This window comes from Ixodes scapularis, unplaced genomic scaffold (assembly GCF_016920785.2).
Source record: "Ixodes scapularis isolate PalLabHiFi unplaced genomic scaffold, ASM1692078v2 ptg000044l_1__unscaffolded, whole genome shotgun sequence".
Classification (NCBI taxonomy): Eukaryota; Metazoa; Arthropoda; class Arachnida; order Ixodida; family Ixodidae; genus Ixodes; species Ixodes scapularis.
The window spans coordinates 163,406-235,494 of NW_024609897.1; the positions used below are offsets into that span (position 1 = coordinate 163,406).

The 72,089-nt window shown below is 46.9% G+C and overlaps 1 protein-coding gene, 1 long non-coding RNA gene and 1 pseudogene across 2 annotated transcripts; 1 reads left to right on the top strand and 2 right to left on the bottom strand.

The window, feature by feature from the left end:
• Positions 1-2,948: 2,948 nt before the first annotated feature.
• On the bottom strand, positions 2,949-28,550 carry LOC120846699 (annotated as a pseudogene).
• A 2,100-nt stretch (positions 28,551-30,650) lies between these two features.
• Positions 30,651-58,012, top strand: LOC120846708 (juvenile hormone acid O-methyltransferase-like). Its single transcript, XM_040218562.3, has 4 exons — positions 30,651-30,938; positions 32,921-32,923; positions 47,422-47,575; positions 57,819-58,012. The coding sequence occupies exons 1-4, from the start codon at positions 30,651-30,653 to the stop codon at positions 57,989-57,991; spliced, it is 618 nt and encodes a 205-aa protein (XP_040074496.1). The 3' UTR covers positions 57,992-58,012.
• LOC115320891 lies at positions 49,128-50,175 on the bottom strand. The gene is made up of 3 exons (XR_005717099.3): positions 50,024-50,175; positions 49,749-49,957; positions 49,128-49,272 (listed from the first exon to the last, which is right to left on the bottom strand). It is a non-coding gene; the product is annotated as an uncharacterized LOC115320891 (long non-coding RNA).
• Positions 58,013-72,089: the final 14,077 nt, after the last annotated feature.

The window sequence follows — 72,089 nt, forward strand, 5'->3', positions numbered from 1 at the left end:
CAAATTGTAGCTTTGGCTGCAGTCCGAGCATAGGCTCGTGCTCCATCGTACAATCAACGACCGCATGGCAATTCCTGTGTGCCTTTCGCCAATTAGTGCCTGCCGGGGTGGAAGCAAGCTTTAGCCTTTTGTAGCATGTCTGGGAGCAACAAAGATGCCTATTTGGAGCAGCTTTGGAGCAGTAAAATGTCCGCTTCGGAGCAGCTCAGGAGCAACAAAAGTTGAGTTCGTAGCAGTAAAAGTAAATCCTGGAGCTGGTCACCCAGGTAAAACTCGGGCTATACATAATTTACACATGACGCCACCCAAAGAGCGCTTCGATGGCCACCAGGAAAAACGGGAAAAAGGTGCTTCCCTTTAACCACGATACTCTTTTGTGTCTTGCCGATTTGCCCAGATGTCGTTATTCTCCTCCCAGAGGATTACAGAAGATTAACCCGCCATTGAAAATTCCTACAAAAGCCACTTCTCTCTCTAAAGCAAGTCCCTAACTACGAATTTGATTGGGTTTTACCTAGAAAACAAGGATGCACTTCTATGTAAAGGGACTGAACAGGTCTCGTGACTTCACTTGAAGGAAGACGAAGCATCACTTAAAAATTAGTCGTGTATAAAGTAAAAAAGTGAAAGCCGTTTACAACTCCCTGTAACGCCGAATTGGAGCGCAGCTCTTGAGGACGGGGAGGGAAGGGTACTGAGGGGAGGGTAGACTCCTTTTCCTCCTTCTCCTCCCCTCATTCTTTAATATGCTCTGGGGGGTCACCTGACCTCGGGGGGAGGGGGTCACGTGACCTCGGGGGGGGGGGGGGTCACGTTACCTTGGGGTGACCTTGATTACGCCGACGCCGACGGCGACGCCGACGCCGCTCAAGCCGGAAACGGGCGCCTAAGAGCTGCGCTCTAAAAACGACCTGCCAAATGTTTAAAATTGTGGCTCAAAAAGTGGGATCAATTTGTTTTAATAAAATGCGTAATTTTTTGCACTTTTCTTTCATGAGAACAGCCAGGAGTGAATAAGAAATGCATACCAGTTACGAATGTGATAGCCAATGCCGCTCATGTTTTTGCTATTAACGGCAGCTAGCACACTCATGACACTGCTGTTGTGGAGCTTTCGGGTGCCAAGCAGCCCAGGAGTATGTCCTCAAGGTCACTGACAAACTTAAAAAGAGTCAATGACGGGTACACCAGGCCACCGACATCGCAAGATTTGGCGAAAACGGCGGTCGTCAAGGTCTTTCCTTCTGAAGCAGAAAGTCGGAGCTGATCCATACACACACTATGCTTTGTCTTCAAGACGCACTTTCCTGCAACATACCCAGCGACATCGTATGTTAGTCTTGCGTTGCTCCTTGGGATGTTGTATGGATGTTCGGGTGGGGATATGATGTCGCTCTCGAGTGCAGGTTCCGATTCTCCAAGGTTCCCATTGTTGATAAGCAAGTCAATGGGGTGCCTTAAAGGTCAGGAGTGAGCTGGTGATATCCTCGCCGACATTTGACCTAATGACGCTCTTTGCAAGGTTGTAATAGCTAAGGCAGTTGACAGTCGTGAGGAACTGTTGATGAGTGCGGTGCGCGTTGCAGACTGACGACTGTCGGACGATGCCAAATAGGTCCTCAATTTTATCCTGGCTTAATCGTGATGTCATTATGAACGAGTACCCCAACTTTGAATGAACAGACTTGAGAAGCTCCAACGTACTGGAATTGCAACCCTGAGCCCTTCTGCCGTCATATAGCTGAATAAACTTTTTTTTTTCTGCGTGATCCTCCCAATCTGTACGTTAGTCCAAGTACTTTATAATCTCTTGTACTAAAGGAGAGGTATCTCTTAAAGCTTCAGCTGAGAAGCGTGCCGTAGTCATTGAGATGAGGGAGTTAATCATCCCGAAAACCAACAATTGAACCGCGTTTAGAAAACGTACATTCAGAAACAGTAACATAGTTTCTAAGAAATAAAAGCTCCGTTAGAGGAACAATTGTCAAAGATAGAAGTAAGTATATCCGGGCACTGAAAGAGGTCAACTCACAACATACAATCTCGCTCATGGAGGAAACAACGAAAGAGTAAATTGCTTTAGACACTTTTGTCGTCTCAAAAAGTGAAACACTTCTTGAAGATGCAAATCTAAAAATACCAATTTAACATTATAAATGCAAACCTGGAAACTGCAGTGTGGCATTGATGTTTCTGCGGAGCTGCTGAATTTGCGGGTTGTAAAAGCGAAGGTTTCTAAACGTCTCTGAGTCAAACAGCTGAAAAGCGTAAGTCACTCGAATCTTTTCACAATTATTTGGTTATAAATTTGTTTTAGTCAGCCGAGGCATTGCCTTCATCGTTATATTGTTTGCGCCTAGCTTTAAAGCATTTCGGAGGGGCTGGAGGGAGGTCTGAAATAAGAGAATAAAAAAGAAAGCAAAGACTAGATTCTAGATCCTTTGTATTTTCTGTCCTTAGGGCAGAAACACGACGCAGTGTTAATAAACACAAATATTTTGACCGCTGCTGCATGATGGCAGAGACAACAGGTTCGCAAATACTGCCCCTGTGCAGCAGAGACATCAGATGTCGTAGCAAGTCAGAATTACTTATTACTGTCAAAACACTCATACCGCACATTTTCTATTGTTAGATTCTTTTTAAATCATCTTGTCAAGCTGTTTCAACTATCAATAAAAATACTTGACAATTAGTGCAATAGCAATGCTTGTGATGCCCATTATTAAGATAAGACGATTTGTTTCACCAGTTGCTTCAAGATTATTCCACACGGATTTACTAGAGTCAGTCTTGAAGAACTCATTTCACTTCTGCCAGATTTAAACCTCGATTCAATTGTCGACGTACTAATTGCTTTTCCTCGAATTCTAACTAGTTGACGCACTACCACGAGTAAAAAATAGGTGCAACTAAAATATGCGCTCATTTATTGTACAACTATTGATTTACCGTCCACCTGGCGTGTCGAAGCTTGTTTGGAGAAGCCTCTTGCGAAAGTGTTTCACTAGGTGAGGGAAGTCTGAAACGAAGTAGAGCAACCTCTTGTTGTCCAATAGACGCAGTCTCTTCGCAACTATTTCCTTTGAAGTCGCCTTCACGCCCACCAGTCGCCACATTTGTCGATCCCACGACGCAACATTACACGTGATATAGTCGGCGAACAGTCCTGATTTGTCGGCTGAGACGGTAGCTTCAAGAATAATCTTAGCTAGCAGCTCTCCTTTAGTGTTCGCGTGAGTGGGAAACATGCCTAAAACTTGAGCCCAGGTCCCCACTAGAGGCACAAACATGACTACAAGGCCGTATTCGGACACAAGGCGCTCGTCTTTTTTTACCGTGTAGGGGCCCAAGTCTACAAAGCCAGCAAATTTCCCAGCTGCGTCGACGGGAAAGTGCTCGGAAAGTTTCATTCCGTCAATTACCAATCCGCCGTGGCCCCTGAAAGGCTTCATTACAGATGTTTTTTTCTTCGAGGTTTGCAGCGTTTTCGCATTGAATCCAAAGCTGCCCCTCAGAAAAAAAAAAAAAAAAAGAATACGGCACTCGTTTACAACTTTGAAAAAGCTGAGGACACAACTGTCTTAGATTATTTGGATTATTCTCTCGATTCTTTTCGCCAGGACGTTAACGTTGAAAGCCTCTGGAATCACTTTAAGGAAGCAGTAAACTACTGTCTAACAGCGTATGTTCCTCAGAGAATAAAAGATTGATAAGACAAATCCTTGGGTCACGCGTTATATCATCCACTTAAACCGCAGATTAAAACGTAAGAGACTGTGTAAGCACCGGAACTTATTAGCAATTAGTTCTTTAAGCCGTGATGTGAAAAAGAAACTCAAAGACTCCAAAACTAACTTCTTTGCAAATACGATGAATAGGATTTTAAAAACGTCGCCTCATAAGTTTTGGCAACATCTGTCCCCTGAGCAGAAAGTTATAAAAGAAGTTTATGTGGACCGTGCTATAATAAAATCTCAAATGAGTTCCTGAGGCGGTACTGCGAGCCGGTTTCACGTTTTTTGACCATTATCTTTCAACAGTCGCTAAATACATGTTGCTTACCAAAGAAGTGGTTAATTGCCAAAGTTGTACCCATTCACAAATCGGGCAAACATCTTGAAGTTAAAAACTACCGGCCAATATCTTTGACATCACAACCTGCAAAATGCTCGAACATGGCATTTCTAAACATCTCGTTGATTTTCTAGAAGACAGAAACCTTTTTTATGATAAACAACACGGTTTTCGCAGGAGCTATCGACTATCACCCAGTTGTTTGAATTAACTCATCAGTTTGGAAAAGTGCTAAATGTTCCTTGTCAAGATGTTGTATCTATCGACTTATCTAAAGCATTTGACAGAGTCACGCATACAAAGTTACTTGAAAAGTTATTGCTTCTTGGTGTTGATAAGAACTTGGTTCTCTGGATTAAATCATACTTATCTGATAGGACACAGTACGTTGAAATTGACGGTCATGCGTCATCTGTTTTACCGGTCACGTCTGGCGTACCCCAAGGATCTGTTTTGGGGCCAGTTTTGTTTTCAGTTTATGTTAACGATATCGCTCAAGATATCGACCCAGCTGTAGAAGTGCGTTTGTTTGCTGATGATTATTTGGTTTACATTCCCGTAGTAACTGTAGGTGATCAAGAATTATTGAATGACTCCTTGACAACTATATTTCACTGGTGTGAAAAATGAAATATGCGAATTAATTTTGATAAAACTACTCTCTTAAGCATAACCAAAACGAAGTCTCCGTCGATATTTTTGTATGAAATAGATCGTGTAGTCTTGCAACGTTCTAACACTAATAAGTGTCTTGGTATTACTATCTCGGGTGATCTCAGCTGGAATACGCACGTTACAAATGTATGTAATTCAGCATATAGGAAACTTTGTTTTATGAGGCGATCTCTAAGAGGGACGAACTCCGATATCCGGACCAACGTTTATAAAACTCCAGTGCGCCCGACATTGGAATATGCATCGATAATATGGGACCCCTACGCACAAACTCAAATAGATAAAGTGGAGCGCATTGAAAGGCTAGCAGCAAGGTTTATCTTTTCTAAATACGATAGACACGAGTCTGTTTCGGCAATTTTGAGGGAAGCCCAATTATCCTCCTTAGCGCCAAGACGCTAAGAAGGATAATTTTATTATTGACACGCAAACTTATATCAGATCTCCTGGAAGACGGTCTCGACGACTAAACAATGAATTGTCAGTCGACCCATTTATGCCCAATATTTACATTTTTAAATATTCTTTTCTTGTCAAAACAATAGAAGAATGGAACAGATTACCCCCAAGTGTTATTTCGGACGTCACATCTGTTGAAGAATTTGAAGAAAAGTTGGTGAACTGGTTCGCTGACGAGTAGTTGCACCTGTGAGAATGATTGTTCTATGCATACTTTCTTGTGTCACCTGTATTTTGTTTGATGTATTACTGTATCCACTCCTGCTATAACCCGCAAAGGTTGGCAGTATTTGAAATAAATAAATAAATAAATAATTAGACACCTACTTTCGGATTGTGCTTTGTCCTGGAAGTACTAAGATGTTCTGTCTTCGGATATAGTCATAAAGTTCGGGGGTTCGCATTTCCAGCAGAATGCACCCAAGCCTTCACTCATTGTCATAAGCCATGCGTTGTGTGCTTTTCGATTTGCGGCTTCAAAATATTGCCTTACAGTCAGTTGCTGCTTTGGCGAAAAGGATTCCAGCCTCTGCTGTAGAACATTATCTGCAGTTGCAGCTCTTGCACTCCTCATATTGGCAATTTTGTTGCTCAGTCTCTTCACCATACACTCTTTAAAAAAAAAGAGTCGCTATGACTCTCTTTGGGGGTATTGGCGCGCCGCAGAATCGACTCCAGTTTGTAGAGTCCCTCGACTCTTTTTTTAAAGAGAGTCGCCAGGACTCCCTGTGGGGGGTCTTTGCGCGCTACAGATTTGACTCCTCCACGACTCCAGTTTGTAGTCACTTGACTCTTATTTAAAAAAAGAGTCCTGCGACTCTCATCACACTGGAGTCATCGTAGTGTATGGGCGACTCCAGGTGACATTGTCAGCTGCGACTCTTTAACGACTCTTATCTAACGGAGAAAAAGAGTCACACGACTCCTTCCTGCTAATCCCCGTGACTCTCTAACAAGAGATGTGAGGACCCTCCTTTTATGAAGAGTCCCCTGACTCCTATCGCAAAAAAGTCATTGGAGTGTTTGAGCGACTCTCCGAAAGATAGCCAGTGCTGACTCTCACTTTGTCTGGAGTATAGCAGCTCGGGTCAAGTATCAGTTTGTCGAACAAAGGGAGGCATTGTGATCGTTAGGAGACTTCCTGCCGCCTGCGAGGTTCAACTTGAATTTCTCTAAAACAAAGGTAGTAACATCAACTGTGTGAAAGTATAAAAGTTGAAATGGAAACTTCGGTTCCACCTAAAAGAAGCGGTAACATCAATTGTCTGCAAGTGTAAACGTCGAAATGCAGAAGTGATATCTAACATTTTCCTGTATTGAAACATGGAAAAATGAATGATGATGGTCTTAACTATGGTGAACTGAATACTGCTCTAAAATGTATCATGAAACACAACAGAAGCTTCCAGGACAGCATTGTTTTGTTACATTGGAATTTGCACACAACAAAAAAAAGTAAAAGTTTGATTTTAATCGGCAGCTTAACTATTTATTAGTTTGATTTACTTATCATTTACAATAGGTTGTATATCTTTTTTATCACATGTCTAGACTATTGGCAAGAGCTGGTGTGAACGAGCATGTTCTGTTGCTTCATGCCTGCTTTGAGTGGACCGGTGGGTGGCAATAAATTGGAGGAATCTTCAAATTTAACAATAAAGATAGCTGTTTTCTCTCAGCTCATATCACTGCCATTTGTGCAAATGCAACTTCATGAGTCCTACCATGCAGGTACTGCAAAACAAGCCACAAGTATTTGAAACAATTACTTTATTAGAAACTAATGTGATACATATTGGCGCAAAAGCCTGCTTCGGCTTATCACAGTGGATTTATCACAATAACTAAACAAATAACATCGTAAGAAATAATACTAATACACAAAACTGGTATAACTATTAAACAAGAACGAATATAAATTACAATGACAAGTTTCGTGAAGGCTTGCTTTGCCTGCTTGGTGTTGAGGATTAAATTAGAATAAAAAAAATGACAACAAGTTTCCTAAAAGCTTTGTTTGCCTACTTGCTGCTTTTTCAAAGCTTTGTTTTTCTTTTTTCAGTTTCTTCTTCTATGGTTTGAATCCTCATATCAACAGATGCACAAAAAAAACATAACAGAAGTTTAGATACACAATGGAACACACAAACCTTTGGAATATTCACGAAATACATATGGAAAACATTAAAACAGTAACCGTTATTGGTAATTCTTTTTCCCTGTTCTAGGAATCTGCTCCGAGTGCTGTCACAACTTTCACAGCTCTTCCCGAAATCTTTGTATTTTTTTACCCATGAGGTACTCAAGCACAAAAAGTGTGCTTCGTCGATTCCCCCCCACATACTGACATTTCTATGCTCGGTACATGACTAATACCCGAGGGATTTTTGCTGAAAAGTCCAGGATGTCGATTCATAGGTCCTCGCAGACAACGCACATCCTGCCAGATGTCCATGGGTGCTTTCCAGTGAAAAGTAATGCCAGTTTCCCGAAAGTTTTTACTGGGTCCGGAGAAAAAAAAGCCAATGATAAGAAATAGGTTCTGCAAGTCAGACGAAGTTGTAGGTGAGCAAAGTAAAATTGTCGAGGACATGTTAAGTGCCCAGTGTCATAGATGGGAAGTCCATGCAGCAGAGTGAAGGCAAGTGAGGCAGACGCCCATTGCTGCCTTTCTATATTTCGCTTTCCCGAATTCTCACTTGATTGTGAAGGTCGTACGGTGGAACCGGTGCATCAGGGTGTCTACCAAATTACTGATTTCAAATTTCTTGACTTTTCTAGAATTTCCCTTGACTATTTTGATAAAAACTTCCTGACCACTTCTGGGTCAAAGGATCATAATTCGGAAACATTCAGCATAGTCGTGCCCATGCGCAACCGTCAAGCTTTGCTCCGTATCCCCGTTCCACTTTCAGTGGTCATTTTCCCTGAAGAAGCCAATTTTTTTACGATTTCCCTGAGAATTTCAGGTTGGTAGACACCCTGATGATGTATCAGGTTACAGATGGACACCATAAAAACGCAGACTATTGCATTCAAAATTATTTTAGCCATCAGGAGGAACCTAAAATATTCCCATGGAGAGAGATAGAGAGTGGAGGGGTGGGGGAGGCTGCTGCTGCTATTGTCTGCTTTTGCTTTTAAAAGAATATCAATTTAAGGCTCAAAGGGAACGTAAATAATAAATAAGTAAGTGCACTGAGAGCACTTGAAGCACAAGGCGCGTGGTCTCTACTGAGGAAAGAGGGGAGGGTACCAAGTCTAGCTGAACCTGTTCTGCAGCACCTTGCATAAGCTAGGTGCTAGGCAAGACTGGGGCTTATCTACTGAGACTGTCTAGTACAGTTAAAGAAAGCATTGCAAAATTCTTTGCTGGGCAAGCTCCTTCGTGGCTGCAATGAAAAAAAAGAGTACGCTAAGACATTGACAAGGAAGGAAGGGAAGACTTTTTCTGAATAAACTAGTTGGTAGTGAGCACTTGTTTCTTCCTTTCTTGTCCCTGTCTTAATGTGCTCCCTTTTTAGTTGCAACGAAAGGAAGCCACGATGAAATTTAGAGAGGGCTTAAAGGTTGCTTTAACATCTGTGCGCATGTGAGGGAATGCTTCATATACAAGGCCTACTACATTGTAGTAATCATCACAATTTTCCATCTGAGTAACAAAATAATGCATCTCTGCACTACAAAGTATCCTATAACATTTCGTCTGCTGTACCAATATAGGCATCTTTTGCATGTAGAAATGGTGGGACACTAAAACTAATAGTAATTTGTTTATCATTTTTGCTTAGATATATGTTTCTGAAGTTTGGCAGGAAAGAACCGCCTTCCAACATGAGCCCGAATCTGGTCTTTGGTTTGTTTTGAAGTCCTGGCCAAGTACTCCTAATAAAATATTGAAATAACCAGTTGAGAAGACAGCGGATGATATTCATCTCACTTGGTATCCAGCTTTAAAAAAAAAATATGTTTACAGATTGACATAGCGAAGACACCCTTTCAAACAGATTTATCTTAAGCAACCATACTTGCATGTGATTTATCTTTAGCATGAGTAGTTACATCGACCACGCAAACGGCACGGCTTTCCTCCGCTCTTGTCCCTTCCCCTATCTTGTTTTCTTTTGCGAAGATCGGCATCGATAAGAAGAGCGTAGGCCCTGGCGACATCAAACAGAGCTTGTTAGTGGTTGTCCGCACCAATTTAATCATAACAGTCTAACCCTCCTTTTTAAGAATGCAAACAAAAAATGCCCTCTCCCTGAAAAAAAAAAGGACAGCAATGTGGCCCTGTTTGCTCGAGCGCTTTCTGAAGACGTCGGAGATTACCGGAGTATGGAAATAATACTGAACAGAGATGGAACGCTCGAGCAGATTCATGAGCTGATTGAAACGTACGAAGAGCGAGCAAGACAAGTTCCTCGTATGTACATCCTCCATGTGGGTATGAACGAGATATTACAAGGTGGTCAATCAGATGCTATAATAGAAGGCTTGAGACTGAAGTGGACGAAGCGTAAAAACGCACTTGCCATCTGCTCAGTTCCGGAGATTCGCAGCAGAGGCAAGCAACTGCAAGCTGAGATAATGCTGCTTAACGTTAAATTAAAACAGCTGTGCAAAAACATCAAAGCACGGTTTATAGACTTTACCCTAGAATTTGAAAATACAAATGCAATCCAGACAGATGGGATTCACTATCGGCAATTAGGAGTACAAATAGTCACAAACCGGCTGGGGGCCGTGGCAAGCCGTTTTTTAGGGCTCCGGTCACGTTGGAGCAAGCAGAAAAGCCGGTCAATGAACAACAGGCACAGGAAGAACCAGACACCAGTCCATCGCGTGTCAGCTGCGAGAAGCGACTACACAGAACTGGTTCCGGGCGCACCCCGTTCTCGTTCCAACATGAGACCACACGTGATGACCAGCGACTCTGGATACAATCAAACGCCGACTACGATCGGCCTGGGGTATTCCCCGGAGTACCTGAAGGAATACCCATCCGTGGCGGGACTCGAGATGCGGCCTCCAACTACCGGTGCGACGTGGCTTGTACACCCACAAAGACAATGCTCCACACTACCCCTTCACAGGGAAATGGATCACAGGGACAGCCTTCGTTCTGGGTGCGACAAGATGCTGAACAACTTATTCCCAGAAGGCTACAACTGTCACCCAGCAAACCATCTTTTGCCACCCACGAGGGAAGCCAAACTGACCGACAATTTTCCTCCAGTGCCGGACCTCCGGCCTCACCATTGGATCACCGGGGACTTCCCTCGGCACCCTGCTGCCCTTCCATCGATGGAGGTGATGCACTTCGTGCACCAAGTGGTGCGACAACAGTTGGAGGACCTGTACCGAAAGAGGAGATAGGAAGTCGGGGTTTCGGAACGGAAGACGAAGTCGATCACGTCTACGTTCCGAATCGGACGAGGCTAACAACACGCCGTAGAAAAAAGCAAAGTGTGGCGGTAGGCTTCTTGAATGTCAATGGTGCAAGGCGGCAGCGAAAGTGGCATGAATTGTACGCGGTTCTTTGCAATAAGGGTGTTTCTCTATTTGGCGTGGCGGAAACCCACTTGCGAGACATGGAAAAACCCCCTATAGACCCAGCCAGGTGCTGGACTGGCCGTAATAGAGTTGAAGGAGAGCGGCGAGGTGGAGGCATTGGACTCCTTTGGTCCAGTAATGGACAACCATGGCTTCGAACATCGGAAGATTGCCGGAAACACCTATGGGTGCATGGAAAAATTGGCAACGTATTGGCAGCTGTGTGCATCATTTACATTTCTGTGGGAAGCAGCTATTACGAAGACAATAGAAACGTCCTTGACTGTGTTCGTCGAGATATCCACAGATTGGATCGAGGCATCTCCGTGCTTATATTGGGAGATTTTAACGGACATCTAGTTGAATTAGACATGCGGGAAGATTACAGCGGCAGTATGATGAGACAATTGGCAGAGGATCTCGAACTGGAAATATTGAACCTAAGGGAAGAGTGTGAGGGACAATATACATGGACAGTGCGAGACCATCGGACCTGCATAGATTATGCACTCGCGTCAAACAGACTTGGCAGGCGTCTTCAAAAAATGGTTGTGGATGAAGAGGGCGAGTACAGTGTCAGCAGCGACCACAACAGCATCTTCCTGCACTTTGGTACTGTTGGAAAAACTTGGAACTGCACGCCGCGCAAGGTTACAACCCTACTGGGCGAAGAAGACATAGATATTGTTGTCCAAAATTTTGAAGAGAGTACTCGACGTGCGCAAGCCCGCAGCTATGATGATTTTGCAACCGAGCTTAGGATAGTCATTGCTAAGCACTCCATCGTAAAGAAGACGGGAGGAAAACGAAACTTTGTTCCATGGTGGGATGTTGAAATTAAACAAGCAATTCAAATGCGACAGGAATCTAACCGGCGACACAGACAAGCGGTAAAGACCTTTGGGAAGAGTCCTTTTACTTTACGACTATGGGAAGAGTAGCGAAAGAACAAGGCAATCACGCAAGACATTGTGGAAGCAAAAAAACAAACACACGAATGCAAGGTCATGGCAGAGATTAGAGATGGCGGAAAAGGAGCTGTAGAAAAATTCTGGAGATATATGAGATCTCTAGATGGCAAACACAGTGCTCCTCAGCTCCTTGATTATGACAGTGGAGGCCCAGTTCAAAGTGTCGGAGAACTGCTTGAGCAACAACTCTACCTTCTGTTTGGCTCTGATGTGGAAATTCCTGCAGAAAACAGACATGACCAAGTCTGGCCCAACGAAGCGTTCCCATCGATGGCCTCTACAGATGAATATGTAACCCTTGTGGGGCGGGTGCATATAAATCGCGCACTCACGAGATTACACGCGAATACATCGCAGGGCTTGGACGGAATCTCGGCTAAGGTGTTGAAGCGCTTAAAATCAGATTCACGAGATCAAATGGCGCACCTATTTAGTCGCATAGTTCGCGGAGAGGATCCAGTTCCCAGTGATTGGAGACGTGGTCGAGTCACGTTCATTCCCAAGAAGGGAGGCAACAAACAACGATTGAGTGACTATCGCCCTCTCACTGTCACAGCTGTGGCATACAGGCTGTTTGCAAACATTCTCAATTTGCGCATATCCTATTGGGCCGAAAGTACTGGTGTTCTCACGGAACTACAAAACGGTTTTCGAAAAGATCGTCGGCTTGATGACAACGTATTCATCCTGACGCAGTGCATAGAGATCTCGCGGGTGGAAAAGCGGAATCTCATCTGTTGCTTTCTTGACGTTGCTAAGGCATATGACAGTGTCCCCCATTCTTTGATGCTAAAACAACTTCAACAGCTCAACATGCCTGAACCCTGGGTAGGCTTAATACAACGCCTATATGATGGCAATCACGTGATGGCAACGTTCAACGGGGTCGCCTCTAATGACGTTCTGGTGTGCAGAGGACTACGTCAGGGCTGCCCGCTGTCACATGTTCTTTACATGCTCTACACATCCGATATAGAGAGAGCACTAGAACGCACGGGCGTTGGCTTTTCCCTGCAACACACTCTGCATGAAGACGTCGTCGATTGGCGGCTTCCTGGACTCGCGTTTGCAGATGACATTGTCCTTCCCTACTGAAAAAAAACATTTGAAATTCAAACTGGTCGACCCGTTTGAATCAAACCTGTCGATCCGTTTGAATCAAACGTGATTATGGGATACGGGTACCCGTTTGAAACGGTACCCGTTCGAAACGGTACCCATTTGATACAGGTGCCGTTGGATACGGCTGCCCGTTCGACCTGGCACGGGACCACACGTTTGAACGTGCCATTCGGATTTGCTAGCCCTAAATGGGTATCGTCTGGGAGGTTGGTTATTTTAAACTTACTTAAGACGTCCCGAAACTCATAAACGTATTTATAACATGGAGAAAACACGTAGAACAAATGCGATCGCGGAGGTGCTTGCAAATGGACAGGAAAACAGACACAAAGGATTGTTTTCAAATTTTTTCGAAGTTTATTACCTCTTCTGACAACAAGTACAAACGTGCAAGCGATCTGTGATATGTGCGAGGTTAAGCTTTTATACAACTGAGAAGATTGCAAAGCAACCAAGAACCGAGGTAATTCTAGATTATACAGCTAGACTTTAAGGGGAAATTATTCTCCCGGCTGCCGCGTGAATAGGCGCTGCATAATTCTACGGATAACCTGAAAGAGTACGCGTAGAAGAGCGGTCAATCGTTGCCAACACGTATCTTGCAGTGTACTTACCATAATATTAGCGGCCTTGACAGATGTAATCCGTGATATTTGTCGTCACGGGCAAAGCAGGACAACCACACAAACACAAAAACGAGAAGGAAGGCTCGTTGACGTTTCAACACGATGCGGCGCACAAGCTGTCATTTGCCGAACCCAGTCAAACCGCAAGAATTCCTGACTTCTTTGAAGAATCGCTTGTCGCCGATATACGTGTAGGACTTTTCGAACATTTGGTGCACATCCCCTACGTTGTCAAGAGACATTCTTATAAGACCGCAGGGAAAGGCGGCAGATCGGAGCAGGCAGGACAAACGAAGTTGCAACGGAAAACAAGCGACTGTCAACGCGCGCGCAGCCGGATCTGGCTATGCTTATCAGCGTGGAGCGTGCCATACCCCATCTCTGGTCACGTGACAGAGCCGACCAGAGAGGAGGAAGGGGACGACGGCGAGGTCAAGGAGCAAGACACCGGGACACCCCACCTCCCTCCCTCGCACCCTCTCCTCATGCATTCTATAAAAGAGGAAAAAAAAAACAGAAAAAAAAACTTGCGGTTGGCTTTTTGTGGCAATGCAGTCAATGCTAGGGGAGAGGGTGCACGGACCGCTGTACACGCGCTTTTCTTCTCTCTTGGAGTTGACACTGCACGTCCCGTTTGCAGCCTTGGAAAGCAGGCGAAACGCGTGCATTTCAGCACGCACGCTGGAAGTGGCGTCCGCCATGAGCTCGGCTTGCGCCCGAGCCAAAGAAGCACCCAGCACGAGCTCGTAATTTGACTGCTGCAACGGCGGGCGTGCTCTCGCAATGCTCGACGTTCTTGCAGGCACGTGTTCGCGCTACCTTCGCCGCGCCTTGAAATGAAGTGAAACGGACTCTAGAAGTAGATTCTTTCATGCGGTCGCGTCTTCTGCGAGAGAGATTCGAGCTGAATAAGAAAATTGAGGCAAAAAAGATGGACAAAGTTTTAAAGTTCTGTCAAAAATATCGGCTCACCAGCGTCGCGCGTTTACGTAAAAAAAGAAAAAAAAATGTGTTCGTTTTAGTTGCAGTATAAGCGCACATCAGCGCACTTAAAATATAAATACAATTACTTGCATTACGCGGACGATCTGAAATCAGCCAGCCTTCCGGAAACATTGCCTGCCACGGCTCAAACCGCTAGGCGTGCAGGCCGCCGATCTGTACGTTCAATGTCAAACGGGCTCCCGAGAGCCGTTTGATTAAACCGGTACAGTTTGGCGGTCCGGTCACCCGCTGGTGCAACATGTTCACCGGTTTGAGCAAACGTGCGACAACTTTGCCCAAACGAGTCGCCCATTTGCCCCGACGAGTGACCCTTTTGCCAAAGAAATGACCAGTTTGTCCAAATAGGTGAACGTTATGGCTCATACGGGGGACCCCTTTGAGCCATACGGGCGACCCCTTTGGCAAACTGGTGACCGGTATGGCTAAACTGTTACCGGTATGGACCCGTTTATTTTCATACAGGCGCCAAATGGTTTTTTTCAGTAGGGTTATGGCTGATAGCGTGCCAGACATGAATGTGCTGCTCATCGCCTGTGAAACAGAAGCGGCTCGACTTCGACTACGGTTCAATGCCAAAAAGTCGGCAATTGTGCTTTTCTCCGGAGACATGGAGGGCCTTGAATCCCTTACCATTCAGAACGCTGTGCTCCCTGTTAGTGCCAAGTACAAATATATCGGGGTTACACTAACTACTTCAGCAGATTATCTGGCAGAACACCACCAAAACCTCAAGACATCGGCACTGAGAAAGCGCAATGTGCTTCGTCGAAAGAGCCTGTGGAGCTGCGACCGTTATTTAATAACCCGGGAACTGTGGAAAGCTGTCGCTGTACCAGGCCTCACTTTCGCCAATGCTGTTACATCTGTCCCCAGCGAAATTAGGGAATACCTTGAACGACGACAAAGAGAGATCGGGCGCCAGGCGCTGGGATGTCACGGGTGAGTGCCTAATCAACTTGTACAAGGTGACCTTGGCTGGTCCTCGTTTGAGGCACGGGAGGCCAGCAGCAAGCTGGAGTATTACGCCCGACTGCGACATATGGACGGAGATCGCTGGGCACGAAGGGTTTTTTTATACATTCATTTAAAGAACCTACACACGACATGGAGGAGGCGTACCAATCGACTTGGGACAAAGTACGGCGCCTTCTCGATGAGCGACGAGCCCTCTACACAGAAAGATTGGGTTGCGAAGGTGAGAGGACAAATTAACACCGCCGAGACGAATCGGTGGAGAGCCGACATGGAAGAACATTCCAGCATGCACCTATACGCGACTTTCAAGACCAACATCGCTGCCGTCCGCTGGTGTGGAAACACACTGGGCAGCCGACTCCTTGCCAAGGCCCGCGGTGGTGCCTTACGCACCCGCATCTACAGGCATCGGTACGATGTGAACGTGACCGAAACCGTGTGCAGTGCATGTGGTGAGGTAGAAGAAACTATCCAACATTTGCTCCTTGAGTGTCCGGCAATCGTACCTGCGACAGACGTCGGCACCCGCATTGAGCAGGCCCTCGGTTTTACGGAGGAGAACGAACATGTGATGTGCTCAAAGAGAAGGCTCGAGGCATGGTGGAAAGTCCACTTGTGATACTTCAGAGTGCCTACGAACCATTTCTCAGACTTTCTAGTTCCTTTTCATTATCTTTCTCTTTATCCTCTTTTCTTTAATGGCATGTCTATTTTATAGACGCTCGTTAAAAAGGGCAATTGCCGCCAGAAATACATACATACATACATACATACATACATTAGAGTATGATCATAGCACCTCGCAACTCACAAAGCCTGCCAGTTCGAAGACGGAGACATAGAGTGCCTGGCCACAGATTTGGTAGTACGGAGCATTAAAGACCCATTCCTCGGAGAATCTGGACGTCAGCACACAGCTTATGCAGTGGCGAGGACCCAAAACATACTTTTTTCGTGTTTCGCGTCCGCTGCGGCGAGACTCTTGTCAGTTGTATGCCACTCCACCTTTTCCATTTCGGCGACCGCTTCTCGTGGCAATCTGCCAGGTTTTGTCAGTATAAAGGAGGCTATGGTACGACATATACTGGTGCTCTGTAGCGGGGCGCGATCTTGCTGTGTAATCTTTGGGCAGCCCCTTTGTCCACAGAACTCTGAGAATGTTGAGGTTATCTATCCTACCTGTGACCATTATCTACAACTCACAAATTTCAGTGCTGCATTGGATTGTTTACAGCAAGGCATGCAAGTGAGTCATGTTTTTTTTTTTATCCGCGAAAACGCAAAACTTTCAAATGGCAAAATTGTTTACCTCGGCAAAAACTGCACGGTTCGGGGCACATCCACGCAGGTGGCAAGGCGTTGACACCAAGAAGTCCCGTTCTCTTTCCCTCGCTGGCTCTTCTGGTACCCTTTTCTCCGTCGACTGAAAGGAAAGTCCCTTCAGTGTCGTGCATACTTGAGCCTCCACTGAAGCAAAAATGATTCCATATGAACCTACTTGCCATTAAAGACCAAAGTTCACTTCTTCACTCTTATTTTCTACCTACCTAATACAATGGTTTGTTAACAGGAACACCACCGTTAACTAGAAAACTCATTCGTAAGGCAAGTCCTACGTAGTAAGGAATCACGTTCAAGGTCTAATTTAACAACAAGCATGGGCACTAAAGACACCCTCCTACATGGGTGGGTATTAGTGGACCCGATTTGGCTAACATTTGCGAGGCCTACTTTGACAACATAATAAATGACATTGTTTCTGGTCACATTATTTTTTTTTAGATGCCTTGGCATTAGTTCTGACCTTGGACTGGTTTTGAGCGCACCAATATAATGTTTGCAACTTCGCCATGGGAACCACGAAGTTCTTTCAAAACTAAATAGCAAGCTTTAAAATAAAATAAAAAAAGTTGTACAGATGCACGAATATAATTACCATTGTCTATGCCCGTACCTGCTGGCACCTGTTTCCAGAAAAATCAACAGATACCAAAGTAATGCACATATTATACATCGTGAAGAGGCCTGCCGACAACCTGATGAAATGCCAAGAACGCATGAACTGTTAAGCTTTCCGTTCACTGCATGGTTCTCTAAAGACCCGTTCACACTCTTGCGACCTCTTAAAACTGGGTTCCTTAAAACCTCTTACAACGAGAGGACACACTGGCGCCATCTATTGGGTAGCAGTGTAAACTTGGCGGTCCGGCATATTTACTATTTCTCTTGCGCATTATCTTTTCTTTCTTGGCTCGAAAAACTTTTGTCAACGTTATAAACAAGCCTTCCTTACAAGTATTACACAATTTTGACCTCGGAAATTCCGCGAAACCTTCGCTCCTGTAAAATGCAGTTCCAGGGTCACCGCATAGATGGCGCCAGAATGCCCCCAGTATGTACCCTCGTCCTAAGAACTTTTAAGAAGTTTTAACAGAGATGGTCTCTCTCGGTCGTACTCTATTGCAAGAGTGTGAACGGGCCTTAAGACTCAAGTTTTTGCCAACTGTGTTCATTTTCTTTAATCTTGGAAAGTGCTTCCAAGATAGCAGTGCCCATGTATCCTCCCGAAGTTGCTGGTGCATGCTTGGGACACCCTCGGAAGCTTCTGCCGTTGACTTTGGAAACCTGTGGACGCACACATACTGCGGTTGCATCCTCCAGTCAAGGCTACCCGCTTGCGCTTGCACAGCTTTCGCAGTTAGTTCATGCTGAGTCGAGACGAGGTATAGTGGTATTTGCACATTCAAGATATCAAAACGCACCGCATTTCGCTCCGAGCGGCATGATGATGATAGTCAAGAGCTATTTCGCGTATGGTCTATAAAATCTATATAATGCATGATGCTGAACCTGCAAATTTCTACATAGTTTAGAGCCGGGAAGGCGGACATGCAGCAAGGCACGCACCTGCAATTGCATTGACTTTGACAGGTGTTTCCTGGGCTTCCTTCCCACGGCGCCATACATTGTCACGCCTGGAAGGTTGGCCTGTCACACTCCTATTGACCAGGTTTTCGCCCTTGTAGAGGCACCGAGACAACAGGATTAGCACAGCGAGTCAAGTTTGGCCTTGCCTATGGCCCAGTCAAATTTTTCTTCTAGTAGGGAAACCCCGCCTCGGAGGTAACGCTGCAAGACTAAAGATAATCATAAATAAACAGCTGCTCAAGCAAGTTTTAGTACAGGCATAGTGCCTGGACGTATTCCCCACTGGTGCAATTGCCATCTTGTTCCTCCCATGTATTAAGAGTTGTCCCAAGGAAGCAACAATGATGTTACAAAACCGAAAGTGTCATGCTGTCGAGAGTCTGCAGTTGGTCTTCAAACCTCTAGTGAATAAGACAAGCAGGCACAAGTGCCGCTGTCATCATGGCGTCCCAACTTGTTACTGTTAAGTGACCTTGGACAGTCGAGGCACCGTAAAGAATGGTGCGGCAAACACACCGGATGGCTAACCCCACCTAAAACCCCTTGACAAGTTTGTGCTAGTTTCGTAAGTGGCATCAAAGCGCCTGAGCAGTAGGCCCGTGCAGGACTTGAAAGCAAATGGCAGTGTAGCCCTGAAATGAGAGGCACTTGGAGGTGAGTGGCAGCGCGGTACTCGCTCGTGGCACGTGTCTCTCGCTTTCAGACAATTAAGGCTGGACCGCATGTGAGCGATTTAGTGAGCAACGAGACGAGCATCGGCAACAGCGACGGAGATTTATCACTGTCGCTGGTAACGCTGCTCGGTTCTTGAATTTCTAGAAAACGTCGCTCATCACATTGGTCGCTTGCTCCTGTCGCTTTCATGCAGTGTGCCTCGTCGTGCGGCTGAGCGATAGCAAAAAGGGCCGCCATCGCTTGTCCCGTCGCTTCCTTCATGGTTGTCAGCGCTTGCAAAAATGTGAAGTGAGAAATTTATGTAGGGCTTTGTCTATGCCGGCTCTCAGACTGCTGTCAGAACTTTGGGTTTCAGTGAAATACGACCACATGGTTTTCCACTTTGCTCATGTACTGAGGAGGGAAGCTGACGAGGAAGTACACTCTAAAAAAAAAAGGGAGTAGTACTTCCTCCCTTAAAGGTGGAACTCGCGTGTATCATATATTGCTCTACAAATGGAGAAAATTTTCCTCCTACAAAACGGGAGGAAATTTCCTCCCCTAGGAAGGGAGGAAAGTTGCCACCTATTTTTGCTCGTGGAGAAAACGTTCCTCCCCTAAGAACGGAGGAAAATCGCCACCTTTTTGCGCCCAATGGATGAAACTTTCTCCCCTCGTGTAATTCATATAACTTCCACCAGATGGCGCTCAAAACAGAAAAAAAAAAGTTGGTGAAGTGCCAATTTGTTTTCCAATGTCCCCCGCCCTTGAACGCTCCATGGCAAATACAACACCGATCATACAGAATACACGAAACACAAGGAGAACACCCCACAAACGCAACAACGCACCGACACGTACGCTAACTTCGCACTCTCTGTATATATGGCAGTCTTATTTTTGAATCCGACTTGGCCGGTGACTGCCATCATTTGTCGCATAAACACGGAGAGACGGAGCGAATGTTACTCGTACTTCATACATTATTTCACTTGTCTCTTGGAATAGCCCCTATCTCTTAATTCAACACCCTGATCAAAGCAAATGTAGATCATTAGGTTAATTAACTAAAATTTAATGAATATATTTTTAATAAGTTCGAAGAATCATGTTGGCAATGCAGTGTTGAAATGCAGTACACTGGTGCTAAAATTTGCCACCAAGCTATAGCTTGATTAGAGTGTGCAGTGCCACTGTAATCTATTTTAAGTTTCGGCGGGGGAATGATTAATTTTAATTGTTGCACAAGAATTTCAAGGAATTTTTCAAACAAAAAATATTCCTGGTTTTAACAAGACTCGTTGCAAGAGCAGGGGACATATCTTGGGTCACGCTTCGTCACCCGTAAAAGTGAAATTTAATATTGTTTTAATTTTCTAACCTGGAGCGTTCTACCTATAAATAGTAAGTGCCGGGAGCGATAAGGACCCACGAACCATGACTTTGGTATCGCAACCGCTTGAAAAGATCATGCTGCCCAAGTCAAAAAGTTAAAAAGCCCGTGTTGAGAGTTTTAGATCGTTCAGTCACTTCCGCAACTCTATAAGCAATCCATTAGGGAGTTTTCGTAGACCGCGCTGCCCCCTCCGCTAAGCGTTCCGCAACGAAGAAGCCGCTACTGCGCCTGCGCGCCGGTAGCCTTGACTGTGGAGTTCCCGCTATCGTAGCGGGTTGCGAAGGGCCTTGCGGGACGGCGAAAACGATCTACGAAAACTCCCTATTATGGGTATGGCCTCCGCTATATGTACCGTAGCGGAGCCGTGTTTTCATGTTTTAGAGAACTTTGCAACCCGTTGCAGAATATAGCGTTACGAGAGCTAACGCAATGCAACTATTTTGGACACTAAAGCTAAAATAAAAGGTTGTACAGCAATTGTTAGTAATATTGTATTCATGTCGCTATCTAAATAGAACGTTAATAGTAAGCTTATGTTCCTCCTTGCTTCTTTTAAAAGTACGTCCAGTACATTTGCGACGAGCAGACTTGAGATTCACGTTGTTGACGCCGGGTGAACTTGGTCGTGTGCTACAGCCGGCCAGCGCTCGTTTCGCGACACGAGAGAAACCGCGAGATAAGGGATTAAGTGGGCCGCATAAAAGAAAACAAAAGTGCGACGGAATTATTTGTTCACTTTACCTTCTTTTTTTTTTTTTTGCGAGTGCGTTATTTGATATGTAGCACACAGTAGCAGGAGATGCCGCACAAACTAAAAAAGCGGCGGTGAACCGTCCGCTTGGTTGGATCATCCGTTCCTTCAAGGCCGCAGATCCGGCTTCCCTCCCCCCCCTTCGCCCCGCAACCAGAATGGAATGTCTGTACTACCCTTTCTTCCAAGTGGACTCTTCCCGAATGAATTGTTGACCTTGTCTCCCGGATTTGTTGCTTCGTTCCTTCGCCGAATCGTCATTTCAGCGTCCTTTCTTGTGCGGAGATCAGGTTTAAAAAAAAAAAAAAATATATCGCGTGTTCCCGCAAGCCGGTCGTGGTCCCGGTGTTGACGGACTACGACGTGTGTCGGACGGCAGTCGCTCGCCGCATCGCAGTTCTCGTTCCTATCGACTGGATATGCTGTTCTGTTTTACACAGAACTGAAATAAACGCTGCACGGATTACCTTTCGCTGTATGGTACGTACGCTTTATTTCAAGTGTATATGTTTTTCGCGGAGGTGACGGGGCTAGGAACGTATAGACGTGTCGACTCGAATAGAGCAGCGATCTTAGCAACAACGTGATTAAAGAAAAAAATGTTCCACGCTTATGACGATTATTTCTTGTGCGCCCTAGTTGTTACTGAAGTTAAAGCCAATAGGCAGGCGAGCTGGTTAAGGATAGATAGTTTCGAGTCTGTTCGTCCTTTTTTGTTCCCTCGCTCCAGGGTCACTATGTCCACTTGTAATGTAGCAAGTAACGCGACGAAAGCAGTCGTACTTGCCATGCCAGTGATAAGTCGCCACCTGTACTTATCGCAGCTGCAAGGTTTCATTCACAATGAATAAGCGCGATCTCGAAGCGGGCACATACGGCGTGATTCTTGCGAGACGCACGGCGTGATTCTTGCGAGACGCACGCCGCGCTACGCGCTTCGCTTTTTGTTTTGTTAAACAAGTATACCTCCGCTAGCCCCCGCAGCTCCGCTTTTTCTCTCCTAGCACCGCGCATGGGCAGTAGTGGGATTGATCTAGGTGACGGTAACCAATCCCTCAAGTTGCCGTCACCGCCATTGAACATGTTCGCGGCGGCAGCGGCGGTTCGAACCGCCGCTGCCGCCGCGATCGTGGGGGAGGAATTTTCGTCCCTTTTTCAAGCGCCACCAGGTTGCGCTGCATCTAAGTCGGTGAAATGGAGGAACGGGTGTGATTTCCTCCCTTCCGTATGCGACAGGGAGGAAAATCACTTTTTCCTCCATTTCTCCTCCCTTTTTTTTTAGAGTGTAGTTGAAAAATCAGTTCATGATCTCTTCAAGAAAGTTGTTCGAAACACCTCGTTGTCTGTTTTTTTGGCTGTCTACAGTGCCGTCCGACGGCACTCCACCCGCGCCTACAAGTGCCTTCCGAAAGAAAGTCGAACAGCACATGTATTCCTGGGGAGCTCGTTAACCAACCCCCCGCATACATTCATGCCGCCTCGCGGCAACAGTATGCGGCTGCTAATTACAAAACTATTAACCAACTTTGCCCCGTCGCACATGACGCCTAGCAGCGTCCAGCCCCTACCAAGCCCTGCTGTCCCCCATATACCTCCAGAAAGGGATGCCCTTACCATTTTGTTAAAGGGGCCCTGCAATCATATTTAAGCGCCTGCCATCTTTACGGTTTCCACGTCTCTTGGGGTCCAAGCAAGCCAGCGGGCACGGAGAGAGTAACTAAATATCTGTGAGTTATATTTTAACCGGAAGACGCGGAAACCACCTCCACCTACGAGTGGGACCCGCATAGCCGAAAGCGCGCAATATGTGACGTCTTTGGTCCTGGGCTTACCACTGGTCAGAGCCGCTAAAAGCTTTTTTTTTAGTCGCAATACCAAATATAAGTGTCGCGAACCGTTTCCATTATGTATGAAAGTAGTTTTTGTTCGGTAATTTAGATCAGAAAAGAAACAAATGCAGTTTATAAAGTACGGAAACAAGAAAAGACTCGTCGACAAACCCGCCACCAAGCGGCGGAAAAAACGGCGCATATTAGAAAAGGCTTGTGGGATGAGGCTCCGACGAACAGCGAGCGTAGAAAGGTCCCGGACGTACGCGGCGGCGCTGCGGTCGTATACCGGATCGAGGATTCGACCGGTTCCGAGCGTTCCGAAGGCTTTCGGCGCGGGCTTGGCTGGCGATTTGGCCATTTGGCGGTATGGCAGCGCGAAGTGGCTCCCGTTCTGAACTGATCTTTACACCGTGTTTGCTGTAGTTTGTGGCCAATGAAGTGTTATGCCAAATTAGTCCTTAATCGCGCAGCAAATGCAATGCAAGCCGCCCTGGCCACCCGCCTCATACAGCCTATCCAGAACGTGCTTTAGTGGCGCCCTCTCGAGCCGTCGACACGGAGTGCGGCAGCCGTGAGCGCCTCGATGACCTCACTACTCCTCTAGTTCACGGCCACTCAAGCCAGGACCTACGACGTCATGAAGGAGGTTATTTTTTGTTTGTTTTTGTAATTCTAAATCGCCTATACCTTTTAAAATAAAGCAAAATTTGAGAAAAGATTAAGTTACTACGTTCAGTGCGCTCAAGTTCGGTGCAAATTAAAAACCAGTCAAAAGGTTGTTGCAGGGCCCCCTTTAAGCAAAGTTTCGTTGACAACATCCTTCTTTTTTTCCCCAGTGTTAATGGTAAAAAAGAAATGACGTAAATATCGCCAAATGCCTCAACGAAACAAAATTTTCGAGAAAAAGATTTTAAAAAGTAAGCCCACACTGTGGATCGAATCCGGGTACGCTGCCTATGAGGCGAGCTATGCTACAATTTCCAATAAGCTACGCTACAACTTCGAAAAACTCGTTTTGACAATTCGCTTTACATAAGACATTCGGACGGCACTTGACACTACATTATATATATATATATATATATATATATATTTTTTTTTTTGTAATTACTTAACGCGCGTTTTTTCCCACAACCTTCACAATACACTACAGCCAGAGGGCTAGCAAATAGGTGCAACATATACAGCATTTTGTATAAAAAGTTCGTGCCCTAGTAAAAAAAGAACTCTTTGCAAGCAACATCATCAATGCAGAGGATTGAACCTGAATTCGAACACCCGCAGTGAAAGCAAACGGGGTGCAAATACGAGCGCCAGCACGTAATGGGTACTTTAGCAGTCATGGGTTCCGCAAAACACACCACCTAGTTAAGTGGTACCAAGGCGCCACCCGATTTGTAGAACTCGTCTTGTCCACCGCTCCACGAGATAGGCAACCTGCAATGCAGTTTAGCGCTACACGTTGCGCCATCTAGCGGCTGCAAAATAATGAAACTGGGTAGGCCATGATGCGGGGCTGCGGGCGGGCGCATCCAGAAACCACGTGTGAACGTTGCATTTCGGACCGGCGTGAGCTTTTTTGGAACCATTTCTTTGTAAAAGTGAGTCCCAACTTCACGCCTCCAATAAGCTCACCAAGTTCCTGCGACATCTCGCCTACCTCCTAGAGTTCCCCCCAAAAATAAACGTTGCTACTGCTGCATGAAATACGGCCACGGTCGCGAAGGTGACTCAAGCGTCGAACTCCACCGCTTCCCCAGCTTCCATTCGAGATCTTGGGAGTGGATTACTGCAGTGCGACGCAACAAGTAAGTGAATTTTACAGAAGCTGTCGGGGGCGGGGGGGGGGGAGGGGGGGGGGGAGTGAACGAAAATATGTGTGTAGGCTTGGAAAGTGGTCGGACGAACTCGTTTTGCAGACTACTCGACAAAATAACATATTTATACAAGTTGTATTACGAGTCGCTTTGACAGCCACATTAGGGAAATACGATAGGAACAATCGGGCCGATTGTTGCTTCTCAATGACGTCGAGAATCGGGCGATCAGGTCTTCAAGCGACAGGCCCGTCGGCCCGTTCCGGCACTCCTAATGCCGTTCGGCATGCGTGGTTGCAACCAAAACCTTCTAAACCAGCGAGTTTTCAAAAAATGAATTTTCGTAGTAAAAATTTTGTTTGTTTCAGCAACCAAATTTAATGCTGAGTCTGGTAACAAAAGTGACGGCGTGCACAAAGCAGAATGCTAAAGTTTTTCTTCAGAAAAATCTCGTGCGAAGCGTAAATATCCTTCTTCCACGTACACTTCGTTGCCTGGCGCCATTTTACACAAGGCTTTGCAATGTGCGTACGATTTTGTAGCATGCAGAGTTTGGTTCTAATTACCCACATTTCATTCTAGTGTGTGTGGGCGTTGGGAGCAGAGGACGGCCGAGAGAGGCGCGAGCGGGGGCCAGCCGGCGAGGAAAGAGGAAGAGCCTGCTGCTCGAGGCTGGGCCGGGCAGGAACGATAGAGCCGTTCTGGCTGGTGTGGCCCATGGCGATACCCGGGAGCATTCCACCAGCGAAGTTCGGATCAAGACCGGCGGAAGCGGCGAACCCTGACCATACTGGCCTCCATGACGATCTCGGAGTGGTTCCGCAGCGAGACTCTGGCTGAGATAGACCGGAACAGCTAGCCTACGCAGCACTGGCGTGGGAAGGGCGATCCGCAGGCCTGGACACGGGCTCCGACTGTGAGCTCTGAACGACGGGCGACAACTAAGGTCGGCGGGTCCGAACTGCCGGCTCTCGAAGCCGGGTGTTCGGACCCCCCCCCCCTTTTTATTCTCTTCCAACAGGAGAGGGCAGCCAGACGGCGAGAAACGCGGAGCCGGAACTAGCTTGCCCTCCACCGATTGGCCGGGACACAGGAGCGTCCTACTACGTCACCGCGCGTTTTTGTGCGCGTTGAGAAGAAGTTGAAATTATCCAACTTTCTTGTGCGCGCCCGGAAGGAGCGAAGAAGTGGCGCGACGTCACGAAAATATGTCACATCCGCAGCCGCACGACCTACAGGCGCAAAAAGAAGCGTTGGTTTGGATCGCGCTTTAGAGAGCTCTTCGGTGTGAGCGCTCTTACCTTCACTGTGTGCAAACTCTTCGAATGGTTATTCAACAGGCGGCGCTGCGAGACGCGAGCCTTCGGCGTTGCTTCAACTTGCAGTGTGGTGGTGTGGTTCTCGAAATGGGCACTTATACTCATTTTCATACATAGCGTGCAAAGCTGTCAAAGGTACTGAAGTGGTGCGCATGAAAATACAGAAAAAAAAAATGTGTTCCTGGGCGCGTTTCGTGGACGAGTGGTAGGGCTGCTTTGGCGATACCGATGTCTCGGCGGCAGTGCTTCGAACCCACTATAGACGCGCAGTTTTTTTCTTTTTTTTTTCTTTTTTAGACATTTTTTGTGCAAGATTGTGCGCATTGCCGAACTGAATATTTCAATTCCTCCTTTCTTCTTTCTTTTTATTTATAAGTCGCCGAGAGGCCGCATTTCTACCATCTGCTCTGCCGCTTTGCAAGTGTTATTTGCCTAAAGCACCGAGTTATATTTATTTTTTTTCGTGCAGCGTGGAATGAGGAATTTCACTGATAGCAGCCTTGCCCCAAAATTTAGAATAGGACGTTAATCGACAATAGTTGCGGCCTGAACAGTTTAATTTGAAATAGCTGTCAAAGGTAGGAATCCCCCTCTCGGGGTACTTGCGATGCACCTTCAGGCGAATGGCGTTGTGTGTGAATTCGGCATGCTTGACAGTCCCCGTGCTCGAAACTTCTACATGGCGAGGTCTTCGCTTCGGGGACACCAGCTTGCCAGATAGACACTGCGCCTTGTACTTCGCGACAGTACGGGTGCACACTCCGGTGTCGTTACTGACCGTCTCCAAAACTTCACGACTGACTTCTCCGGGAAACGCGTTCTTGTACTCGCGTACACGTTGGCGATCACCTGCTTGCACTCTTTCAAGGTCTGCGCACAACGAATCTTCAAAAATATCTGAGCAGGAGAGGTACTTGAGCTAGTTGCGTAAGACGCCATCTTCTCAAAACCAGCCAGTGCCACACAACCCGAAAACCCGCAGCTGCTGCCGTACGGACGAAAACGAAAACAATTTAAAGTAGTTTTCATTATCTTTTGATTTTTATTGAAAAAAAGTTGTGCTCCGTCGAAATCATAACACCACTAACAGTTGCTAGCTCCAAGGAGGCACATTTTTCGACTTTTTTAAAAGTGTTTTCGCAGGGGACGCACTATTTTATGGGGTGAACGTAGACACGGTCGGCGATGCAAACCGGTGCGCTAGCTTTGACTGTGTTGCATGCTACGTATGAAACGGAGTGTAGTCTTGAATAAGCTGCTGCACCTTCACTCCCTCCCAGAGACGCACCCCCACGACAGTTCTAGAAATATGTAAAATGCCGACGCAGGATTCGGTTTCGAATAATATGCACGACGCGAAACTTGTTGAATCTCGTATAAAACGAATTCTCAAAACGAGTACTCGCAGGTGTAGCTATGTGGAAAGATGCCCGCTTCTTACGGAGCGAACCCAGGTTCGATGCAAAAAAAAAAAAAAAAAACATTTTTTTTAACGATTATTCTTGAGAAAAGTGAATGTCGACGAAACTTTGTGCATTATTTTTTTCCTTACCTTTTTGATTTTATTTTTGCACAATTATTATTGAAAAAAAATGTCGACAGAGCTTTGAACTAAATGGTGTCAGACTCCCTTTCTAGAGGTGCATACGGAAACGGCGGGGCTTGGGTTGCCGGCTGGACGCCGCGAAGCAGCCTTCATACTTTTTTTTCGGTAGGGCAAATGCTGCTGACCTGTGACTCCCGTTGAGAAGGGGAAGAGTCAAAACACAAAACAGTCACACGAAAAATTGACTCTCTAAGAGAGTCGTGAAGTGTCAAAGAGAGTCATGGAAGCAGTGACTCCCTTTGGACTCCTTCTTTTTTTAAGAGTGTAAACTCCAGCCGTCTAACTTTTTGTTTGAAAGCACGGAGTCTGCGGGCTCTGCTGGAGACTGTCTTGGAGGTTCTTTTTTTCAGGCGAGATTTTCTTGTCTGCAAAGCTTTGCGGAGGTACTTGCAATTTATACAAGATGCTCCTGTAAGAATAAGAACAAATTAATCAATCAAAGTTAAATTTAGTTTAATATAATAACGGTTAAACGCAAAACTATACATATCGCAACCTGTGTGTCAAAATCATGGCCACCGAATGTGAGGTATTGCACTATTCTCTTTGCTTCATGAAACATTCAGAACATTTAGTTAAAAATCTAGACATATTGTGTGAGTTTTGAAAATTGGCTTTGATGTTAGTGCTGTTATCTACTACATTAGTTTTGTTCTTCTGAAGTATTAGTGGCCTTCAAGTTGTATTTAAGGGAATGATTGTGATTGTTCAGTTTATTCTCACCTTCTTTTGGTGACGTCCCCGAGCAGTTCACACTGAACAAGGCTCTTGATCTTGAATGCATCTGCCTGAAGTCCTTTTGTCAGCTCAGCTGACGACACTGACGAATGCCCCGCCGCTCTACAACAAGGGGGAATCCTCGCAGTATTTTGTAGTAGATTCCTGGTTTCTTGCACGGTTATCAAACGGGACTCCTCGATTAGCTTGTCCAGCAGAAGCACTTGATACTCAACACTGCCGTCATTTAAACATTTGAAGAACACGTCCCTTTCAATTGTGAGTTCGTTTGTGCGGAAGTTAATTCTACAGGCTATGTATGGAGACTCCAATGAAGCCTGGGGATTCATGCGGCACCCACGATCTCGTCAAAATCGCGAGCTTGCGAATGATCAGCTAGACCAGCAGCCACTTCAACTACCGCAGCACTTGTGCAGACAATTTCTAGTTTAGGAGGGGAAGGATGGCGAGGTCTCAACTTTTTTGCGGTGTCTTGTATCCTTGTTGCCTGCGGAGACCAGCTGCCGTCGCTTAGTTTGGAGCCTTGGAGCTGGAGTTTTCTTGCTTAGATATGCGGGCAAGCTGGGCAGGATCGTTGGAAACACATTAGGAGCAGGCGTCGGTATTCCTCTTGGAGTTCGGACTTCTGTTCCGTTAGTAACCTGCACGTAATCCTGCAAATAAAATGTGACTCAAAGTGCACCTCGCACACGGCACAGTCGCCGTTAAAGCTCCTGTTGGACTCGAGCGTATCCAGTCTTGCCAACTGGCTCGTAACAATGGCTTCAACGGCGTTTTTTTAGCCATCGTGCTTGAAGAGAGAGCGAAAACACGACCGGCAGATACGCGAAGAGCCGGCGAGAAGCGAGCGCGCTTCAAGTGAGGGCGACGACAGCGCCGCCGCTACTGTCGCCGCAAGTGGGTACGGTAGCGAACAATGGGAGCGGCCTTCACTCGCGCCACTAGATCCCTCTAGCCCACTGTACTAGCGGTATACGTAATGTATCTACATGCGTCTAATAAAAATCCCCGAAGGTCCCGAAGCCCAATGAACGCGCGAGCAACTAAAAATATTTTTTGTAGAACATGAATTGGGGCGGTACCTAGCACCACATAGCCTGGCTACATGCGATTGCTCTGCTTGACCGTGCATCTACTGGCAAGCGATGTAAAAAAATTTTCACGTCTTGCGATAATTTCTGGTAACCGTGCAACATATGTTTTGAACTTGCTTTTTTGAGCAGCTTTTAGTTTCGGGAATGGTTTACAACTCTTCCGTAATGTGCGCTTGACGAAGGAATTGTGGCTCGAGGAATTGCAAAGGTAAGACGTAAAGTGCGCAAAGTAACTGGGTGCCGGCCGTCAGTGATGACGACGTGAAGAGTAACTGCTTTCGAAACGCAAGTCTCTTTACCTGCGGGGGGAAGCTGGCTTCGGAAATAAATACATTTCGCGGAAAGATCGTGCTACACTTTTGTTTGCTGGTTCTCTCGCTCTGTGCAATTGACATAGCGCCCTCGTTAAGCCTTATCGAGCTCGATTTTCTCGAATCGGGGCGCCACAATAAGACGCAGGCGACGGAGGAACTTCACTAACCTGCTTTCAGGAAGAAAGTTTCTCCCTTAATAAAGGAATATAGGTTACAAAAGCGTTCCTACCTTTGTCGATTACTATAGATATCCTTTCTTCCAAGAGTGTAGGCGCAGCGCTTCCACACATGTGCCTTCCTACTACACAGATGTAAAGCGGATGTGCTCCAGTAAACTGCGAAAGCAAGACCACAGGCAGCTGTTTCAGCTTCTATAAGCGATAGCAGGTGAAAATTCTAGGGAGGAAGAGTTAATATACTTGCGCACTTTACGGGATGCTTGACACAAACACTCATTGTCGTGCTCACCCGTGATCCAAAATGGAAACGCTTGCACCTACCACTCACAGCATGAAGCGAATGATCACCATAGATCCTGCAGTTTACGTTAACAACAATGGCCGTCAGCGGAAGGATAATCTCCAGGCTCTGGAATTAATGCGAGGTTCGTTTAGAGATGAGACCGAGGAGCAACAGTTCCTGGACCTGGGCTGCGGCGCTGGAGACTTCACCCGCGACCATCTCCTCCCTCTCTGCCCGAAAGTCGGGAGAATAGTAGCGGTCGACGTGTCCCAGGACATGGTGGAACACGCTAAGAGGAATTTCGCCCACCCGAGGATCTGCTACGATGTCCTGGATATTGGAGGGAACGGGGTGGCCGACTTTGTAGGGAGATACGGTCACTTCGACCGTGTCTATTCCTTCTTTTGCCTACACTGGATCGGGGATCAAGAAACGGCATTCAAGAACATCGTCGACCTGATGAAACCAGGAGGTGAATGCCTGCTTTACTTCAACGCGTCGAGCAGCTTTATGCGTTTGGGAAGGAAACTCTTAAGTTTGGATCACTGGAAAAAATACCGAAAGGTAAGGTGATATTTGCGTTTCTTCATTAGCTATATCTTGAGAGATTGGTCTTTTCCGGAAAAACAAGTGGTGAAAGCGCACTTGGTTCATTGGTTCAGTTCCTGCTAAATACTATGCTCCACCGACGCCATGCCCTTGAAAGGGTACTGAAGACACCCCAGTAATCCCGCTCTGAACGAGAATGTTTTGTTTAAACGTAACTGGTAACAACAAAGTTAAGGGTCCGTTCCAGCGGAAGCACTGAGTTGGAATTCCGGCTACCGATATTTTGTTCCACTCCATGTCCGACCACAGCCAACGCTGCCATCCGGTGGAGCCGACCAAGCTGCATCAAATGTGCATTGTCATAGTGGTCGTGTGCTCGTCGTTCTTGATGCTTTTACTTTGATCGGCAAAACCAATCCCACACAGAATAGGGCGAAGAATGACGTCACATCCATTGTACGTGATTGCTTTATCCGGTGGTAGGAAAAGCAACAAAAAAATGCGACCACCACGACAACTTTTGGTGCTGGTTTATAATAGGGACGCCGCGGACCACCCTAGGTTCGAATTCGAAAGGTTTCGATATTTTCGAACCAAACTGATGTTCGATTCGAAAAGTTTCGATATTTTCGACCGTAGAGAGGTTCGAATTCGAAAAATTCGCAACTTTCCAAAATCGTGGGGTTTCGAATTAGAAAAGTTCGAAGCTTTCACGGTTTCTAAAAGTTCGGGTTCGATTATTTCAAATATTTGTTTACTCGAGGTTCGATAAATTCGAAGATTTTGAACTTTCCTAATTTAAAATTCGATAGATTCGAATGTTTCGAATTTCTTTGGATCCAAAATTCGAAAAATTCAAATATTTCAATTTTCTAAAGACATAAAGCTCGATAAATTCGAAAATTTCGAATTTCTTTCTACATAAAGTTCGAAAAGGTCGAAGCTTTCGATTCTCTTTTAAAGCTAAATTCGAAAAAAAAACTTCGAAGGTTTTCGGTATTTTTGAAATCCAAGTTCGAAGTCCGGTTTTCATGTTCCGCCAGAGTTTCAGTTTCAAATGACGTTTTCACGCCTCACTGGTTTTCACGAAATCAGGTTTAGAAAAGTTTGGGTGTGATATTTAGACTGCGCGAAGTTGGTCAGGCAATTAAATGAGACGACGAGCGCCCCGGATGTGCTGGGATATTTGTCAGTGCAGTGACGCGTAACTATAGATCAGTAATTCTGACCGCCAGCCCGTGGTGGTCATTAACACGCATTGCGAAGTAGTGATCCTACGAACGCACTGTTTAACGATACTCATCCAGTTCGAAACGTGGTTGAGGTTCGGAAAAACCTTGGAGTGATCTGGCAAACTGCCCCCGTACCCCCTTGCACGCTGGTAGTAATCCGATCGAACGCCGCCCGAGTGACGCTGGCATATAGTAAGTTTAGTTTGTACATGATGCGAAATCCTGAGACTGGGAATGAAATTTGAAAGAAAAAGTGTATTAATACAGAAAAAAGGGGACAGGACAACGTCTCAAACTCAACTCAGCAGAAAACTCAGCTCAGGACAACGTCTCAAACTCAACTCAGTTGAGTTTGAGACGTTGTCCTGTCCCCTTTTTTCTTTCTTCTTACCAGCCTCGGGATTTTGCATGATGATCAACACACACCAGCTCGCCTGCACCTTGACAATTTTTTTGTTTGTAATTGCTTTGGAGGTTTATTTTCTGGGCGGAAGAAACGCCTAGCAAAAAGCACAAAAGCTGACGCAACTTGAGGTCGAGGAGGGTTCTACCGTTGGTTCTGCCATACCAGTCGCGTCCGAAGAGGAAAAACGAGGGGGGGGGAGCTACAGTCTCTCCCTCCCCCCCCCCCCTCCTCCCAGGTATTTCGAACTGTTAAAGAAAACAATACGGGGAAGGAGGGCATGGTCCAGCCTATTTCAATGTGAAATTATTTATGCATATGTATAGCCACTGTCGCTCTTCACTGCATAAAAGATCGCGTAGATGGTCATTGTTAAGACCGGTTCTCACATGCAGCGAAGCGCTGATGTAACGCTGCTCACGTGCCGTCAGGTACTTATCGTACGCCATGAGCAACAGTTTTGACGGTGCGATACAAAGCTGGTAAACGCTCCCGTCGGCACGTGCTTAGCACGAGGTCAGCGCTATGCTTGTAGCGCTCCGCTGCATGTGAACAGGCCTTTAGAGACTCGTTGTCAGGAGGCACTACTCGTCACATGCTCGGTGGCTCGAAAGTTCAAAGCTATGTCTTTTCGACCTAAATAACTGTGCCATTGGTAAAAAATAATCAATACATAAACATAACAATAAATGCAAAAGTAAAAAGCTGGAGAGAAAAAAAAAACTATCAAGAACCCGTCGGAAGTGTTGTATTCTTGCGTATTCAGAGGCCCAGCACTATGAAACAAGTTTCTCCTACCAAAATGTGTACAGGCCAAAAGAAACACGTCCCAAGAACGTAAAAAGAGAAAAAAAAATTGTTTATGACGCGCTGAATTTGAACAATTTTAGAAATTTTCCCCCATGAGTTAATTTATTCCTCAGCGTGGAAAAAACAATAAATACATTATTTTGTATTCTGCAGATGGCAATGATATGTACTGTCTTTGGTCTTAAACAACAATAACCATATCTTAAGACGACACTAACCTAGGCTATATATAGATCATTCTTAAAAAGTTCAACATCTCTACCGTAAATAGCTTCGACTATAGCGCGCTTCCAATATGGCACAAACGACAATTGTCAAAAACCCGTCGTCCTTTTTCGCTCCTTCAGAAATCTATTTTTCTAAAACCAAGCATGCCAGATAATTAAAATAAACTGCATTGTCTTTCGCGAGGAATGCGGCACCCCATGTGAAATTGCGAAAACAAAAATTACGGATGTACCTCACTGCTTAAATCCAAATGAAACCGCCCGCCGGTCTTTCGAAGTTCGACGAACTTCGAACTTTTACCATAAAAGTTTGAAGTTCGTCGAACTTTTGACTTTTCAGGAATCGAAAGTTCGACAATTTTCGATTTCTTTAGATTAATAAGCTCGAAAGTTCGAACATCATCGAATTTCTTAGCGTAGGAAGTTCGAAAGTTCGAAAAGCTTCGACTTTTTAGTGCAAGAAATTCAAAAGTAGGAAAATCATCGAATTTTTACGCCTATCAAGGTCGAAAGTTCGACAAGCATCGAATTTTGCAACGTAATAAGTTTGAAAATTCGAAAAATGACGACCTTCTTAGTTTAATAAGTTCGAAAATTCGACTACCGTCGAATTTCTCGATATGGTAAGTTCGAACATTCGAAATCTTTCGAACCTTTCGAACCGCTTCCTTCGATCATTGAAAGTTCGATTCGAAAAAAGTTCGCGGCATCCCTAGCTTATAACCTTCATTAGGTATCGGCGTTTGCTGCTGTAGGACCTAATGGAAAACAAAGTATGCGAGAAGCAAGTCGCCTGTTATATGCGCAGGAGTTGCGGTGACGCGAGACTGACGTCGAGCTCTGCATGATCGCCTTTGATTTAAAGTATAGTGGATATACCTCAATGCAAGACGCCTTGAGGTCTAGCCACTATATTTTTTAATCAGCCAATAGGAGCACGGCATTCTGACATCATCGCAGCCCCAGTGCTGGAAGTTGACGAACTTCTGCTGCGCATAGCTTTTTATTTTTGGTTTCTTTGCTCTTCTGCAACGTTTTGGTAGGATTTATCCTTGGCAAGAACACTGTCTGAAGCATAACCCATGTAAAAAATGTGTGGCTGGTAGCATTGGGCTAGTCGCACCTTTGTCGTCGTCGCAGCATGTACGGCACCTTTCCCATTTTAGTTACGGGCACAACTGCGGATAAGTGTCTGTTTTCATTTGTAGATTCATCCACTCAGGTTATTAATATAAATGTTTTTTTTTCTTTTTCTTCTTTCTTATTTGGGGGGGGGGGGGTGCCCCTAGACAGCCCGTAGCCCTACAGAAAGGTGCACCTTTTGTCAGAATCATTAATTTTTTGTTAGAATCATCAAAGCATAAAAGCATGTGTACTGCTTTTCGTCTCACCCGCGCCGGTACGAAAGGTGCTCCGCGTGGCGAGCCGGAGTCAGTTTCGCCCGAGCGTTCGATCCTGCTGTTACACCGACTTCGACGCCCGCGACACTCTGTTGTAATCTATTGTTTCATTTGTGTTTTGGGCACAAGTTTGCCCCATTTAACGTATCAGTTATTCGTCGTTCGTCACCTCGTCATTCGCGGCAATAATTGGTGTTACACAAAAAAGTCTGGAGAAAAAGGTGGTGCGCGAGGAAAATAAAATTAGATCGGATGTGAACATGGACCACAAAAAAAAATATGATCTGTAAATTTATAGGGAAGAAAGGGGACACAAAATGGCTAAAACAGCAATACTAACAAATTTCAAATCCACAAAAACAAAGGGAATTCACTCAAAGATATTCGAGCAGTAATCGCAAAATAAAAGTTTCACGCTTGAAAATACTTACCGATAGGAAGTTGCCACATTCGACGCATGAAAATTATATTGAATGCGCTCAAGAGGTCGCGTGCTTTTTGGCTCAGAGCAACCAAATACACGATGGGAACGAAGAGTTTTATTTGGTACGGTCGAAAAACACCCCAAGTTTCTTTGGAGCAGCCAATAGAATCGTCAATAGATTTATGTAAAAAGTTCCCTCATGTCTCGTCATTCTGCCGAAAACCTTTAAACGCTGAAGTTTTATGGGGTGGGTGGCATTTTTAGTTCGCGTGGTGCCTGGGGCAGTGTTTTTTTATGAAAACAGATTACTTCCCGAAATTGTGTCTTTGGTACGCATCTCGTGCTTCCCTTCAGCGCCACGCGAACACAAAGCCTTTGCGCTGAATATTCTGAGCCACCAAGATACGGGACGCACGCTTTCCTGCCCTTTCCACCCCTTTCTTGTTCCGCGCTCTCTTTCAACACCACCTGTTTCTCTCCTCACTTTTGTGCGCTTTGCACCCCTCTCCGCTCCGTGAGCTTTCCCACACCAACTGCTTCTGCTTCTCCCGTTCCTGTGTGCTGGATCCGTATCTCGGTCAACAGCGTACTCGGCTTCCACGCCGGTTACCGGTGATAGAACCTTAACACCAGTTGCCATTTTTTTTTTTCCTTTAGCGGTTGCGGTTTTACCGACCCACACATCGTGTTAACACGGCTCCGGAGGTTGTTTGGTTCTAAAAATTTACCGCTTAAAAATCAGAAATCACGTGCCATTCTTTTTTCAGAAAGGTGGTGGTCTAAAAGTCCTAGCAGCCGTTGAGGTCTGAAATATATCCGCCTGAGAAATTTAGTCATAAAGCACGGGAACATTTTTTTCTAAGAGTGTTGTTTTTTGTTCCCCTGAGACCATTCGATATCTGTTCATAGTTTCACACACTCAATAGACCTTTTTCAAAGCTTAGCCAGGATCGTGGAACGCCGTCGTGAGAGTTGCTTGAAACGCTTTTAAGGGCTCCGCGACCGTCGCTCCGTCGTCCGCGCCAGCGCCTGGCGTGTCACTAGGTCCATGTGTTTACGCGTGTTCTCTTTTTCAGCATTTCGCCATTCTGAACGCGACTTCTATCGTCGCTTCGCATGCACATTTTGTTCGAAACAGTTGAGGATGACCCTGGAGGGTCAACAAAAGCAACTGTCTACGATACGAACGGCCTAGCTGGTCTATATATCTTCAAGGATGGATAGACCGCCTCGGTCGAATCGGTTCCTTCAGTCGACTCAGTCACTCAATCGTAACTTCAGTGTCGCGTCGTGCAAGCTACTGAAAAAAAGGTGGCTTTCAAGGTTGAGTGTTATGCAAAGAAAGTAATGGAGAACAGTTTCGATCCCGACCTAACTATCCACTTTGTGCGGAGCTTGCGCGCTCCGTTTATGAGGCAGGGTCACACTCTCAGTAAAAGGAGGTGTACAGGGGCACACCCCTTGTTCCATATGTAACTCGCCATAACTGCATTTCGTCGTTCTGTCCACTGATGTCGAGCTGGCGATACCAGCCTTTACGAACGGCTTGATAGCTGTTGTATATAACCTCTAATGAGCGTACCGAACGCTACACACACACACACAAAAAGAAGAAGCCGGGTCAAAAAAAAATTATTGTCTTACTGTAGCTTTTAAAAGTACATTAGGTATTTTAATAAGTTGTATCGCTTGATTATCAAGCCGCTCGTAAACGTTGGTATCGCCAGCTCGACGTCCGTGGGCAGAACGTCAAAATGTAGTTTTGGGGTGTTACATATGGGACAAGAGGTGTACCCCTGCACACCCCCATTTCTGAGAGTGCACTACAAACAGCTGATTGCGCTTTCCTTCAGCGCCTGCTATTCAACTAGGGTGCGATGGCAGATAGTTGTTTCGTGCTTAGTAGATTCGACACAGCGCACAGGAAGCGAAAAAGAAGTAGAAGGTTTTCACTAGACAAGCGCTTACTCTCAACTTAAATTTGTTTCTCGAAAATTAACTCCAAAATAAACAACAGCATCTCCACACCATCATGGCCAATGCAGCACTTGTCCAGATAACAGATATATTTGCTATGTAGAAGGACAGATGTTTGGCTTACACATTGCCCAGTTCCTTCTTTTTGGTTCGTGTAGACCTCTAAAATTCCTATAACCATCTGACCCGCCCCCCCCCCCCCCCCCCCCCCGCCTTTCAGGAATCCTGACGTGATAGAAGTTGGGCTGGTATCCAAAATCTGCAGAACGAACCGACGAGAAGGTACCATTAAAAAAAATTACCCGTGTTCTTCAGTAATATTGCAAATGGAGTGGTGATACAAAATATGCTGAAGCGCCGAGCTATATCTCATTGTAGTGCCACCGTTTCTGGCGCAGCGGAAACTCCGGGAACGAGGCACACCGGAACGGAAAAGATGGAAGAATTGCGCCTTGCTGTGGCTTTCTCGTTACCGGCTAAGTAAAAAAAAAGAAAAAAAAACAAATAAGCACCAAAATGAAAATTAAAAATTGCGCCCACGCTTGACACAGATATTAGGTCTGTTCGACTCGCCTCCACTGGCTGACCTAGTTCAGCAGTGCAGGAACTGGTGCATTCGATTCAACCGGAAGTTGCACGGCTGCTGCACTGGCGCGTTCGATTCATTCCAGTTCTGAACGAGTTCAGACCCAGTTCCCCTAAATGTTGCACCGGCTCGGGAGTCAGTTCAGCGTCCGTGCAGAAGCAGACGACAAGTGCAGACGGTGATTGCAGACGACACTCCTCGTCCGTCTCTGCTCGCGGTGCCATTTTTCGCAGCTCTTGCTCAAATATCTGCGATGTTTAGCAATAACGCCAATACGGAGGTTGCATCTCCTCTCATTTGTGATAATAACGTACGCGCAGTGGGCGCGGAATTGAGGTCATAAGCGAGGGTAAGAATTTGTTGATTATAATATTCCGAAAGTGTTTTAGGCACCTGCTCGCGTAGGTTTGGCTCCCTGTGGTAAGTGTCGAAATATTGGCTCACGTAAATTGTTTCTTTCTGATGCTATGTGGGGATCCACAGTGTTGATATTCTTCCTTACTGTCACGGGAAAGGTATCGCACTCTTGATGGTCCCAGCCTTCAGTTGCTCTTGGGTGCATACTGACGACTCCGATCCATTGCAGAGGTCTGGGATTTAGTACATTGGCCGTCGCATGCACCGTAGCTGAGCATAATACTGTAATGTTCGGCGAGTTCGCGGGACAGCGGGGAATTGACGAGTGCACGCAAGCTTGCCCGGTGTTCAACTGTTTTAATCTCGTGCGACATGCTCTTTATATACCAGGTGTGCAGGGGGCGCCACCTGGCTGTCTATCACATTCCTCCCCCCCCTAACAAAAATGAGCCAAGGTCCCACCGATTTTCACGGTGAAAAGCGCACAGGAGGCTTTCGTGCTCGATTACTTCTCCTCGGTAGTGGAGTACCAGGACTCCTTGGTAGCGGAATGCCAGGAACAGGCTGAGTGTCGTCATGCTGGTATTCAGCTGTTACGGTTTGAGGTACCGCTTGGGCAGAATCCTCTAGTGGTACAGGCACATTCCCATTAGGAGGAGCGGCCTGATCCACCGGCTCTGGTCGCGGACCCGATGATGCCCTAGCTTGGGATAGGTCAGGACGCAGATGTCCTTCATGACGTCTCTAACACCGACCATCTGGGAGTGCGATATCTGTGATGTGGTCACTTGGAGTGTCGATCACAGTTGCCGGTACCCATGGTGGACCTTGTCGAAAATTTCTCGCATACACAGCATCACCCGGTTGGACAGTTGGTATCAGTCGAGCACCCCTGTCGTGCGCCATCTTCTGGATGAGTTGTTTTTTCGATACGCTTGACCTCAGGTCCGGGTGAAGTAGAGCCAAAGCAGTCTTCAACTTGCGGCCCATCAGTAACTCCGCCGGAGTGCACCCTGTGGTTTCATGAGGTGTAGTTCTGTAGTTGAGCAGGATTCGGGCCAGCTGACATTGGAAACTTCCATCAGCTGCCTTCTTCAGCTTCAACTTTATGGTTTGAACCGCTCGCTCAGCGGCTCCATTTGACGCTGGGTGATACGGTGGTGTTAGAATCTGCCTTATTCCATTTTGTTGAAGGAAGTTCTTAAAGCTACCGCTTACAAATGCCGGCCCGTTATCGGATACGACGAGGTCTGGTAGTCCGTGACAGGCAAACATCACACGCAGGCAAGGGATCGTGGCTTCTGCCAACGGCGTGGACACAGGAACGACCTCAATCCATTTTGAGTAGGCGTCGACCACGATGAGTAGATATCGGTTCTTCATTGGTCCAGCAAAGTCGATATGAAGACGAGACCATGGCTTTTCTGGGAATGGCCATGGCATCATTGGTGCTGGTCGTGCGAGTCGCTGGTTTTCTTGACACACACGACATCCCTGCACTGTAGCCGCAATGTCTTCATCTAATGATGGCCACCATACATGACTCCTAGCCACGGCCTTCATTTTGGCGATCCCTGGATGACCTTCATGCAAGAGTCGTAGAACCTCTGGTTGTAAGGATCCTGGGATGACGACTCTTGACCCCAACAGGATACAGTTCTCTTGTACGCACAGCTGAGTTGTTCGAGGAGCGTACGGTTTTAAGTCTGGGTCATGCAGCTCAGCTCCAGACCACAAATGATCTCGAAGCTTCGACAAAATCAAGTCTTTTGAAGTGGCGTCAGCCACGACAGACGCAAGTAGTACGCGAGGATAGGCCCCCTCGAGCATAAATACCTCGGCTGGCCGCTCGATGGAACATGGAGGAACTGGCAGCGGCAGCCTACTCAAGGCATCCGCATTTGCTATGTGTGAACCAGGTCTGTACTTCAGTTTGTAGCTGTAAGCCGACAGCATCAGTGCCCAACGCAGCACCCGTGACGAACAGGTCTCAGGTACAGGCTTGTCCGCAGCAAGCAGCCCCAGCAAGGGCTTGTGGTCTGTGACCGCTTCGAAGTCACGGCCCCACAGGTATTGCCGGAACTTAGTCACACCAAATATCAGAGCCAGGGCTTCCTTGTCAAGCTGACTGTAGTTGCGCTCAGCCGGCAGAAGACCTCTAGATGCAAACGCAATTGGTTTCTCAGCACCTGAATCTTCTCGGTGAGCAAGGACAGCCCCAATTCCGTACGGCGACGCATCGCAGATAAGCACCACTGCTTTCTTCGGGTCATAATGCGCCAATACCGCGGCAGACAGCAGTAACTCCTTGCTCTGACGAAAAGCCTGTTCCTGGTCCGCACCCCAAGTCCAAGGCGTCTTTGCCCCCAGAAGATGGTTTAACGGATGTAGAACGCTGGACAAGTTAGGCAGGAACCGACGATAGAAATTGACCAGTCCCAGGTAGCTCTGCAGCGTTTTTACATTGGTAGGCCTTGGAGCTTTCAGTACTGCGTCAGTCTTTTCTGGGTTTGGTTGGAATCCCGCAGAGCTAATGACATGACCCAAGTATTTAACCTGGGGAACCAAGAAATCGCACTTGCACAGCTTCAGCTTCAGCCCAGCTTGCTGCAGCCGACTCAGCACTTGGTTCAGGTTTTCCAGGTGGTCTTGATCGTTTCGCCCTGTCACGAGAATGTCGTCGAAATATACAACGACATGCTTAAGTCCTTGCAATAGGTTCTCCATCTCTCGTTGAAAGATCGATGGTGCAGAGGTCACACCGAACGGCAGGCGAGTGTACTGGTACAGACCTCGTGGAGTGTTGATGGTAACCAGTTGTGACGACTTCTCATCAAGTTTAACTTGTAGGTATGCATCTTTTAAGTCCAACTTGCTGAATTTCTCGCCTCCGCTCAGCTTAGCAAACAGGTCCTCCACTCGCGGGATGGGGTACTTTTCAGGTACAGTCACAGGATTCACAGTGACTTTGAAGTCTCCACAGATGCGAATTTGTCCATTTTGTTTCAGGACCGGTACAATAGGGGCAGCCCATTCCGAAGTCTTCACTGGACGTAGGACTCCCTCCCGTTCCATGCGTTGCAACTCCTCGTTGACTTTGTCAAGCATCGCAAATGGAACTGAACGAGGCTTGAAAAACCTTGGTTTGGCGTTGTCCTGAAGATTTATCTTTGCGGCCACCCCCTTGAAAGTTCCCAGACCTTCATCAAAGATACTGGAGTATTCAGCAACGAGGTTCGCAACAGAAGTCACGAAGTTGACATCCTTCGCGTTGGAAAGCTTGATGCCAAGGCCTTTCATCCAGCCACGTCCTAGCAGAGATGGGCAGGAGCCAGGGACAACATACAGGATGTCCTGACATTCGCGGTTTCCAAGTCTCACCGTTGCAGTAAGGCTTCCCTGAACTGGGGAAAGTTCACCTGAATAGCTTTTCAGCATGATGCGCGACGGGTCCAGCTGCCTTGATGGAAATTCGCGTCGAAATGTCTCCTCAGACACAACAGACACGCTAGCTCCCGTGTCAAGTTCCATCAGCAATGGAGTCCCGTTAACCGTAACTTCCACTCGGAAAGGTTGGCCGTCGACTGCAGAAGATGTCATTTCCCACATCTCGTAGACTTCTGGCAGTGAGACATCTTGCGACTGGCCCGCTCCGTTCAAGGTGTGGACCGATCTCGGTATTCTAGTGGACGTCGTCGGGCCGCCGGCGGTTGCATCCGCTGTCTTCCCCTTGCACACACGTGCCAGATGCCCCTTTCCCCGACACTTGTGACAAGTGGTACTTGCATGACGGCACTGTGTGGCGTAATGCTCGCCTCCGCAACGAAAACACGAGATGGTGCCAGTCTTCCACTTCGGGTTCACAGCTGCATCGCGTGACACTGTGTTAGCTGACGCGAGGTTTGGCTGGATAGACGTCGATAGCATCTGCGAATCTTTCTTCGCTGCTTCCATTGCAACGACCGTCTTTTTGGCGAGGTCAAGGGTCAAATCTGGAATCTCTAGGAGTCGCCTTTGTATCATCTCGTCGTTAATACCTCCGACGATGCGGTCTCGCAGCATTCTATTTCGGAACGCGCCGAATCCGCAATCATCCGCCAGCTTGTTCAGACAAGCAAAGAAATCCGCCGCTGTCTCACCGTCATGACGCATCCGTGAATTGAACTTAAAGCTTGCGACGACTTCCGAAGGCTTCGGTGAGAAATGCTCGCCTAATACCTCAAAAATGGTTTCTAGGCTGGCCTCCGACGGTTTCACAGGAGCCAGAAGATTTCGAAGCAACGAATATGTGGCGGGTCCAAAACACGTAAGTAAAACAGCTCGCCTTTTCTCATCCCTGACATTGTTGGCGATGAAGTACTGTTCAACCCGCTCCCGGTACTCGCTCCAGTTCATTTCAGTGTCAAACGGCTCTAGTTTGCCGACCACCGGCATTCCAGAACAGGCGCACGGTCCGACGGCAGCAGTTCAACACTTCCACTTCCTCGTCGCCACTGTAATGTTCGGCGAGTTCGCGGGACAGCGGGGCATTGACGAGTGCACGCAAGCTTGCCCGGTGTTCAACTGTTTTAATCTCGTGCGACATGCTCTTTATATACCAGGTGTGCAGGGGGCGCCACCTGGCTGTCTATCACAAATACTGCATGCTTTGTCCGCTGGTATGTGGACGCCCTTTAAAGGGCCTGGGAAAAACGCCGAAAATCGGCATTGGCTTGGTAGTTCCACGCAGGTCTTTTTTGAGAATCAGAATAAACGCTTCAGCTTGACACCAAAGTTACGGTCGATAACTGACTTGGTCAAGACGCTATTGTCAGACCTTCGTCTTCGAGGTGACCGCTACCGACCGCGCGCTACTACCAGTCAGACTTGTGCCCGTTACTCCAAAAAAGTAATTAATTACAATTACAATTACTTGGCCCAAAAAGTAGTGGATTACCGTTACAAATTACTCCCCGTAAAAAGTAACGGATTAATTACTTCGTTACTTTACTTAATTACTTTTGCGTTACTCCAAAGAAACACGCAAAATACCTGCAATATCTACTGCGTGTTTGGGGAGCGGGAATTTCGGGCCCCATTAATAATAAAACAGATTCAGTACTATATCTACCGATTATTTTAGAAAAATAATTTTAGGAGGATGGATCTATAAAGCTGTAAAGGACTGAAACAGGTGTTCGATATGAACGAATCTAGCGTTGTTCACCCGGGACAGAACTGAATCCCATGAACATGAGACGAATGCACATGGGCGGCGGAGGCACGCACACCATTCGAAATAGGGCATCGGCAAAGTTTAGAACACGACTCTCCTGAAGATATGGTTTTTGTACGGTTGCTATACATATATTGCCTAAATAGGGGCTGGTTTAGCCACTAAAACCAACTGGCTGTAAGACGTACATGCGGTACTTGCGTTTGGGCAGATTTCAGAGTACCGCTTGTTGAAGGTTGTTATCCGGCCTTGACCCACTTGGATCTTTTTTCTTGGTCATCAAACTAATCAAAAGTGAAACTTCACACGAAATATTCATCCACAATCTTTCAGCTCAGCTGATTTTTCTGTTTAGAGAATATTAAAAAAGCGCAATTTTCAGTGAACAGCAGGCTTCAATATATCTCACGCGTGTACAGCCAGCCGCTTTGCGCTGCCTTAACTACTAAAGAGGCACCCTACGGTGTCCAAGTGAGCCACTGTTTATTCTCAGAAAACTCGGGCTGTGTTCCCTTTCCCTAAAATGTCGGAGTAAGTTTCCGTAGGCACAATCCGCTGACGAGAACCCCAACATTCTCGTTTCTAGGAATATGGGTTCAGCTTCGAGGTCCCAAGCCATTTTGGCTGTGCTCCCCGGCCACCTTATCGCCTGCTGTCTAAAGTTACTGTTTGAACTGACATTAGTGTTGATGCTACATTTTTTTTTTCTGTTCCAATGAGCTGTTGCCATCGCTTCCCTTATGCTTGTGCCTTACGCATCCGCTAGTCCGAAGTCAAGTGACAGAAGCCACAAAGCTGGTTGGTCCAGCCAGTATTTAGCTTTCATAGCGCTGTCGAAAATGAACATAATCAAGGTTTCGTTACACTTTTCTTTTTTTTTTTCCGGCGGGGAGGGTGTGTGTAGGCAGAACATCGACAAACAAAGGACGGTCTCATGTGGCAAAAAAAAAAAATGCTGATTGGTTTTTAGGGGACAACACGCAGGGTGTGGGGCGGAAAGGACGGGGGGGGGGGGAGGGGGGGGGGGGGGAGCGGACATATGCACCGCTGTCACAGTGTCTACGCTCGTACTCTTCACGACCCCCACGCGACGGTTTTATGGGTCATTAGTTTTCTGCTTTTTTGTGCGCTCGAAGCAGTCCATTCGTTTTCAAGTCGAAGCTTGTTGCCTTCGTGTAGACAGTCGAATCCTCCCAGCCTGGCTGACCGTACGAACGAGTAGTCCAGAAACGGGCTCTGGCTGGGCTGTCGCGGTTTCCGTGAAATCCTTTCCCTCGCCAGCACTCTCTTCGCGAGCGAACCCCCGTCTTGTGTTACCATGCTAAAAGCGCGAAGGCCGTTGCATCGCCCTTCTTCCACTGTATTTTTCCCTTTGACGGGGTGGAAGAATTGTAACGAGTAATTTCAGTAACACGTTACTGAAAAAGTAATGAAATTACATTACAAATTACATTTTCAAAAAAGTAATGGATTAATTACAAAATTACTAGAAAAGTAATTAATCACAAGTAACTCCGTTACTTGTAACGGATTACTTCCAAGTCTGCTACCAGTGACTCCCGATGCGAAATCATCCTGATGCCGCGAACCTATCGTCGAAATGCGAAACTCGAGAGACTTGGAATGAATCTACCATTGCTAAATGAATGTGAAGGACACGAACGCTTACGGAAACGACAGGAACCGAACGGCCGTTAAAAACGCAGACAGAAACATATTTCCTACAGAAAACGTTTTAGTACACTCGAATAAAAAATATTCACATAAAAGAGTCTGTTATTATACTTTAAAACTAAGGAAACATGAATGGTCTCCTCAAACCGCGACTAATTAAATGTAGCATACAACGTGGCGTGGAGAAACAAGAGCCAACAGATGAGGACGACACCCTGCGCTTTCGCTCGGAAAGCCGATTACAGCGCCAGTCCTAGCGTGGCGGCTGCACTGGTTCTGCGCCGCCGCTGCACGACTCCTGCACTCGTCTGCACTCGGACAGAACTAGTTCAGAACTTTCTGGCCGAATCGAACAGACCTGTTGAATCCCGCAAAAATCTCTCAGTTACCGCCTGCTATTAGCGGCGAGAAGTTTTGGTTTGCGCCCTTCAATGGTTCCCTCCCATGACGTCATTACCTTGCGAACAACAAGTTCGCTGATATTTATAGTGAGAGTGGTAAAAGCTTGAAATCATTGCGCTCTGAAACCATTACTCCCTGAACCGTACCAGTTGAAGTTCTTACGATATTCTGATTTCTGCCGATGAGATACCTTTACTGACGTCATAGTTAGCATGCTGCCAATTGAGGAAGGCCGACCAGGGGTGCTATGTTGCGCTTTTTGGACTCCGAGGAGACTAGGGAAAAGTAAATGACGTCAACCACACAGCAAACGCAGATTGGATGTCGACTAATCAACATCCAATCTGCGTTAGCTGTGTCTTTGACGTCACTTCCTTCTCCCTAGTCTCCTGGGAGTCCAAAAAGCGCAACATAGCACCCCAGGGCTACGCTTTTGATTGCACACGTTGCCAATAGGACTTAGCTCCGCTCTGCTTGATCATGCATAGTATCTGACCCGCAGTAGTAATTCGAATCTGCTCGAGCAGGATCGGAGGCCCAGCTAACGTAACCTAGACGAACGATGATCTGTGGAATGGCGTTAACAAACCCGTAGTGCTGCATTTTGTGTAGAGTAAATGCCGCAGGCAAGGTCGCTCGCTGCACAGATATTGCGCCAGTTTTGAGCAAGCCTTCGGCTGGGGCTCGTGTCCAATCACTGAAGACACAAGTTTCAGCCAACCGCTAACGCAGCCTTGATGTGACGAAGCTTTCTAACAGAAGTGCGTAATCAAGCAGCGGTTAGGTGCCCGCCATATAACACATCCTAGTTTAATTTATTAAAATAAAGGATTTTGAAGTACATTGGAAGCTGTTGCCTACATGAACCGAGCAGATAAGGCCAACTCACAGTTGCGAAAGGTCCTTCTTTTAGAGTTCTTTAGTGTTGCTGCTCTGTGGCTTCGATTTCACTGGAGTCGCGGAGGCAAGAATGGGGATAAAATTGCGCGCCACCCAGCTCCGTAAGTGGAGAAACTACAACATGGATCTCTAACTTCGGTGTGCGTGTAGTGAGAGGGGCCATCTTTTCGGAGCACTTATGTGTCGGATTGGATGGATTGGACACACATGTGTGCCTCGCTTGCTCGAGACGGTGCCACACTCTGACAGGACAGCCCTCCCTCTGAACTCAAGGGGGGACATCATTGGCTTCAGAACAATAGGACAACGATACTTCGCACCTGATTGACCACAGAAAACTGGTATCCCACTAAGACTAGGGAAAACCGGAGGAAACCAGTTGAAACGCTTTTCTGGCTGAGTGCAGTCCTGTAGGGTGCTTTGGGGCCGTCGCGTAGGAGCCTGGAGAGCCCACCAAGGATGTTCTGGGGAACACAGCCGGCTATCCGGGTAGTGAATACCCCTTGATCAAATTATTTTGATGCCGTCCGTTTGATAATCTCGACAGTTCCGCTTCCAAGGCAGCCAACAGCATATACCTATGTTGTTATCATGTAATAAACGTTGTTACTGCCATTTACGAATGGGGTTTGAAAAACGCTCGGAAAGAACACTACGGTCCGATAATGACGGATATGTTTGTGCGATAGTGTCACGGCGTTGGGACTCCCGAGGCTTAGGCCGTAGAGAGGGGGCCACCCACAGCATCGTTGCACCTTTTTTAGTCATTCAATAGACTTTAGGCATTAATCCGTGACCTTGAACATTACGTTCCTAATATTAAGTGTTTTCAATGATTAACAACAAAAAATGAAATTTTCTTTTTGCGCCATTCCTCACACTTGCACGCAGGTGCACGTGACGCATCCTCCAACCCTGGATTTGGCAGACCGAGATGCCAGTCTGTCTTACCTATCCGGTCTTGTGAAGAACGCCAATCTGGGTCCAACCACGTGCGAGGTGATTGAAGACTATCCCAGGTGGTCCAGCGTTGAGGAATACACAAGTAAGCCTGGAAGAAAAGAAGCAGCAGTGCTGAATTTGCACCTTACGTAACGAGGGTCAACACATTGATACATTAGACGCGAGTGTTGCGTTAATGTTCGGCTGAAGCTTGTTTTCAATGAGTAAAAGTATGACTTCCATCCAATCGCAGAAAGAGCACTCGTGCCTGATATGCGTTGTCGCGCTTGTCTTTTCAGAATGAGCTACAAAATTCAGCACTATGGCATTCTGTACATAGGTGGTGTTGGGCAGAGAGTGCTCTCTTGCCCCTCCTCCTCCTCAAAAGTTGCGCTCTAATTTCGTATTACAGAGTTTTGTAAACATGTTTAACTTTTTATATTCACCAACACCAGGTTTCTTGAAATATTTGAATGCTTGACTTGGCAGATGTCTGGATCATTAGCGAAATTATGGTCAGCGCGCATGGGAGCTGGTGGTGCTCAAGTCTCGGGTTAATTTCATCATGGTAAACTGTTGACCCTATTGTATCTCTCTGCTCGGTGGATCTTTTGACTTGCCTGGCACGTGACCGTCGGAAGTCCCCATTGGTTAGATTTCTTGATTATTTTGACCCCTTTAGCAAAAGCCACCATCATCCCCCCTTCCTCTCCCTACACTCTAAATGTGATTACTCATGACATGCGGCACAAAAGTGCATCTTTTGTGCCGCTTGATTTATGCGTAATTATGTTACTCATGCGAACGTTACTCATCCCATGAGTAGCAGGACGTTACCCATCCCATGAGCAAAAACGGTTTCCTATGTTTAAAACCTCCTCACCACTCCCCCCCCCCCTTTACGTGCGAAGGGGACCAGTGAAAGAGTGGCGAGAAAATTTTCCCGCCTTTGAATGTTTCTTGCAGGCCTGGATTTAAGAGCAGCGCTGATCCCCGAGCTCTTGTGAGGGTGCTACTGGGTTCGGCATGCTGTCAGCTTGCCCACCGGACCTGGGAATTAATATACCTATTATTTAAAGATGACGCGTGATCCTCAACCGCAATGATGACGAAATTCTTATAGCTTGCTCTCCAAATAAACTGGAAATGGGGACGCAGCAAGTTGCCTGGCGGTTCGATGGCAACTTTATAGTGGATGCAGAGAAGCGGGATGAAATCTATTCGCCAACAACCTCCCAGGTGCCAGACGGGCTTGCTGGAAGGGCAAAAATAACTGTTTGGCATGAGAGAAGCAATACTCAACTTGAAAGAACTTTATTCAAAACAAATTTTATCACATCTCGGGATGATATGCTTGTCGCAATTTCTAACTTAGAACTACAGCCTATTTTACTCAAACGAACTTTGAAATAAAAGTACTAGAAAATTTCGCAAAGGAGGAAGATCTGTACTCTTGTCAAGAACCAGAATAGCGCTCAATTTGTTAAGCTACTTCAAATACTGTTTGCAAGCACTTATTAGGGAGCAGAGGCGAGCTGATTGGTAACCTCTGTCGAACCTTGACCCCCGTTTTACAATGAATGTTTGCAAAAACCCTAAAAGCTGCCCATAGGAAGATGGATAGCTCAAGTTCAAAATATAATAAACACCCAGCTGAAGGACAGACGCCTTGAGGTCGGAGCAGGTGCTTGGTAAGTTGACCACCTGGGGACTGCTTCCGGGACAGAGAATACCCTTTGTTTTGGACCCCAGAAAAGCTTTCGGTCCTGGGCATCCTCTCTCAACTGTCGGAACGTCTTCCTGGAAACAAAGTGCCCAAAGCTCTAATAAAATAGCTGCTACCCATCTTCACGCTCTCACTCTATAGCTGCGCTCAGCGTCAACGTGGGCTTAAATTTAATTATTTTGATTTGCCGGACTATAGACTGCTTGGCTTTCGCCAGCGTGTCGTGACGATGCCGACGGAGCGCGCTGAGTCGGCTCTTGGCGCTGCGTAGGCACGACAGATCAAGAAGCTTGAGCTCTAACCAAAACCAACCAAAAGAATAGCGAAACAGATGAGGCGAAAGCGTCGTCACTGAGCTCGAAAAAGCCACTCGTGCTCCTAATGGAAATAAGTACATCGGGAGCGCACTCGGGTTTCGGTCGCCGAAGGTGCTGCTCCTGTCCGCTCAGTGAATCGTGCGCCGGCCGAACGCGCGCGCTCCGGGACAGAGTCTGAGCGCAGCAACGTGAGACGCGGTCAAGACCAGCCCTGTTTCCACAAACTGACTCACCTAAAGTCCCGTGCTGTGCTGGTGGATGGCCACAAATCAAGCACCAACCGGCCGGACAGTCCGCATATCCAAATGCGTCCTCACGGGTCACAAAAGCCCCACACGAGCAGTCCAGGGACGCGCAGGAGCCGCGAGTGGTGCCGCCGAGGTCGGTGTTCGTTAGGCCTGGCCTGACTGACATTGTACAGGCTGCCTTGTCAGAGGAGTGTCTGTATGGATATACCGAGGTCAGAATAACAAAAGCGAATCCAAGGATTATGCCGCTTCGTACTCACCTTTCTTGAAAAAGTTATGCCCGCCGCAGCGGTCCCCGGTCTCCAAAAATTATAGCAAACAAACGTCCCCTTCTCGGAGAGTTTCGCTTCCCGGCACCCGTGTTATTTTCTTTATTTTATTTTTTGCTTCCATGGCTGCTCTTTGTTCGTAGACGACTTTTCGCGAAAAGCTAGATTTAGCGGCATTACATTTTGCAGGTCTTCGTAGTCCGCATGAGGAACAATGCGAAAGCATGGGTAACGATTCGCGAGTGAAGCGCTTCGTTACCCATGAAGCTCTCGTTTTTCACGTGTTACTCATGAGGCAGCTATCTATGCCAGTGCTTCGGAAATAAATCACAAAAAGAGGTTTGATTTTGTTACTCATTACCATGAGTAACAGTGTGCGCATCAGTAACAACATGAGTAACCTGATTTAGAGTGTACCGCTTCTATTCAAGAGATCCATTGTGCCAAAAGATCCAGCAAATTAAGAGTCGTGTGGAAGCCATATCAAGAGGTCTGTCGAGTCGAGAGATGTAATATAGATGAAGAGGTCAAGCAAATCAAAAGGTACATCGAGTTTAGAGATCCACGGAATCAGGAGATCCGACGAGTCAAAAGATCTATAGCATATCTAAAGTCGACCCATTGCGAATTTCGTTCGCCAGAGACAATTTCACTGTTAAACAGGATTAATAAATCAGATTAATTTATTTTCAGTCAAGCTTTATTGATACCTTTAAAACAAATCGTTTGCCGACGAAAGATGTTTAGAGTGATCCGTCGAGGTTTTCGCATTGCAAAACAGAGGTAACCCAAAATGTGTATCAAAGCCTTCTCTTTTATTTTCTTGTGCGTCTTTTTTGGAGCTGCTACAATTTGTCACTTCTTGGGCGAGTTTCGAGAGGGATTAAGGCTTTACGTGTTAGGCACAGTTCGTTCAGTTGCGAAGAGTTCGCAGATATATCTGGGAATATTTTGGGAAAGTATATATTGGCAGCTTCTATTGCGGGGTATCGGAGTTGGCAGGGCTAATATTGGATCTTCTGGTTCGTTGGACCACTTGACTCGTTGGACATGAGGCAAGAGATTTAATATAGTCAAGAGGTGCATGACTCAAAATTGTCGACGAGTAAAGGAATTGAATATTGGATATTTCTTTTCATTGGACTCCTTGATTTGGAGTCTTTCCCGCCAGGCATTATAGAACTTTATAAAAAAAGAACTCGGAAAAAAGACAGCCCTCCCCCCTCCTTTCGATCCACGTCATCTTCTGAACGCTTCTTACAACACTGCGTTTCCCTGGTGCCTCTTGTCTTATTTGTTTTTAGGCCTACAGGTTATGTACTTGGGCCAGTCATATGTGGAATCTCTGGTGTTTGCTTTAGCAATAACTAGAATATATTCACCGAAGGCGTAAAAACCGAGGAATGCGTCGAGTCCAGAACAGCAATTATCCCTCCGTATTCAATAAGACTGTGGTATTATTCGATAAGAATTAAAAAAAACGGATAACGACAAAAGGAATTGTTACCCAACTGAAAGAAGAAAACCACTTGGCGCTTATGTGAAAGTAAACGGGTTCATACCGGTAGCAGTTTAGCTATACCGGTGACGAGTTAGTCAAAGTGGTCGCCCGTACGGCTCAAGTGGGTCACCAGTATCAGCCATAACGGTCACCCATATGAGCAAACAGGTCACTCCTTTGGGCAAAAGGGTCACTCGTCTGGGCAAATGAGCCACTCGTTTGGGCAATCTTGCCGTACGTTTGCTGGAACGGTTACAATTTTGCACAAAAGGGTGGCCGGTGACCGGCAAACTGTACCGGTGTAATAAAACGGCTCTCCGGAGCTCGTTTTGATACTGAACGTACAGATCGGCGACATAGGCTCACCCGCTTCAACCGTGGCAGCCTATGTTTCCGGAAAGCCGGGAGCGACGGTTCATCGATTTCAAATCGTCTGCGTAATGCAAGTAATTATATTTAAATTTGAATTGCGCTGATGTTCGCTTATACTGCAACTGCTATAACAATTTTTTTACGTAAACGCGCAACGTTTGTGAGCCGATTTTTTTTTTTCAGAATTTATAAAACGTTGGCGTTCTTTGTTGCCTCAATTTACTTATTCAGCTCAAATCTCTCTCGCAGAGGACGCAACCGCGCGAAAGAATATACTTCTAGACTCCGCTTCACCAAGTCAGATGAAGCGCGACATCGTGGCAGCAAGAACATCGAGCATTGCGAGAGCAGGCGCGCTTCAGCAGCAGTGAAACGACGAGCTCGCGCTCAGTGCTTTCTTCGCTCGGGCACAAGGCGAGCTTCTGCTTCTAGCCGGCGTTATCTCTTGCGTTCAAGCGTGCCCAATGCGCGTGATTTGCCTGCTCTCCGAGGCTGCAAACACACACAAAAAAATTGGTTTGCTCTTTATGTTTATACAGCCTTGATGGAGATGCGCCTCAACGAGTAATCGGTCTCTTAGCTGTAGATGAGAAATTTAGCCAGTGCAGTACAACCGCTAACCTGGGGTTCTTAACGTGCATCACGCAGTAGTGATCACACGAACGCGTGCCGGTACGAAACTCATCCAGATCGAAACGGGCGGGGGCGGCGGGGATTGCACCCAGGAGGTTCCCAGCGGAAGCTTTCGCTCCACGCTCCGAGCTGAGACGCGTTAGCCCACTGGGTCACTTCCTCCCCGCTGCAAACACATCGTGCTGGGCACAGCAGCTCCACAAACAAGCGTTACGTGTTTGTGCCTGAAATTCCTGAGGAGAGTGTTCGGTGTGTCCCGGTGTCCTGCGCCTTCACCACGCCTCCTCCCTCCTTTCCGGTCCCCTCCCTCAGATGACCCGAGGAAGAGGAGGGCACCAGCCGCGCGCGCGCGACTGTTGCGCCTGCTACGCTACACGCTGATCTCCGAGATCCGGAAGCGCGCGCGCTGGCAGCCGCTTGTTTCGTTGTCTGCTTGTGTCCGTTGTAGCCTCGTCCCGACAAACACCGGTTTTTGTCCGACGACACCACAAAGTTCCGTGTCGCCGATGCTGTCCCACTGCAACGACCAACACCCGCGACAATCGCCGACAAGCGCCGACAAACGATCGACGACGGACCAGTTCTTGTCTGTCGCTGGACTTGAAGCGCAGCAAGCTGTCCCACTGAGGAACATCTCTCGGAGACAAGCCCGTTTATACACGAACTCAACTCTCCTACGTCACGCTGCGGTGGTGGCGCGTCGGTCGCACTTCCGGTCTGGAGCGGTGGGCAGAAGTCGCCGTGCGAGACATGCATTCTTGTGTTGTTTTCGGAGAAACCACACAAAAAACCTGCATCCTCGTCAAAATGCTGCGACGGGGGCTGTACCAAAAAAGTCGGGAAAGGTTTGAAGATCAGTTTTCATGTGTTTCTGCCCGCTCCGTTCGTTCGAGTACGTGGATAGTAGCCGTGAAAAGGGTGAACCAGGCGCTGTCGAACTACGATTGCTTGCGCGGGCAACACTTTGTGGTCGCCAGATCTATTTGTTTTGTCCCAACATGAATGAGAGAAAACCGCCACGTTGTCCAGGCCACCCGCGGGTTTAGTGCGTCTTCAAATTCACACGGCAGCATGATCGTTCGAACTTTCGTCTGCTCTTACAAGCCTGCTTTTTGTCGTCTGCTCGTTCAAACAAAAGCGGCTCGTAGACCAAACCTTGACCCGGTGATTGCAATAAGAAGCAATTGCAGGCCTCAAAAGATTTAAGCTAGCTCGGTGTAAAGAGTAGATACAAGATGTTGATCATTGGTACCAGTGGCCATCACCGACTTGTTACGCTTGGTCTGTTCCCGCTTCCGAATTTCAGTATCGACGTCGATCATTGCCGCTACCTTCTACGCTTTTGCAGCACGAGCGACGTCGCGACCGAAAATGTCTAGAAGTATCTCATCATGGTTTTGGCGTCCATTCTGCGGCGTTCACTTGAATGAATCGCCGCACGTCAAATTATTTACGCAAAGTTTAGCGGTGTAACGAGCCTTAATAATTTCGCTCAGGCGATTAAAGTGCTAAGACATTGGTATGAGGACGTAGAATAGACAATTCCAACGCGAAAAAGACTAGGCAGACTCACACAGACGCCGACAACGTGACATTTCAATGGTTTGTTGACGCGGGAAGCGGTGCTTCTTGCCCGCACTCCATTGCGCAAGCGTTCGAACTGTCGTCTGCTCTTTCAAACTTTTCTGCTTTTTGTCGTCAGCTCGTTCAAACGACAGCGACCCGGAAACCAAGCGTTGGTACGGTAATTGCGATAAGAACTAAGTGCAAACCTCAAAACACTCTTGAAGGTTGGTTGGGGTAAGTAAGTGTAAACAGTAGATACAAGAAGATGTTGATCATTGTTACCAGTGGCCATCCTTGACTTGTAATGCCCGATTCTACTTGCGGTTTTCAGTATCGACGTCCACCATCTCAGGGTCCACGCTTTTGCAGCCCAAGCGACGTCGCGACTGAAAATAGCGAGCAGAATCTCATCGTGCGAGTCAGGCTTTAGCGCCCATGCTGCGGCGTCCACGTGAAATGAATCGCTGCAAGTCACATTATTCACGCGAAGTTTTGCCTCGTTAATTTTGCTAAAGCCGCTAAAGTAGTCAGACATTGTTAGGAGGACGTAGAATCAACAATTCCAACGCGAAAGAGAGCACGGGGACTTCCACCGACGCCGAAAACAACGCAGTTCAATGGTTTGTTTATGGGCGACTGCGGGCTTCTTGCCCACCATCTACCGCGCATGCGCGGCGCCGGTGGCGTCCGCTAGGGGCGCTCCGGTTTGTTTGTAAACATGAGTTGGTGTATAGGCTCCTTGCACTGACGTCACATCGCACACTTTTGAACACCAAGTAAGAGGAGGAGAGGGAAGCTGCTTTTGTAAGAATTTTGAGCGACAGGTTAATCTTCTATAATCTTCCGGGGGGAGAATAGCGACGCCTGTACAAAGCCGGGAGGTACAAAGGAGGGTCCTGATAAGAGGGGAGCTCCTTCTTCCCCTCTTCTTTGGAGGGCAACGGAAATGACGTCCTGTGCAAGGAGCCTATACGTGGCTTGCACATGACGTCATTTCCGATGCCCTCCAGAAAAGAGGGGGAGAAGGAGCTCCCCTCTTATCAGGATCCTCCTTTATGCCTCCCGGATTTGCACAGGCGTCGCTATTCTCCTCCCAGAAGATTATGGAAGATTAACCTGTCACTCAAAATTCTTACAAAAGCAGCTTCCCTCTCCTCCTTTTACTTGGTGTTCAAAAGTAAGCGATGTGACGTCAGTGCAAGGAGCCTATACCTTCTGTTGCCTCCCTTCCCATCCTTGTACCCTTCCTCCCGGAACGAAAAGCCCTTGGCGGCCACTCCCTGTTCCCGGCCCCGCAGTTCCGGTCCCTCGATTGCACGTAGTACCTGGCGCGGCTTGCTGGCTGGCGCCGGGCGGTCGTGTTCCGAAAGGGAATTTGCTGTGACTGGTTTTGCTCGCGAAAGCTTGGTGCGCGAGGTGGTGCTTCAAGACGTCGAAGCCTACGCCCCTGCATCAGGATGGATACACCCATGTGCGAGGACTGACCAAGACCCCACGAAGTAGGACACGACGTTCCGCGGCAAGCCATTCCGGCAGACGAGAGACTTGTCATCACGTTCTGTGATAATCGGGATGCCGTATTGTCCACCAAAGAGCGCCTGCCAGCGATCATTCGATATAAAGTTATAAACATCCTCAACATCAGCGTGAAAGTACGTGGCGCTCACCCAGAATGCTCCGAACGGCCCAAAAAAGGAACGATTCGGGTATTTCTAGTACGGAAAAAGTTTTGTGTCGATTGTCACGACTGTTTACGGAAAGTCACCAACGGCAAATGAAGAGAAGCGGAAGCTTTAATCACGAAATAAAGTAATCGTCTCGACTTTCACCGTGTTCGTGGGCGCGTTTTTTGCCCAAAGAGCAGAACACGAATACCGCGTCGCCGGACTCTGTTTGTCTGTGTATTTTGAGGTCTTTTGTTGACAACTCCAGTCCCACTAGGAAAGAAGTTTCCTTGCCCCCGTGTTCTGCGTCATGTCCCCCAGGTGGGAGGGCGGACTCCGAATAACAGGCTGTCTGTCGGTGTCGTCTGTCGCTCGTTGTCGTGTGTCGCTGTCGTTCGTTGCTGTCTGTCGCGCTAGTGGGACCCGGCTATTGCAGTCAAAACTTCGTTCGTCCTCGCTGTTTCGATCAGCCGCCTTAACCTGCGGTCTTATTAGGATGTCTCTCGACAAGATATTCAATGTACGCTCAAGCTTTGAGCGTTCGAAAAGTCCTAGGGATATATCGGAAACAAGCGATTTTTCAAAGGAGTTAGGAATTCTTGCGGTTTGGTTCGGATCGGCAAATGACAGCTTGTGCACCGCATGATGTTGATACTTCAACGATTCCTTCTTTCTCGTTTTTGTGTTTTGTGGTTGTCCTGCAGTGACTGTGTCGACATATATCTCGGATTACATCTTTCAAGCCCGTTATTATTATGGCAAGTGCAGTGCAACCTCCTTCTTGGTGACTATTGACCATTCTTCTGCGCGACTTCTACAAGATTATCTATAGTATTAGGCAGCGTCTATTCCCCCCGCAGCCGGGAGAATAATTTCCCCGAAATTCTACCGGCGGTCGCCTCTCATTAGATGTCTGAAATCATCTGACAACTGCCGGTACAATACTGACTTTCTTGTTCTCCCGACATTTCATGGAAACACGTTTCATAGAAAACTTCTCGTGGATGCGAGTTTTATTAACAGCTTTCGTCGACACTAACATATCACCTACACTCGTTACGCGAATTGCATGCTGTAGGGACATTTCGTTGCGCTTGTATCACTGGTCGGCGGACCCGTTCACGCAGTTTCACGGCAACAGTATGCGACGGCTCATTACAAAAATGCTATCCTACCTGGTCCACCTGCACACGCCATTTGCGGCGACAGTCTGGGGTGACTTACTACAAAAAAAGAATAATCATAGCTGTCCATAAAGTAATCAGTCGATAAAACAGCGTGTCAATGAAGCGAGATGTGAATGGAACGTCGTTCAATGAACTGAGTGCGACCACCCATGAGAGGCGTCCGCCGGTATAATTTTGGGCAAAATATTTTCCCAGCTGCCGAGGGAATAAAAACTATAGTCTAGAATTATCACGGTTCTTGTTTGCTTCGCAATCCTCTCAGTTGTATAAAAGCTTAGTGCTGCCTCTTCACATTTCACAAATCGCCTGCACGGTTGTACTTGTCTACGGGATAGGTTGTAATAAACTTCTAGAAGAATCGAAAGCAATCGTTTGTGTCTGTTTTCCTGCCCATTTGCAAGCACCGGCGCGAACATAATTTTTCTACGGGTTTCCTCCATGTTATAACCAGGTTTCTCAATTTTGGGACGTATTAAATAACTTTAAGATAGCCAACCTTACAGACGATACCCAATTAGGGCTAGCGAATAATTTGACCGACTACCCGAAGGGCGCGTTCAAATGTGTGGTCACGTGCCAGGTTGAACGGGCACCCGTATGAAACGGGTACCCATATCCCATAATTACATTTTATCCGAACGTATTGACAACTTTTCTACACGTTTGATTCAAACGGGTTGAACAGTCTGCCACCTGTTTAAATTTCTTTCTTTTTTTTTTCTTTTTTTCAGTGGTGGAGTTTGAATTAAAAGCCACGCTCGGCCTTCAGGGGCTAGAGTAAGGGAGTCTTTTTCAGACGAGTGCTGCAGCAGACGTTTCCAGTATAATAACTTCAAAAAGCGTGTTTTTACTCTCATTTTCAGGAGTGCATATGGGAGTGATTAGACTCGCCGACCTTGTGACAGAAGACGAGAATCCTCTTCTTCTCAAGGACGTCGCCGAGGAAGGCGCCAAATTGTTGGCCGAGAGAGAGGCTGGTGGCTCACCTTTCCGCAACTCCAAGTTCCTGGTGCGCGCCCACAAACCTCGATACTAAGCTTGGCGTGCCCTAGTCTACTACGTTGCTACTATACACTGTGTTGACTTCAAATATTGATCTTCCCACCCCGACCTAAATAATGAGATGCAGCTTAATAAATCAGAGGAAAGAAGTAGTAACGCCTGTTAAGGGAATAAAGGGTTAAGACTGAAACACAATCTTTGCTTGGACTACGCTGCTAAGGAGTTCACAAAAATGGCACTGGGACTGGGTGTCTTTTTTTTTTTTTAGTTCCAGTGACGTTTAGGGATGGGAACATACCTGAACAATCCCGATGCTAAGCGAACATGTAATGCGGAGAGCAAGTAGTATGCTTCTTGCGCAAAGTTGCTGTCAGGGGTTTCCACAGGAATTGAAATTAGGGGGTGTCTAAATTTTTAGGGGGTGGGAGGGAAATGACAATAGAAGAGTTGTTGCGAAATAAGAGGGTGCCTTTTGAAAAACAAGGAAAGTGTACACCCCCCCTCCCCCTTCCCTGGGAGGTGTGTAGGGAACAGTCTTGGGTAGTAACGCGTTACTGTAACTTCGTTACTTTTTGGATAACTTGTAGCTGTACCGAGTTACTTTTTCAGAATGTAACTCGTAACTGTAGTTCTAATACTTTTTCTAAAATAACGATGAAAGTAACGACGTTACTTTTGTCGTTACTTTTCAGTTCTTCGTGAATAATATATCATTGAACGACTATAATCTAGCTATTCCTTGCACTTCCCAAATCGCCTGTTCAATCAAGATGCGCTAAAAAACTTGTTCCCGTGTGTGAGGCACAAACATCTAATCCCTCTAGCAATGGAGTTCAAGTTGACTCTGAGATTGACTGCCCTCTCACAGTTTCTTTCTCCAAGCCGTCATGGCAATTATGCCATTAACGACAGTGTAGATCTGACATTCTTTTTGCAGTCACCACCAGCACCCATGCAGGATAAGGAGGTTTTCGACCCGAGTCTCTAGCCTATCTGGCTGGCTATATTTTGTGGTCTGTCCTGAGAAAGCACAAATTGTGTGAAGTGTGCATTGATTTCTTGAAAGAAGCACGTGCGACAACAAACACCACTTCGATAGAGCTCAAGTCGTACACACTAGACGAAACCAACCCCCTCTTTATGCCCTCTCGCATTGCACTTGAACTGCTGCAGCATGGGGAGAGTACATTCAGGTTGAATAAAACAGTTGTCTTGAAGATCAGTACTAACAAGCTGACTGTAACAGTAATTCCTACGCATCTTGGGCCGCTATTGCCACCCTGCCATGACCTGGCGTACAAGCTTGTACACTTGTTTATTTGGTGAGACTTCGCTTTTATCTGCGGAAGTTGAACCTCCTTGCTTCCATGAAGACCGGCTCAAAATATGGTAGCCGCACGTCGCTATGAAAGTTTTAGCAGAGAATGTCAAATGATGTTTGCAAAGTATTTATTCTTCATCTGTATGCGACATGACATCCTTTTTTAAATGTTCTTTTGCTGTTCGTGGATTTTTGAAATTTAAATTTACAGTGTGTACCTAATGGACTGAATGCACGTTAAAAAAATGTATAAACCTATTGCGTGAGCTACGGTACTGTAATTTACCATGAAGATGCAGCTTGGCAGTGATTTTGTTTTTGTGAAACAAATGAAGAAAAACTTCCCTCAATCAAAATTTGCCTCAATCGATGGAATTGAGCCTTTGTTCATCACTTATCTTCCTCTTTTGCCCGAGAAAAGTTCTTTTCTATCTCAGTAAAATAAAAATTATCGATTTGTTTTTAACTTTTAATTTCTGCAAGCTTTTTCTTCAATATTTTTTACAAGATGAATCAACTACCTATCAGCATAGCTGCATCTTTATGGTAAATTACGGTACCGTAGGTTACAAAAAAAGATTATACGACTTTTAAAAGTGCGTCCGATCCATTACGTTCACACTGTACATACCTTTCTTTATTAGTATAGTGTTTTGGCATAAAATCTAATCCAGATTAGTTCCCTGAGTGCATTGGTGTCTCCCTTTTACACTGACATGTGAGCCTTTGTTTTGGGTATGGTATTTTTTTCCCTGCGATGTATTGCACTGCTAAAAAGCAAAACAGCTGTTTGTGTGATAATGCAAACAAAGTAAATAAATATGTATCACAGGTGACTTGTTATTCATGGGCTTGTCGTTCATAACATTTGGTATAGCCATATTACAGTGAGGGCAAAGCATCCTACTACTAAGCGTCTTTTAACATTATTGTTTAAAGGGCCTCTGACATGCCAAAACATTTTTCTTCATGCTAGGTGTTGAAATGGCATGTCAGGACATTACAAAAAAATTGTTTCACTAAAGAGTTCCGTAGTTTTTTTTATAAAAATAGAAATAGGAGGCCGAATTCAAGGTTCCCGCCAGTGCACTGTGACGTAACAGTGTACCGCAAGGTGTTGGGGTGGTCAGAAGGGAGGCATCGACCTACGTCAATAAAAGTGGGTTCGCAGGAAGTCACATGAGTTTCACTCCTCGTGCTCTCCGCGACCGTGCCTAAGACTTTTTTGTTTCTGCTCTTTGTACGAGCGATTGTAGAAAATGAAGTTTCAGTTCCCCTAGCTCTTTATCGCTGCACCGTTGATTAGTTTCTGTGCTGTAAAAGTTGAGGACGAAGAGTCAGTAAGGTCAGTGATGAAAGCGTTGCGAGTACAAGCCAGTGTACGAGTGCATGCGATCTGTCCGATGATACAGAGCTATACTGGGTGCAAAAGAAGCTATCAAGTCTTGGAAAAAAAATTTAGAACGCTAGCAGAAATTAGGATTGCTTGCGTACGACACGCGCAATTGCATTGCTGAAGGTTCGGACACCGTTGTCGTCGAATCATTGTATACTCTCCAGGCTTAAGATGCCAGCCATCCCTAGGAAACGCATGCAGTGGGATCTCTTCTTCAATTGCTGCAATACCGGGACAGTCCCTCACACAGCACCTTCTAGGCATTGTAGTTGATCACGTCAATTCACTGACTCCTCTTCTTCTACTTTTACAGCAACATTAAGCGATGAAAAGCAGATAAAGGAAACTTGTCTGCTTGGATCGCTCGTGGAGGTGCGGAGAACAACAAAAATATTTTAAAAATATTACACGCGCTTGCGGTAACCACGAGGAGGGATACAACTCACGTGACTTCCGCCGATGCTTCCCTTCTGACCGCCCCGACACCTTGCGGTACACTGTTACATCACAGTGCACTGGCGGTAACTTTGAATTGGGCCTCGTATTTCTATTTTTATAAAAAAAACTACGGACCTCTGTAGTGAAACAATTTTTTTGTAATATCCTGACATGCCATTTCAACGCCTAGCATGAAAAAAAAAATATTTTTTTTTAGGGTCAGAGGCTTTTTAAAGGGATACTGAACCAACAAACTTAGTGTCCATAATAAGCGGCGCGCGTTCTTTCTACGAGCCAGCAGCCGCCGGTATGCGCGAGCACACGCAACAAAAATTACGTCACATACCTCGATCCGCGGTTGAGATGACAGTGAAATGCATGGGCTTCAGACTAAAGGAGAATAAAGACAAGTTTTTCAGCTACACAGTCGTCTCTGGTGTAAAGGGTAAGCGATTAATTGGTCTAACAAGCACGGAGCTTTCACTTGTGGAGATGAAAGCCTGCCTTTATTCTCCTTTGGCCCGAAGCCCATGCATTTCACTGTCCTCTTAACCGCGAATGGAGGTCTGTGACATCATTTTCGTTGCGTGTGCTCGCGCACACCGGCGGCTGCTGGCTCGTGGAAAGAACGTGCGCCACTTATTATAGGCACTAAATTCTTTGGTTCAGTATCCCTTTAAGTAACCTAGGTAGTGAAAAAATATAACCTACAAGCGAAGAAAAATGTCTACACAGGTAAATCAAGTAAATGCTGCGTTCCTAAGCTGGCCTTCTGCATACATGCATAGAATACGGCCGCGACCCGTCAACGTTTAATTGCGTTAACAAACGAAAACAAGCGATGCAGCTTAACGTCTGAATGCTTTGACCAAATTTTAAAATGAGGCTGGGCCCTAAGCGATGCAGTTCCGCACGACAGCAGGAAGGAATAAGGAGGTCGCCCTCGCCTGCGTTGTGCGCTTGCGGCCGTCTTGGCCGTATGCGGTTGGCCGTATGCGGAAATTTTCCACAAAAACTTCGAGCCTTCAAAACAGTTTACTCAGCATGTGTAGCGTATACCAATAATAAGTAGAATTGTGCAAGTCCGGACTCGGATGCATGTGGAGATCAGAGTGCAGAGGAAAACACAAAAAGGGAGACGCGTATGTAGCACATCGACTTGAATTAATGTTTAGAAATGTTCGGTAGAGAGCAAATTATGTAATGTAATGTTAATTCTCTACGGAAGCTACTCACAGCACCACAGAAGCTTTTGTGTAGGCCATCGACTAGTTTAAACAAAGCTCTTTCAACACGCTCAATGCATGTCACTGTCGCCTTCATAGCCCTGTCGACGCGCGGACCCAAGATGGCGGCGCCATAGTATCGGTTTCAACCCCGCGCCGCGGTTTTCAAACGAACCTTCGGAGTTTCGTTACTCTGGGAAGGCATACAGTGACTCTAGTGGGAACTCTCGCGCCTTCTCATCATATTTGACGGGATGTTAGGGGAACCGCTGCCGCCGCTCGAAGGAAACAGATATACACGCAATCTGCTCGTCGCCGCCGCCGCCACGAGCGGATCCGCTCCCGCGACAGCGTATTTCTCCTCAAGTGTAAACGTACCGTTAGGCGCCCGTTTCCGGTTTGAGCGGCGTCGGCGTCACCGTCGGCGTAACCGCGCGGTGCGATATGGGACGTGTGACGTCACTGATGATGTCATCAGTGACATCATCGGCATCGTCATCGTCATCGCCAGTAATGACATCATCAGTGACGTCACTGATGACGTCATCTGCATTGTTATCGTCACTGATGACGTCATCGTCATTCGCATCGTCGTCGTCATCGTCACTGATGACGTCAACAGCGACGTCACTAGTGACGTCATCGTCATCGTCACGTGACCTCATAGGGGTCACGCGACCCCTGTGAAGACACGTGACCCCGGTGACGTCACATAACCCCCGCGAGGTCACGTGACCCTCGTGAGGCGACGGCGACGCCGCTCAGTGGGAAAAGTGGCAGACAGGATGAGGACCTGAGGAGGAGGGAGGAGGGGTATATTTTCCCCTCAGTATCCTTCCGTCCTCCTCCTTAAGAGCTGCGCTCTGATTCGGCGTTACAGGGAGTTGTAAACGGCTTTCATTTTTTTTTTATTTTCCGGCAGTTCCTCCATTCCCATAACCATAACTTTCAAAGAAACGAAAGAGCGAGACTACAACCCACCCTTCTCGACGCGCCTTTACTGAAGTCGATGACGAATGACCGCATCCATCAAGTTTCCGCTTCTCCAGAACGGTTCGACAATCTTGTCGACACGTTTGTGGTTGAGACGATAGAGTCATACTTTAACAGTCATATACTAACAGATGTAATATACTGACGGTGAAGCACAAAGTAACGACTAACTAACGTCCAAGTAACGTTCGTTCGCCATGGCAGGTAACGACACTTGGATTTCGTTCCATGTGCAAACTGGTGACGGAACTGTGTAGAGCGTTAGCTTTTTTCGAAGCTAACGAGTAACGCTATTTCTTTAATTATTTTCAGTAACTGGTAAAAACTACCTCTAACGCATCATGATGCGTAAAACGAAAACAAGTAATATTGTCTCGCAACACGTACATATCCTTGTCCTCGCGATACCATGTATCGGTAACCACCAAAATATAACACACCAAAAAAACTTAGGCACACTTGCGTTTTTTTGTTGTTAATTTGCTTTTGCAAAGCGCTCATAAAAACAAAACGTTCGGATTTTTCTTTCTAGGCATTTTATTTTCTTTGATGGCAAAAAGAGTAGTTAAACCACGTAGCTTCAAAAAGAGCGCGCCGTTTCATACAGGTAATTCCAGCCCGTGAAATAAACACCTGCGTATTTCGGTTTTGGACTCGGGACTGCAGCTGCTCTTAGCGGATGCTGACATCCTGTTATTCCCAGAGAGCCGGTTAAGATAAATCATTATTGTGGAGAGTTTGACAGCCATAAAAATGTCGATGTCGTGGAGTGACTTTTACGCCCACACAACAAGTGCCTTAAAGCACCAAGGATAGGGTGTTGCATTGCAGGGAACCCCACGCGTTAGCTCCTTCCAAGCAGAACGGGGGAGGACCAAACGCGTTCGGCCGCCTTATTCTAAGTTTTTCGAAGGCGCGTTGACACTGGCGGTTGTGCAGCGTTTGCGAGGCAGTCGAGGACGCGATTCGCGATCGACCCGTTCACACACAAAGACGCGGTTGACGCGTTCTCGGTGATCACGCGTGATCTCCCGAGACTTGTGTTGAGCAACCTTGGTTTACAATTTAAAATCTTTTTCTGTACAGGTTTTTTGTACGGCGGTTCGCACGCACTCCTACATTATGCCGACGATTGCCTTTATTTCGGCCAGAAGCAAAGCCCAGCTAGGTGCACCTGGTTGAATAGAAGAGTATGCCCTGACATCTTTATTCGAAGAGGACCCTTCACATACGAATAGATGACCTCGATTTTGGTATAGCGCCGTATTCACAATCGTGTTTAACCACATTCGCAAACCAGTGAGCGGACGCGGTTGCTTAAAGATCCCCCCCACCCCCCACCCCCCTTCGTCGTTCGCTTTTCCTTTTCCGGAGTGGACACTTTATTTCTTAAGCAGGTGCCCTATGTTCCTTTTGGAGGTAGAAGTGTCGTAGGTCAAGCTAGCCAACTATCTTACGCCATCTTTGCAGTAATCTGTAGGCTATGCAATTGCACTTATGACGTCTATATCGGCCTTTTTGCTGGTCATGTACGGCGTCAATAGCTTTCAGTATTGTCGAACCGAATTCTTTATTGGTTCGGTTTCGGTTCGGGTTATTGGTTTTTTGTTCAGTTCCGGTGCAGCTGCGGAGAGCGTAATTAACAGTTCAAACTGATTCATTCAGGTTCGAACCGGTTTGAACTGCTAAAGCTTAAGCAAGTACTTCGCACTGTTTTTGTCAATCGGCACTCCTACCGCCTTGAAAATCAGCTTCCTCTGTTTCAGAATCATTATTAAGTAACAAAATACATTGATTCTACAATTTCACTTAGACGGATTAGTTCAAAAAACGAGGGTGGAAATCAAAACTTCATGTTTATATCACTGAACGTTTATTTCTTTATGTAAATCGTATGTTTTATATCAATCAAAATGCTGTCACAAAGGGACGTGAGAAACTTCACAAACCAGTGAAAAAGATAGCTTATCGTCAGTCAGTGTAACGAACTCAAAACATATATAAAACAAATCGGGAAAGGACTACAGGAACACTATTAAAACTGCTACATTTGAGGCGCAGTAAAAGAGATACTTTTCAGTAATCAAATTAATCAGGAAAGCAAACCTTAAAGAAGAGCTCTCTTTATTTTTAAAGTTGATTCCATGATCAGAATGATGTTTATTGCTTCATATTGTTAAATATTTTGTTACACTTGCCGGCGTACAGCTCCAGCGTTTTGATATTCTGAGCAATATTGGGTGGCAGTTCAGACCTCCAAAGGCCATACTCGCATGCCTTTCGCAACGTGTTGTTCTACAGTTGTGGTATCTGACTCGTCTGACGGCGCAGGTAATTTCCAGTATGCATCTTAAATATCCTTAACCTATACAAGTTATTATTATACATGTTTATAGTTCACTGAGTTATTATCATCTGAATGATTTAAAATCATTTTCAAACATTCACGCGAAAATAAACTTTAAAGCATGTTTCAATGTCTGGCACAATGTTTCTAAAGTAGCGAACATCATTCTCAGTGATCACAAATCTTCTGAGCGTAATCATATATAATCATTCTACAGGGTGAAACAAGGAGACGCCAGGCTATTTAAATCTACCGGAAAATTCGGTTTCTTAACCTATCGCGCTACGACTTTGTGCAGCTTTGCCCAAAGATGGTGCATTTTTTTTTGTAAAATTTGCGAAGAGAGAACTTAACCTGAGGAAAAAGTAAAGAAAGAAAAAGGTTTAGCTCCTATGGAAACGCAGCGACGCCACCGGTCTGCAAACAAAACGGCGCCGTTTCGTACGGGAGACAAGAGATGGCGCAACAAAAGCCGCCAACGAACGAGCATACGGCGCCGAGAGCAGGCCTTTTTAGCAGGCGATCTTTTCGACTCCAAAGCGGCGCGCGTTCCGCAGGCGGCGACCGTCGCAGAAACAAAAAAAAGACAGGCGCGGTAACAGCAAGGAACTGCAGTTCCTTGCCTGCAAAAGGGCCGGCTCTCGGCGTCGTGTGCTCGTTCGTTGGTGGCAGTTGGTGTTGCGACCGCTTGCGCCATCTCTTGTCTCCCGTAGGAAATGGCGCCGTGTTGTTTGCAGACCGGTGGTGTCGCTGCGTTCCCATAGGAGATAAGCCTTTTTCTTTCTTTATTTTTCCTTCAGGTAAGTTCGCTCTTCGCAAATTTTACAAAAAAGAAATGCACCATTTGTGGGCAACGCTGCACAAAGTCGTAGTGCGATAGGTTAAGAAACCGAATTTTCCGGTCGATTTAAAGAGCCTGGCGTCTCCTTGTTTCACCCTGTATAACTCTAACTTAGAACCAATCATTGTAATAGGGAAGTCATTAAACCCTGAAAAATTAGGCTGACCTGAGTTTAAAATCACTAGAAACCCAGCCGCTCGCAAAAAGGTAATTTCTCCCACTCACTAAAATTAAATAAACTTAGAGAGAAAGCCCCTAAGTTGGCAACACTTATCAGGATCTTCAAAGTTGGACCGTAGTTGTGATCGTAGTATTAGGCATTTTGTGGGAGGTTTAAAATACTCCAACGAACACCTCGTCACAGTATGGGCCGTTTTCGTGTTACGGTTGCCATCTTGAAATATCACGTAGTGTTGTTAACCACTTCACTTTTTTTTTTAAAGCCCAGCTCTTAGGCGCCCGTTTTTGGGTTGAGCGGCGTTGCCGTCGCTTTCGCCGCCGGCGTAACCGCGCGTTGCATTATGGGACGTTTCCCATATTGGTGTCACAGATGTTGTCACGTGGGTCAAATTTTCCCGCTAAATTTGGCGGAAACTTTTTTGCTAAATTTAGCGGGAAAGATTTTACCTTTTGTGACGTCACACTTGACGCCACTCAACGCAGGATTTTTTTTTCCGCTAAGTTTAGCGGGAAAATATTTCTCTCTGACATCATACACGAGGTAACGTGAATGAGTGTGACGTTACGTGAAATATAGCGGAAAATCGTTTCCGCTAAGTTTAGCTGAAAAATTTCCCCAGTAACTTTAGCGGGGAAATTGACGTCACGCGACCCCAACACCAACTCAGTTTCCCCGATGGATTTAGCGGGAAATTTAGCGAAAATATACCGTTAAATGGGAGGGGAGCAGGAGAGGAGGAGGGTATGGAAGGGGGAAGGAGGGGCATATTCTCCCCTCGATACCCTCCCCTCCTTCTCCTCAAAAGCTGCGATCTAATTCGGCATCACAGAGAATTATAAACGTCTTTTATTTATTTTTTTTTTTTTTGCTCTTTGTTTTTTGCTTTTATTGTGAGAGCGCGGCTCTTAGGCGCCCGTTTCCGGGTTTAGCGCCGCCGGTGTCGGCGTCGGCGTAACCGCGCGCTGCGTTATGGAACGTATCCCACAGTGAGGGTAAAATTTTCCTGCTAAACGTGGCGGGAAAAATTTTTCCTTAATTTAGCAGGAAGATTTTTCAACTAAATTCAGCGGGGAAATGGTTCCGCTAAATTTATCGGGAAAACTTTTCTGCCAAATTTAGCGGAAAAATTTTACCTCAACATCAGACGCGATTTCTCCTCTAAAGTTCTCCTTAAAATTTCGTGAAAAAATTTTCCCGCTAACTTCAGCGAAAGAATTGACTTCACGTTACCTGAACACTAATTCAGTTTCCCTATTAAATATAGCTGGAAACGTTTCGCTATGTTTCGCTGTAGATTTAACGGTAACATTTTTCGGCTAAATTCAGGGGTGAAATTGTTCCGCTAAATTTAGCGGGGAAACTTTTACTTCGATATCACACGGGATTTCTCCTCTAACTTTCTCCGCAAAATTTAGTGGAATATTTTCCCGCTAAATTTAGCGAAAAAAATTGACGTCAGGTGACCTCAACACCAATTCAGTTTCCCCATTAAATATAGCTGGAAAGGTTTCGCTATATTTCACTCTAAATTTAGCGGGAAAATGTTAAATTGGCCGCTAAATTTAGCGGGAATATTTTCCCGCTAAATATAGCGGGGAATTTACGATAAGGAAAGAGGGACATTTAAGACAAACAGACAAGACAGGCTTTCGACTTTCAACAAAACGTTTACTGGCTCGACTCCGCCTCCTGAAGCTCGACGAGGGGCGTCGGGGAGGTAGAGAGGGAGGATGGTGGGTGAGAGAAGCGCGAGCCCGCTCGCAGCTGAGCGTGCATGCCGGAAGGGGTGCTGCTGTGTGTCAATCCACACGTCACTGTTACACGCAGCCCCGAGTGCGGGCGGTGCCCTCTTGGGGAAAGAAGGGAGGAGGGGGACAGGGCGCGGAGAAGAGGAGGTGGAGAAGATGTGCCGGTGATGCTCTCTTGGGGAAGGAAGGGAAGAGGGGGGGGGGGGGGGGGAGGCGTTGACAAGAGAAGGAGACGAAGATACGCGAATTTAGACTTTTTAGGTTTTTGGAGGAACCCTCTCGGCCCCGCAGGAAGCGAATCTCTCGGTCGGAAAGAGAAAGGGATGGGCTCGACAGGTTTGAAACGGAAGATTTGATATCTAGGGACTCAAGGATTTCCCTGCCGAATCGAGATTTGTGGCCGCCGAGAATTTTGGTTTTCGAGAACTCGGGGGTGCGGGAGGGGCAGTCTTTTTTGGCGTGAACCACGACTGGATGGAATGAGTCCGGAGAGGGAGACGAGATCTCCTTGGCGTGCTCCCGGAGACGGTCATTCACGCACCGCCCCGTCTGGCCGATATACTCGGCCCCGCACACAAGAGGAATGCTATACACCTTTTCATATGTGCAGGGCCGGAAGCACCGCGCGTGTTTTTTTGTGCATGTGGGTGGTGTGGGTGGGGGGGGGGGGGGGTCTGGGTAGGTAACTCGCTTGCACATGCCTCCCAATTTAAATCTGCATATGAAAAGAACTCTGGTGTCGAATCGACGTGCAAGCGCGCGGAGTCGGTGTGCCGTGTTGTGGGTGTACGGGATGCACGCAGGGCGGGCAGACCGGGTCCGGGAGGGGGCCTCCCTTGGTCGGCTCCTCGACTGTAGGATGAGTTTCTTGCTGATGTTGTCTAAAAGGTCCACCGGGTAGCCCGCCCTCCGGAGCCTGGTTGCTTGCAATAACAGGCTCATCGCAGGACTTTTTGCAAGAGGAGGAAGGAGAGACTGGACAATTCCGGACTTAACGGTTTTTGAATGATGGCTAGAGAAGGGGAGGACAGGTTTCTGGGAACGGTGTTGAAAAGACCAGCATAGACCGTGAGACGAGTGGGTCCGTCGAAGATCGAGGAATTGAAGACCCTCCTCAGTAGGGTCTTCCCTTGTGAAGGTGAGGTCACTGGCGTGAGTTTTGAATGCCTGAAGAATCGAAACATCTGAGTTGGAGACAGAATGAAGAACCAGATAGTCGTCAACGTACCGAAAGATCCTACATTAATTACCCGAGCGTGCAAGATGCTCCTGCACCGCACCACCCACAAGAAAGAGATAAATCTCGCTGAGGATCGGTGCGAGGCAGGAACCGATGCACACACCCGATTTCTGAATGAAAACCTTTCCCTCGTGCTCAGCCAGAGTGGATCCCAGGTAGAGCCGGAGGAGATCGCCGTAAGGCAGGCCTGGATCCCCGGAGGAGACCGCAGGCCTGGAGTGGATCCCAGGCCTGGGATTCACTCCAGGCCTCGTGCTCAACCAGAGTGGATCCCAGGCCTGGAGCCGGAGGAGACCGCCGCAAGGCAGGCCTGGATCCCCCCATCCACCTGTCCGACACCAAGCTGTCGGCGGAGGCGACTGCCCTTCTGTCTAAAGGCCCCAAGTTCGCGCCGCCTGTGGCATCATCGAGGGTGGACATGCTGGCCTCCTTCTTTGAGAATGCGGCGAGGGTCCCGGAGTGTAATCGACAGGACTTTGCAGGGGCGGCGGCTGGCGTGGTTTGCCCTCACGGTGCCGCGAGTGCACCTGTGCGCTCGGAGGTGACTTGCGTCGTGGAGGAGCTCCGTCGATCAGACCTGGTACTCATGGAGGCGGACAAGGTGGGCCGATTCGTCATAATGAATAGAGACAAATTCGGAGAGAAAGTGGATCAGGCACTAAAAAAGAACTTTATTCCCCTAAATAAACGACCATCAGGAGCACTCCGGTCCGAGGTCAAATCTGTTTGTAATTCTCTCGGCCTCCCTTCCTTAAAAATGCTAGTTTCTGCCCCGTCAAAACAGTACCTTTCCATCTTCACGGCAAAAACATACAAGCCAGACATTCCCCTTCGAAGCATAATCTCTGAAGGGGGATGCTGGCAGAAACCTCTCGCCCTCTTCCTACAAAAGCACCATTCTTCTATTGATCTTCCACACCCCTTCCGCGTTAAGGGCTCCCTTGAGGTAATTGATTTCATTCGACCTTTGCACTCCAATGAGGACCAGTACATGTTCTCGCTGGATGTCGAGGACATGTACTACAATCTCGACCTCAAAATTCTTCTAAGCTCTGTTTCTGAGGCAATTGACCTACATGGAATGACGAGGTTTCAAAACGCGTCCGGAATCTCGGTCGGAGGCTTCCTCGATTTCCTCCGGCTCTACCTGGGATCTACTCTGTTTGAGCACGAGGGAGAGGTTTTCATTCAGAAATCGGGAGTGTGCATCGGTTCCTGCCTCGCGCCGATCCTCAGAGAGATTTATCTCTTTTTTGTGGATCGTGCGGTGCAGGAGCATCTTGCACGCTCGGGTAATGAATGTAGGATCTTTCGGTACGTTGACAACTATCTGGTTCTTCATTCTGTCTCCAACTTAGATGTTTCCATTCTTCAGGCATTCAAAACTCACGCCAGTGGCCTCACCTTCAAAAAGGGAAGACCCTACTCAGGAGGGTCTTCAATTCCTCGATCTTCGACTGACCCACTCGTCTCACGGTCTATGCTGGTCTTTTCAACACCGTTCCCAGAAACCTGTCCTCCCCTTCTCTAGCCATCATTCAAAAACCGTTAAGTCCGGAATTGTCCAGTCTCTCCTTCCTCCTCTTGCAAAAAGTCCTGCTATCATAAGATTAGAGGGAGCCTTTCATATCAGGCAACCAGGCTCCGGAGGGCGGGCTACCCGGTGGACCTTTTAGTTAACATCAGCAAGAAACTCATCCTACAGCCGAGGGGCCGACCAAGGGAGGCCCCCTCCGGGACCCGGTCTGCCCGCCCTGCGTGCATCCCGTACACCCACAACACGGCACACCGACTCCGCGCGCTTGCACGTCGATTCGACACCAGAGTTATTTTCATATGCAGATTTAAATTGGGAGTCATGTGCAAGCGAGTTACCAACCCAGAACCCCCACCCACATGCACAAAAGAACACGCGCGGTGCTTCCGGCCCTGCACAAGGGAAAAGGTGTATAGTATTCCTCTTGTGTGCGGGGCCGAGTACATCGGCCAGACGGGGCAGTGCGCGAATTGCCGTCTCCGGGAGCACGCCAAGGAGATCTCGTCTCCCTCTCTGGACTCCTTCCATCCAGTCGTGGTTCACGCCAAAAAAGACTGCTCCTCGTGCACCCCCGAGTTCTCGAAAACCAAAATTCTCGGCGGCCACAAATCTCGATTCGGCCGGGAAATCCTTGAGTCCCTAGATATCAAATCTTCCGTTTCAAACCTGTCGAGCCCATCCCTTTCTCTTTCCGACCGAGAGATTCGCTTCCTGCGGGGCCGAGAGGGTTCCTCCAAAAACCTAAAAAGTCTTAATTAGCGTATCTTCGTCTCCTTCTCTTCTCAGCGCCTCCCCCCCCCCCCCCCTCTTCCCTTCCTTCCCCAAGAGAGCATCGCCGGCACATCTTCTCCTCCTCCTCTTCTC

Bases quoted from the DNA above. Each gene is read 5' to 3' on its own strand.
- LOC120846708 (XM_040218562.3), top strand. From the start codon at position 30,651: ATGGTGGAACACGCTAAGAGGAATTTCGCCCACCCGAGGATCTGCTAC. The intron at 47,576-57,818 runs GTAAGCCTGGAA...TCTCATTTTCAG, and splicing joins CAGCGTTGAGGAATACACAA to GAGTGCATATGGGAGTGATT.